The following is a 60,948-nucleotide window of genomic DNA, read 5'->3' as shown; positions in this document are numbered from 1 at the left end:
TCCCTACTCCTTTAGCCATTTTCCTGACTCGCTTAATATGCTACTATATATCATAAACAGCAATTAATTCAATGATGTAGCAGGAGGGTCATTAGAATTTCTGGAAGCCCATCGGTTTCTCCAGCACTCTTTATTCTAGATCAGAAAGATCAATATATTTTTATAATGGTCTATGCTATGGTATAACAAGTGTCAGTTGCTGATATTTACACAATCCCCAAATTTACTAGGCAATATGGGGCCAGATAAGAAGTTGTCCGCCATTTACCTCATTATGAAAATATTGAAGGGGTTCCTTGGTAAAAAGGTGTCTAAAAAGGGGAAAGACCAATTTATATTATCTATCCATCTGAAAGTACTGGTTGAGAGAGAGATTATGCCATGGTGGAGAAGTGTGTGTTACTGTTGTGTGGAAGAGATTTTGGGGTAGCAGTTGATCAAAATCCCTTAGCATGAATGGGGTACAGCTACACTGCAAGTTTATTTCAAAATAAGCTATTCTGGAATAGTTATTCCAAAATAGCTTATTTCGAAATAGCACATCTACACTGCAGGGAAACCTCAAAATTAGTCAGAGGCAGGCTTCCCTAATGTAAACATGCTATAGAGCCCCAGGAGGCACCGGGGAGGAATAATTTAGAATGACCATGGTGAGGGGCTACTTCAAAATAGCAGCAGTGGAGCATCTACACACCCCTTATTTCAAAACACCTATTTCGGAATAGGCATTATTCCTTTTAGAATGAGGTTTACAGATTTCGGAATGTGTCATCTGTTATTTTGAAATTATTTTGAAATAACATAATGGCTGTATACACACTCGCATTGTTATTTCAAAATAACACTATTTTGTTATCTCGAAATAATGGTGCAGTGTAGGTGCACCCTAGGGATAATGCCAAAACTCTAGTGAAGTATTGCCTTAAATAATATTCTTTTAGGACATTTCTGTGCAGTGAGACATGAAGTGCTAATATCAATGAGCTTTTGGAAAACACACAGAGGAGAACCAATATTACTGGTGATATTCTTACCTTGTAAAAACAAAAGTGCACTGCAGCTAACAAAAAGCATTTATCTGAGATCTACCTACTTAGCTATTCAGTTGAGCAAAACTTGAAGGACAAAACTATTAATATTACTACAGACACTGACTAACATGACCTTTGGTTGGCTGCATGGTCTCATCTTGGTGACCAGGCACGCAAGCATGGAATTCAACTTTTGGTTTCGATTCAAGCTGCTGAAATCAATCTAGAGTTGAAATCTGTCTGATAAAGGGGAAAAATCATCTAAAAATTAGAATCCCATTGTAAACAGGCTTCTCTTCCTGCTCACTCTAAAGCAAAGTCCATACACTATGGAGAGCCAAAGGAAGAAATTGACAATGGTTAAACTGGAAACCTTCTCCTGAGGTCTGGCTGTTTCCAGAGTTCCTATTTCGACTGTTCAGCTTGCATGATAGTTCCTTTCCTGCCTCCATATCTACATGAGGTAACATGCTATCTGCCTCATTGGATTTGCAGAATCCAGTTAAATCATTCCTTCAGGACCAATACCTGCTAATGATTTCATGCACATACTACCAGCTTGGACATGCATACAGTGTCCTTGCACAATTTCACTCTTGGCTACTCTGGAGGTTGGGTCTTTTCTTGTAGAAATCCACTTGAGAACATGAACTGATCCCTTCTAGATTCGAAGTGGGAGAGGATACTATTGGCTGGCACTATCTGTGGGCTTTTGTTTGAAATTAATTTCCTCTCTGACTAGTTTTTGTTGACCTCAAAGTCAAATTGCAAAGCCCATCCATTTACTCAGGCATTTCCTGAGTGAGTGGTTTAAGTGGAGGAAGTGGCTTCTTTGTTTTGGTTTAGGAATGAGAATTTTAGTATTACTGGTCTTTCCACCCCTTCCCTCCTCCAATATTAGATATTTATTCTTTCTATCAGACATTTTTTTAAGGGCACCTAGGGACTGGGATGGGCACACGCTATACAACTAACTAAAACAACATTTAAGAGACTTCACGTAGCTTTTGTAAACTGTAAAGCTGTTTCTAATCACATTGCATTCCACCTCTCAAAGCCAAATCATCTGGAGAGCCCCCAAAAAGACTTTTTTGCTGCCACAGTAAAATTTAAGAGAAAAAAGTATCCTTCAGAGTTACAGATTCAAGGATCATTTCAATGAACTAGTGAATATGTTATCAAGGCATGTTATTTATTCAACAATATATGTTGTCTCCTTGTGATCCTTATGGAAATGGTGTGCTTTGCTTTGTTTTTTGGCAGGGGTGTGTGTGGGGGAAGGGGTATCAGTTCATGCTTTGCTTTTTTACACTGAAATAATCTGGTGATCTGAATTAACACACACTACTGCTCTGGTACACATCACAAATTGTTGCAAAAATGTTTGCTAACATCTAGAGGAGCACAGGATATGTAAAATCATCATATAAGCTAAAGAGTCAAATCATTAAGGAGCCAAAATAAACCACAATGTACCCGAGTCTCAGCTTTAATGCTGCCCTTTTACACCCATGTGTCTCAGTTGATATCACTGGAACAACACAATAACGTTTCAGTCTAACATTTAGCTTTCATTTGGAATTTTTTTTGTATGTTATGAAGTGTAAATAAATCCATTTTCTATAACCAAGAAATTTTAGGATGCACAGTGAAGTCACTTTACATACTATTTCTATGGAAGTTCAAGGAATATGCAAAAGCAAAGACTTTACTGGCACAACATTCGGATTTTTGTGTATTTTTCTATTTCTCCCTAATGGCATGAGGTAAGGCTAGAGAGTCAGCCCAGATTTTAGCCTGAGTTATATATATTCTTCCTTTCATTACTTTGTCAGACCGTGACAGCTGAAATTATTTTGCTAAAGCAGTATTTATCAGGAAAGAGGGATTTTACAATTCCAACTGCAGAAGCTGATTCATTTAGTAATATTTCCAACATCTTTTGTCCTTTGATATAAATGAAACAGCAGCAGCAAACGGAGAAAAAGGATAAAAGCAAAGGGATGAAAAAAACCTCATCAGATGCAAATCTCTAACTTTTCTAACCACTGTGGAGGTGGAGGATATGAAGGGGAGGGGAAGGAATCCTTTATGTGTCTGTAAGCCCATGAGATCAGCCGGTGCTGTGCAGAGTCCTGCATTGGCCACCACTATAGTTTAAAAGCCTGGTTTTGGTTTTTTTTTAAGAGTTCTCAGGAAGTCTGGGGGAGGGGCGATGCAGTTTTTTTGTTTTAGTGGGCCCCTTTGTCGAGATGGAACAAGAGGAAAGATCTGTCTGCTCGTTTTGCATAGACACATCAGTTATTCCCAGGGAAACTTCCCATCGTCTCTAAAAGGGACTGCGCCGGGGTGAGGGACCAGCTCAGAATGGAGCTGCTAGTGCTGATCAATGCCTTGGTTACACGGCTGCTCTTTGTTTTGCACTCTCTGGTCGGGGTCTGGAGGGTGACTGAAGTGAAGAAGGAACCCAAGTACTGGCTGCTAGCATTGCTCAACCTCCTCCTGTGCCTGGAAGCTGGTCTCACCCTCAAGTTTAAGCAAGGCAAAGGCTACAAATGGTGAGCATATCCCTTTGGCTCCTTCGGGTGTCTTTTGGCACTCTCATAGACACTTCTTGTAGATGTGCGGCTCGATGTAGCTAGGTTTTATTTGATCTCAGAGCTGAGGCTCACTTTAGCTCTGCTATATAAGCTGCTCTGACTGTCTTTGTTGGGATTTGGAGGATTTTTCATCAACTGCTGCAATGGGTTTACAGGTGAGATTTTGTGGGGCAGAACAGTTCTGAACAAGAACTTTTAAAATGGGTAGTTTTGCATCAGGCTCTTTGGAAATCAAATTTTTGTCAGGAAACATTAAAAACTCAGAGTTTCATGCAAGGCATTTTTGTTCTAGTGCTGATGGATCTACAGTGCTGAAATCACTAGGAAGAAAAGCTACATAATAACCCCTTTCAGATTTTGCTACAGTCTGTACAGACAGGAAATCTGTGCTCTTTTTGAGTAACAGCTTGTCAGGTAGCAGCTGGGCAAGGGGCAGAAATCCTGGAAAAAGCAGGCTGCTCTGTGCCACAGTACCAGGACTTCCTCCTGCTAATCAGTTCTGGCTGCAACAATGGTCACCCTGATGTGACAATATTTTAGAAATGTATGTCTGCCTGTCCATCTGTGAGTCTGTTTGTTCAAGAACTCCTCCTAAATGGTAAGAGCTAGGACCACCAAATTTGGGATGCAGCTTCGTCTTCTCCTAACTTATAGCAAGGTCAGAGTTTGGTTGTGGCAGGACAATGGGATGTGCCTGGAATGAGACTGTTTCATGTAAAACTGAAAGGGAGGGGTCTGGTACAAGGGAGTTATACTGTGGAATGACCATGGGGCAGCAAGTGCTTCAGCAGGAAACCATGGCTGGCAACAGCCAATACCCCGGCCTGCCCCAGAGAGCACCCAGTGGGTGGCCTGTGTGTCCCCCCTTCCCTGGGCTGGCCCGAGGGGAGCACTGGTGAGCAGCCTGTGTGGCCCCTCTACCCCCAGGCTGTCCCAGAGGCAAAACTGCTGGCCAAGGTGTGCTACCCACTTCCCCCAGGCCAGACCTCCTCCTCCCCCAAGGATGGCCCCAGGGAAAAGCTGACAGCTAGGGTGAATGTGCCCCCTGGCTGGCACTGGGAAGAAGCCAGTGGCTGGGGTGCATGTCTCCCCCTGGCTGGCACTAGGAAGAAGCCAGTGGCGAAGGTGCGCAGCCCTATCCCCGCCCCAGGCTGAACCTGGGCAACATCAGGTAAGTTTTCTAGTCCACAGATATAGATGTGCATAAGCCACTTGCATGATAAGATGTGGATCTGGCTCACTATTTTAATTTTGGAAAAGTCTGACGTTAAATATGGGAGCTACTACACTGAAAATATTTCTCAATACGTAAGTGTGGATAAGAGACAAAATAAATAGCAGTTTGCCCTAGCGCAAGGTTTTACACATATCTAAAAAGTACCCAAATGGGATGACTTTGCTTCTGTCCATATCCCATGTGATTCATTAACTAAACAGAGAGCCAAATCAGCTGCTCTCTGTAAGCAGATACAAGAGTTTTGTATCTGCCAATATTATGGATCTTCTTTTTGTAGACTCTCAAGGCACATATCACTGAAGGGTAAATCCACAGGTAAAAAATGAAAGCTATTTTATAATAGTAAACACTGACACCATTGTGTGAAACATGCTATAAAAGTACAAGGTATTATTGTAAGGCAAGCCACTAACTTTTCAGTCTAAACTCAAATAACCCTCATAGCACTACCAGGTCTTTCAGTTTTTAAATAATGCAGTGTTTAGTAATTACAGATATCAAAATACACATTCATTATGTAGAAACAGTATAGGAACATCCCATTTTTGTCAACACTATGCATGGAAGCTATGCATGGAAAGCTATGCATGGAAAGGAAATTTCACATGTCTGTTTTCAGAAAATTCAAAGAATAACGTTAGCTGTGCAATTCAGTTTGCATTCAACAGAAGTGTGTGAAAAGTCTTGGGGAAAACAAATTTACTCAGGAGATTGAGCAATCCTGCAGAAATGTTTTAAAATTAACTAGGCCAATTCTGCACTCTGCCTTGACTGGGAGTAAAATCAGACCTGATAAGGTGTTTACACACTTATGGATAATGGGTAAAATGTGTAGGTTCACTTAATTGAGCTCAAAACCTAAACCCAACTGATGTTTTTCCCTGTAAGTTCAGTTTGTGCCTTCCAAATGGGATAAACTCCTATATCACTAAGGCACTTTTGAAATTGTTGTCCAACATCTTAGTCTGAAATATATTTACAGGAAGTTGAACTGCTACTTTAATAGATTAATGATTCTGCAAGAAGGTTAAGAACATTTTTGTAATGCTTGAGATGGATTTTTACAAGTTTGCTATTAAAATCCCACCTGACAAAACCGGATACCATCGCTGCCATTTCCAAGCTTTTCTCACTGCTAGAGGGCAGCCCACCAGATCAATGTGAAGGCATAGTAGGGAGGTTCCTGGATAAAGCTTGCATATATCATTTTCATGCCCTACATGGTCAGTGAAGAGAAAAGAGACATTGATCTCCAGGGCTGTTAGCCATTTACACCGTTCCACAAAGCACTAAATTCAGCATATATTTTTTAAATCAGCTATTGTAGAGTATTTGTAACAACTAGTCCACCATATTCAATGAGTATACGCAAGGTATCCGCACTCAGTCTTTTTAAAATTCTACACACATTCTAACATCCTCATCTGTCTTCTCAGTAGGGTTGTATCAGGGATGAGCATGGGAAAACTTTGAAACGAGAAAGGAAGCCTTGGCAAAATGTTCATTTTGATCATGGCTACTTTTTCCCACAAAGACATGACATTCCTTCCTCCCCTCTCCCCACTCCAGACCTCTTAATTTGCTCAAGTCATGGATCTCAAAAAGGGGATCCTCAGGATCTCTTCTGAGATTTGAATTCCCAGATATCTTTTAAAATGTTGCCCACTCGTACCCAAATATTTTTGGGGTGTGAGTTTTCAGTTGGAAAAATTTATAGCAAGCATTTTTCTCAACTTTCTAGAAAAAAAATCTTTTATACAGACTGCTCCATGAAGAGAAGTGTCAGTGTTTGATCAATTAGGAAACTCTATATAACACTTAAATCAATCTTTGCAGACCTCTTTCCTAACAGAAACCTGGTCCATTTATGGCACACTGCTAAAAGGATCTAGAAAAGCCAAGTGACGCCGGAGAAATAGGGTTTGATTTGGAAAAGAGGACCAGCAGTTTCAGTCTTTAAGAAACTGTTTCAGTGCTTCCTGACACCAGTCAGGTTACAAAATAGAGATATTAAATGGGGATAAATGTTGAAGAAATGTTTGGTGAAAGAGGAACTCTTATGAAATATGGTGGAATGTTCAATCATTAGAGAGTATTGGGATGCAGTCCATAATCATAGATCACAGATTGCTGTAACTTTGGCTATCTCTAGACTACATCCCTTTTTCAGTAAAGGGATGTAAATTAGTCACATTGATATTGCAAATGAAGCTGGGATTTATATTTTCCATTATGCAAATTAAATTCATTATGCAAATTAATTTAATTAATACAGCCATGAGAAAGGACATGCCAAGAGATCTGATTTGCATAATGGCGGCTGCCACTTTTTTTCAAAATGGGGCTTTTTTGAAAAAATCCCCAAAACAGCAGTTTAGACGGGCATATTTTGAAAATAAAAATGAGGTGTACAGGATCTTTCGAAAAAGGGTTTTATTTTCGAAAGATTCCCATCTAAACTGACAGGGATTTTTTTCGAAAAAGCCCCATTTCGAAAAAAGCGGCAGACTCCATTATGCATATGAAGCGCAGGATATTTAAATCCCAGCTTTATTTGCAATATCGATGTGCCTAAATTACATCCCTTTACTGAAAAAGGGATGTAGTCTAGATGTACCCTTTTATTACCAAATGATCCTTTGGTGATATTTCCTAGAATAAATTATCACAAAAAAGGAAATGAATAACTGAAAAATAAAGAAAAATACTCCAACCATAGTGGGATGGTCCATAATATATGGGAAGTGATTGTTATTGAAAAAATTTAACACACTAATTCTATACCTAGCAAAATAGACAGAGGACAAACGGATATTAGCTATTTGGCTGCCTTTGGAGATTAACACACTTTGAATAATAGACAAAGTGCATTCATGAAAAAAGAACCCTTGGCATTCTTGTCCAATAACGTTTGATAGACATGCCTGATCTGTTAAATATGTATGGCCAGGGATGTCAATGAGTTTAATTAATACAGCCATGAGAAAGGACATACCAAAAGATCTGGTGGCTATAATCATTTATGTCTTTAAAGAAAAGCTCAGAGTCATAATGATTGTTTTCTGATACTTCCTAAGTGTAGCCCCCTTACTAAAGGGGCTTCTGTTTTATTCTGAAAAGACCCAGTGTGCTACAATCCAGACTACAATTCCCATGAACCTGTGGGAAAAACAGGAAGGAAGGACTCTGGTGTGAGAGCGGAGTGCTCTCTTTCCATGTGCATGAAGAAGAGGCCTAGCAGTCTGGCACTCTGCTTAGAGTTTGGAACCAAAGGGGGAGCCAGGCTGCTGCCAAGGACATTGATCCAGTTCAGGGGCTGTTGGATGCAGCTTCTAGATGCCTGTTGGAACTGGGTTTTAGCAGGCTGCTTCCAATAGACACAGCACGAGGCAGTAAGTTTTGGGCCTTGTTGGAAAGTGCTGCCTGGGACAGAGCTGCTGTCTAGCCTGGACCAAATCTCCACTACAGCTGCAACATCAGCGCGCCAAGGCAAACAAGAGTCTGGGACTGTGAGTCTAGGGGTGTGCACGCTCTGGGGTGCGGTCACAATTAGTACAAATGGTAGCTGTATAAGCTTCAATTATTGATATGTGTTTTGTTAATGCTATTCATTTCTAATTCTGTTAATCCCTGTTTATTTAAGTAAAGATTGTTTATTTTAAAGTATTCCATTAGATGTATATGATTTGTAGTTGTTGTTTTGGATCCATATGGGTATGTTTACACTACAGCGCTAATTCGAACTAACTTAGTTCGAATTAGTTAATCCGAACTAAGCTAATTCGAACTAACGCATCCAGACTAAAAAACTAGTTCGAATTAGCGTTTTGCTAATTCAAACTAGCATGTCCACACAGAGTGGACCCTGAACCGGGGTTAAGGATGGCCGGAAGCAGTGCCGGCAGGGCATCAGATGAGGACTTAGAGCGTGGAGCTGCTGTCTCAGGCTAGCCGAGGGCTGTGCTTAAAGGGACCCGACCCCCAGCCCGGACAGACAGTTCTCAGGGGTGCCCCGCTTGGAAAGCAGTCCTGGCTTGGATTGCCCGGAGTACCCACAGTGGGCACATCTCAGCACTCAGCCATCAGACCGGCTGCACTTGCCGCAGGCTGCCATCTGCGGAGAGGGGGCAATTGGGGGACTGCAGGAGAGCTTCCACCCCCAGAAGCCCACAGAGCCAGCCCAGTCCTCCCCATCGGGGGCTCATACCCCATTCCTCCCTCACCTCCTTCCACTTACCCCTCCCTAGCCCCTCTTCCTGATGTACAAAATAAAGGACAATTGTGTTCAAAAATAGAATCTCTCTTTATTGAACAAAACTGGGGGAGACTGGGAAAAGGAGGTGGGAGAGGGGAGGAGAGAGGGTGGGAGAGGGGAGGGCAACTAAAATGATCAGGGGTTTGGAACAGGTCCCATATGAAGAGAGGTTAAAGAGACTGGGACTTTTCAGCTTACAAAAGAGGAGACTGAGGGGGGATATGATAGAGGTCTATAAAAGCATGAGTGGGGTAGAGAGGGTGCATACAGAAAAGTTCTTCATCAGTTCCCATAATAGAAGGGCTAGAGGACACCAAAGGAAAGGAATGGGTAGCAGGCTTCAAACTAATAACAGAAAGTTCTTCTTCACAAAGCAAATAGTCAACCTGTGGAACTCCTTGCTGCAGGAGGCTGTGAAGGCTACAACTAGAACAGAGTTTAAAGAGAAGTGAGATCAAGTCATGGAGGTTGGGTCCATGGAGTAGTATTAGACAGGGAGTAGGAGTGGTGTCCCTGCCCAAAGTTTGTGGAAGGCTGGAGAGGGATGGCACGAGACAAATGGCTTGGTCACTGTCTTTGGTCCATCCCCTCCAGGGTCCCGCTGTCGGCAGACAGGCTACTGGGCTAGATGGACCTTTGGTCTGAGCCAGTACGGCCATTCTAAGCTCAGGGCTCAGGGTCGGGGGTCTCAGTGGACCACCTTGATTTTCATGCAAAGCTGCTCCTGGGTGGCCAGGCTGGCAGCTCTCCTGCCCTAGACAGCCACTTTCCTGTGCCTAGTGCGGAGGTTGTGGATGAGGTCCATGATGTCTGCACTGGACCAGGCGGGTGCCCGCCTTTTGCGGTCCTGGGCAAGCTCCCGGGAGCCGCCAGCCTGGTCCCAGGAAGAGGGGGAGGGCTGGGGGTCATTGGGTGGGTGGCTCGATCCGTGCCAGGTGCAGGGTCTGCTGGCTGGGTACTGGCAGGCTTGCACCTGGCACGGGCATTGTAGCCAGCCCGTGCCCCTTTAAGGGGTCCGGGGCTGGGAGGGGGGCAGACGAGTTTCCCTGGTGTTGGCCAGAGTGGCCACCAGGGAAAGCTGGGGAGGGCTAGCCTCCCACTAGTTCGAATTAAGGGGCTACACACCCCTTAATTCGAACTAGTAAGTTCGAACTAGGCTTAGTCCTCGTACAATGAGGTTTACCTAGTTCGAACTAAGCGCTCCGCTAGTTCGAATTAAGTTCGAACTAGCAGAGCGCTAGTGTAGCGCCTATCAAAGTTAATTCGAACTAACGTCTGTTAGTTCGATTTAACTTTGTAGTGTAGACATACCCTATTATAGCTGGAATGAGTATATTCCTGGAGGCTCTCAAGGCACACCAGCGAGTGTGTACAAGGCCAGCCAGGTGGAGGCACCGCCATTTTACATTCATTGCCAGCAAGGGACTGCAGCAAGTGGGTGGATAGGGCTTTCCCCAACTAAACACCATCACCACTGGGGCACTCGGGATCTCTTTTGGATTAAAACATCAGGCATCCAGGCACACCTGTGAGTGTGACCTGCTCCCCAGTAACCCGGGGGGGAGGGAAGAAAGGGGGATTACATAAGTGAATAAATTCCATTTTACTGGGTATTTTCCTTCATTATATTTCACAGAAGCATAAAAATTAGATGAGTAAAAGAATATTTGCTTATGTATATACATTTTTAAGAATATAAAAAGAATCTATCCCAGAAACAGCTGGTGCTAACATAATTGCACCATAAACTAGCAACAATCAGCTAATCTAGTGTAACCACTGGCCATTGTAGGATTGTTTTTTCCCTGGGGTTGATGGAATTAGCTTTATTCTGAAAATGGTATAAGAAAAAACCCACTGGTACCTTTCTATTCACATTTGTGACCAGGCGGGTCCTGGTCAATTTATTAATCCCCTTTTTACATAGTCTCTCATGTCCTTCCACCTCACCCAAAACCGGTGTCTCCTGAGTCTTTTTACCAGTCTTTGGCTCAGTTAGCAGCACCGGTTCTCTCTCCACTGCCAGAAGCAACAGTTCACCTATTTGAAGACACAGGAGAGTGGGCGGGCAAAGCACTTTTCCCCCCACCTTTTCATTTATGCACACCCTATCCGTGGTCCCACAAAGTCGCAAGACCTCCTCGTCAACCTACTCCTGGCTCTAGCAAAGGTCGCCATCTATAATACCAGGAGTAAGATGTTGGACGAGGGGATTCTCTGCGACTGTGTGGCCTATTTCCGTTCCTCCCTTATGTCACGAATCCGGGCAGAGTTCCTCTGGGCGGCGTCCACTGGCTCCATCGACAGCTTTGAGGAGCAGTGGGCGCTGTCCGGGGTTCTCTGCTCGGTGTCCCCATCCAGTTCCCTAATTATAAACCTTTAGCCCACACTCCTTGTCCCTTTTGTCATTATTTGTCCCAAGTAATTAATTGAACCACGGGTCCAGTTGTCCCTCCCGCAAGGCTGGGGGAGGGGCTTTTAGAGCCTCTTTCGAAAGAGCGCGTCTAGACTACAATGCGCGGATCGAAAGATCGATCCGCTTTTTCGAAAAAGAGCGTCCAGACTGCTGGACGCTCTTTCGAAATTGAAAGCCACCTGGAACTGCTTCTGCCAGGGCATGGGGGCAGCATTTCCTTCCGGGTGCTGCCTGCCTGCCCTTTGCAGAGACGCGTGGTTAAAGGGACGCCCCTGAACACCCGTTGCTCTGCTCCTGCAGCTGCCTTTGCTGTCCCTCGAGGAAGTAAGCAAGGCATTGCAGTGCTGGTTTGGAGTGCTCAGCTTCCTGGGACACCCCAGCAGCTTTTTTCTTTTGAGGTTTTTCTGCTTTCAGACCCTTTTTTTTTGGCATGGAGCCAGAGCTGCCCCTGGGCAGGCGATGGCCCCACACCACCATACTGCAGCTGTTGCTGCATCTTCATGACACTGTCATGAGGCTACTTCCCGAGCTGCTCCCAGACCAGAGGTACGAGGGGCTCCTCCGTCAAGCAGCCGCACTGCCCTTGCCTCCAAACTTTTTTGTGGACAGGCGTGCTTGGAGGTTTGACACCAGCTCTGACTGGTGGGACTGGCTCGTGATGGAGATCTGGGATGACCAAGACTGGCTACGGAACTTCCGGATGAGAAAGACCACTTTCCAGGAGCTGTGTACCTGGCTCGCCCCTGCTCTGCAACGGCAAGACACCCACCTGCGGCCCGCCATCCCCCTGGAAAAGAGGGTCGCCATTGCCCTCTGGAAGCTGGCAACCCCCGACAGCTACCGCTCCGTGGGACACCAATTTGGCGTGGGGAGATCTACTGTCGGGGCAGTCTTGATGGAGGTAAGTCATTGTCTGGGGACAGTCACAGTTTGGGGTGGGGGGAAGGGAGACTGTCAGGAAGGGCCAAGTGGAGTGGGAGTGGGAGGGAGCTCCTCCACTCACCCTGAATTGTGGGGGGGGGGGTTCTGAGGAGGGGATTCCCGGGCTGTTTGAGAGGGAAGGTGGGCGGTGGGTTCTCCTCCTAAGAGATAAGGCACCCCTTCTAACATTTTGTTGTCTGTCTCGTTCTGCAGGTGGTGAGGGCCATCAATTCGGAGCTGCTCAACAGGCTCATCTGTCTACCAGATCTGGACAGCGTCATGGCCGGCTTTGCTGCCCTCGGCTTCCCGAATTGCGGAGGAGCGCTCAATGGGACACACATTCCAATCCGTGCACCGCCCCATCGAGCAGCCCAATTCATCAACAGAAAGGGCTACTTTTCTATGGTCCTCCAGGCCCTGGTCGACCATCGTGGCCAGTTTTCGGACATTTGTGTTGGGTGGTCAGGGCGGGCACACAATGCCCGCATCTTCAGAAACTCGTACCTCTACCGGAGGCTTCAGGCAGGAACATTTTTCCCCCATCGCCAGTTTGCGGTTGGGGATGTGCACATGCCGGTGTGCATAGTGGGTGATGCCGCCTATCCCCTGATGCCGTGGCTGATGAAGCCCTACACCGGCCACCTGGATGCGAGCAAGGAGCAGTTTAATGCTCACCTTAACCGGGCTCGCAACCAGGTGGAATGTGTGTTTGGCCGTTTAAAAGGCAGATTCCGGTGCTTGCTCACACACCTCGACATGGGGGAGAGCAACATCCCTGAGGTGGTGGCCGCGTGTTGCGTCCTCCATAACCTCATGGAGAGGAAAGGGGAGGCCTTCCTACCAGGGTGGGGTAGAGCTGCTGATGGCCAGGAGAGGCTCTTTGCCCAGCCCCGGACAGCTGCCATCCGCCAGGCTCACCGGTCTGCTGTTGGCATCCGGGAGGCCCTCCGGGAGCAATTCTCCAGTGGAGGCCACTGAGACTGAGTGTACTGAGGGGCTTCTGCCTGGGGACTGGGCTCTGGCCCAATAGAAGCTTCCCTCCACAACCCATCTCCTGACCCTGTTTGGACACATCAGTTACACCAGGGTGTGTTTCAAAATAAAATGATCTGTTTACTTTTTGTACATATTATCAAACAATAGTATAAATGTTGCAAACATAACAAAAAAATTTTTCATTTTTGTTGTTGACAAAACTATTTACAATAAAGAAACATTTTGTTGAACCCTTTGTTTAACTGGGGTGATGGGGGTGCTTGAAACCTGGAGGGGGGAAGGGGACTGGAAACCTGGAGGAGGGAAGGGGACTGGAAACTTGGAGGGGGGAAGGGGATCAGGTTGCACGGGGCTTGCCAGATTTCCCTCTCCTGCCTGGGCCTCGTGTTTGGGGTGCTCCACGGCTGCGGGATCGGGTGGTGCACCTGTCGGTTGGCTGGCTGGGGTGCTCTTGGGACGTGGAAGCCTGGGGGAGAGGAGGTCCAGGGGGAGAGAGGGGCTGGGGAACTGTGGGGGCTGGGGGAGAGGGAGGTCCAAGGGGGGAAAGGGATGCTGTTGTGGAAGGGGGGTTTGGTGGGGTGGGGTCATGGGGTGCTGGAGGAGCAGGACCAGGCACAGGAGCAGGCAAGCCGCTGACCTCCCTCAGAGTGGCGCACAGGACCGTGCGCTGCAGGACCAGCTCGTCCATGAGCCGGTCACGCCAGCGATCCTCTGCCTCCGCCCTCTCTCTGAGGATGGAGTTCAGCTCCTGCACGGCCTCAACGTGCTGCCTCAGGATGTGCGCATAGACACGCCTGTGTCTGCGGCTCCCATGTCTCCGAGGTGGAGATGGAGATGGAGGTGGGGCTGGGGTGCTGCGGCCCTCTTCCATGGCTGGTCCGGCTGTGGAGGAAAAGAAGAAGACACAATCAGTCCTATAAACTGGACTCTGTAGCACTTACAATACTAACAGGATGGTTTATTAGGGGATGAGCTTTCCTGGGCCAGACCCACTTCCTCAGATCAGAGTAACACGGCTACATTTCTATCACAATCAGTCATGTGTGCAACAGCTGTCCAAAAGGGCATGCCCTCTCCCTGAGACAGGGGAATCAGACATTCTGAAGGTCACACTGTGTGTGTGTGTGTGTGTGTGTGTGTGTGTGTGATCTGGGCATCAGCCTGAGCATGACAGGTTTCCCTTGTGCATCACCCCCACTGTGCACCCACCTACCTCCCCCTCCCGGGTGTAACACAACCTCACTGTACTCACCTGCTGCTTCCTCTCCTGCGCCAGATGATGCCTGGGAGGCCTCAGAGGTCTGGGTGACTGGCTCCAGGGTGAGGGTCGCCGTCTCCTCGCTGTCCTCCTCCTCTGGGCCCATGTCCCCATCTCCAGACTGCTGTAGCTCCCGCTCTGGAGCGTCCACCACCGGGTCTGCCAGTCCGGACTGCACGAACCTCCGTGGCGTGCGTGCTTCTGCACTGCCACCCAGGATCTGGTCCAGCTCGGGATAGTAGGGGCAGTACTGGGGGGCTGCCCCAGAACGGGAGCTCTCCTCCCTGGCCTTAATGTACCCCTGGCGCAGCTCTTTGACCTTGGAGCGCACCTGGTCCTGGGTGCGGGGTTAGTGGCCCTTCTGGGCCAGGGCTTCAGCCATGCGGCCATAAATGTCAGCGTTTCGCCGCCGGCTTTTGAGGGCCTGTAAGGCCTCCTCCTCTCCCCACAGCTCCAACAGGCTCTTTATCTCTGTGCCAGACCAGGATGGTGCCCGGCGCTTGGAGCCCTTGGCTGGGTCCCCAGAAGGCTCGGTGGAAGGGCCAGGACGGTCTTGGGGCTGGGACATGCTGCAGCAAAGTAGCCGTGTGCTCTGGCTCCTTGTCTGCAACAAGTGTCTGTGAGGGTGCGCCTGTCCCTTTAAGGAATGGCTGCAGCCAGGAACCACAGACGTGCAACCCATGGCCCAGATTGTCCACCAGGGCTTCTTCCTGGAGGCCAATTCTTTCGAAAGCAAGGGCTCCCCCCGTCCACACTCACGTTCTTTCGACGGATCTCCCTCGAAAAAGGCGTTCTTCCTCGTAAAATTAGGTGTACAGCCGTCGAAAGAAAAGCCGCATTCTTTCGATTTACTTTCGAAAGAACGCGGCTTGAGTCTGGACGCAGGGGAAGTTCTTTCGAAAAAAGGCTACTTTTTTCAAAAGAACCCCTGAGTCTGGACACGGCCTAAGTGAAAGATAAAGCAGAAAGATCCACAACAGACAAGGTTATAAAGCTTCCAGTATTAATGATGTGCATATTGGGCTAGTATCTCTATAAACAGTTTCAGTTCATGTTGAAGGATCCCTGGGGGAGGAAACATTTGTTTTGGTTCAGGATGCTTCAACCCTTGTATTTACACATGGATTCTGATCTTAAATGACTTTTACATCTGTGTAGCTGTGGGGCGGCTCCTGACTTACAGGACTGTGAGTTCAGAAACAGAACCTTCCGCAGGATATTTTTATATATCCTCTTCCACACAGAACTGAGCAGGCAAAATACGTTTTGTTTTTGAAAAAGGTTTTTAAACAAAGCTAAATAGATGGTCTTTGAGAAGTTTACTAGTAAACCCAAACTTGCATAGATTGATTGCATTAGGAATTCAGTGAGAATGGCAGCTGTGAAAGTGTTAGTTGCAGTTACCCCTCTCCTTTATATTCCATATGGCAGAACTGACAAAACACTTGTTAAATGCAGTTCCAATGGAAAGTAACATTCTGAATGTTCCCCTCAGAAAACTGTAGAATACATGTGGTGCTCATACAGTGTTGTAAACTGAGCTATCTTTTCTTTTTCTTCACAGGTTTTCTCCAGCAATATTTTTTTATCTGATTAGCACCGTACCATCCTTATGGCTACTAGAAACTGATCCTGAAACTCAGGTATTTCTTATATACTTGAAGGAGATATCTGAAAACGGATTCTTTCATTCATGATTATTCTGCTAGGTCTTATTGCCATTCTTCATTCCATTCACTGGTGACTCTTATCAATGGCGCTCCAATTCTAGCAACATCTTTTGGCAACATTTGGATTCTAGTTCTAGTTCTACTGTTGATTTCCTGTGATTTCGGGCAAGCCTCAGTTTATCTTTTTAAGAAGTATGCTTATACTTACTCCTTTTTGTGAAACATTGTGTGGCTGTAGATTAAAGATGCTCTGCTAAGACTAGGTCCTCTTGAGTATGTCTACACTACAGCACTAATTCGAACTAACTTAATTCGAATTAGTTAATTCAAACTAAGCTAATTCGAACTAGTGCATCTAGACCTAAAAACTAATTTGAATTAGTGTTTTGCTAATTCGAACTAGCATGTCCACATTGAGTGGACCCTGAACCAAAGTTAAGGCTGGCCGGAACAAGTGCCGGCAGGGCATCAGGTTAGGACTTAGTGTGTGGGGCTGCTGCCTCAGGCTAGCCAAGGGCTGTGCTTAAAGGGACCCGACCCCCACCCCGGACAGACAGTTCTCAGGGTTCCCCGCTTGCTTGTTTACCTCGATGAGGGACAGCAAAGCAATCCTGTCTTGGAGTGCCCACACTCGGCACATCACAGCACTCGGCCATCAGCCCGGCTGCACTTGCCACAGGCTGCCATCCGGGGGGGGTGTCAATCGGGGGGCTGTCAGGATCCAGGAGGCCCTGCAGGAGAGCTTCCACCCCGAGGAGCCCGCAGAGCCACCCCAGTCCTCCCCATCAGGGGCTCGTACCCCATTCCTCCCTCACCTCCTTCCACTTACCCCTCCCTAGCCCCCCTTCCTGATGCAAAAAATAAAGGACACGTGTGTTCAAAAATAGAAACTCTATTGAACAAAACTTGAGTGGGGGGATTAACCTCTGGGGAGACTGGGAAAAGGAGGTGGGAGAGGGGAAGAGAAAGGTTGGGAGAGGGGAGGGGGAAACTTGGGAGGATGGAGCGGGAAGGGGGAAGCCAGGGGAAGAAGGAGGAGGGGAAGAGGCGGAGGGCTGGGTGGCAGCAGGTGGCTGGCTCATGCCGTGCCAGGTTCAGGGTCTGCTGGCTGGGTGCTGGCAGGCTTGCACCTGGCACAAGCACCATAGCCAGCCCGTGCCCCTTTAAGGGCTCCGGGGCCGGGAGGAGGGCAGAAGAGTTTCCCTGGTTGTGCCCAGAGTGGCCACCAGGGCAAGCTGGGAAGGGCTAGCCTCCCACTAGTTCGAATTAAGTGGCTACACAGCCCTTAATTCGAACTAATTAATTTGAACTAGGCGTTAGTCCTCGTAGAATGAGGTTTACTTAGTTCGAATTAAGCGCTCCATTAGTTCGATTTAAGTTCAAACTAGCGGTTTGTATGTGTGGCACCTATGAAAGTTAATTCGAACTAACGGCTGTTAGTTCGAATTAACTTTGTCGTGTAGACATATCTCTTGTTATTCACAAGGGTTACGACACCTTTACATTTCAAGGATGGACTCCTCAGTGACACCCAGGAAGATCTGGGGGGTAACTGAGAGTGAGTGCCTGGTATTGTAAAACATTTTGAGATGTAGTTTTTAACAGGATTATAGTATAAAGTAAGATTGAATTGTATTAAATAAAGAATTACAGTCAGTAAAATCAGTTAATTAATTAGGTTGAAAAGTGACAAATTATAATTTGTAAAAACACAGCTGTCAGACATTCCTGTTTTCTTTTTAAAGCTTGATATCCCAGTTGAACAAGCCAAATTAGCATGTGTTTAAATTCATTGCTGAAAAGAGAAAGACTTAACTATATGCTTAACTTTAAGCACATGATTAAATCTTTGAATCAGGATCACAGAGCGCTCCCACGTACTCCACATCTACTCAATCATAGAATCATAGAATAATAGGACTGGAAGGGACCTCGAGAACATAAGAACATAAGAACGGCCGTACTGGGTCAGACCAAAGGTCCACCAGAGAACAATTCAACATGCACCTAAACTGGGCCTGCATGCAGGTTGAATGTGCCTTCAGGTGCCTCAAAGCCAGGTTCAGGTGCCTCCTGACTCGCCTAGATGTGGGTGATCACAACATCCTCAAAGTGGTCATGGCATGTTGTGTTCTCCACAGCATTGTGGAGCGCAAAGGGGAAGCCTTCTTCCCAGGGTGGGGAGCCAAGACTGGCTGCGAGGGAAGGGCCTTCGGACAGCTGCCATCTGCCAGGCCCATCAGTTGGCAGTGTGCGCCTGGGAGGCCCTGAGGGAGAGGTTCTCTGAAGGAGCCCAGAGACGCTCCCCAGGGCCTCCTCAATGGGGGCTTGTGCCTTGCCCCTCATACACATTTCCCACCACGACCCCTCTTTCCCCCTTTCCTGTGCAACTAATAAATAAATAAATTAAATTAATGTTTTGGTTTTAGCAAAAGCTTTGTATTTTGTTTTTTATAATAAAAGAAACTGGGGCAGAGGGGGGCTGAGAACCTGGGTGGGGGAGAGAGGAGAGGGGCTCAGGGCTGGGAGTGGTGCATGGTGCAGGTGGAAGTGCCATCTTGGGTCCGGGGACCTTAACGAATTTGGGGTAGGGTGGGGCATGGGACAACACAGAGGTGGGCACGAGGGGGGGCTGCAGTGGGGTGGCAGGGGGAGCCGGGGTGGGCCAAGCAGAATTGGGAGGAACAGGGGCAGGGAGAGCGGGAGTGGGAACAGGACCCAGGTGTGCCATCACTTCCCGGATGGTGGCACACATGTTTTCGCCCTGCTGCACAAGCTGGTCCTACATGCAATTGCGCCACTCGGCATCATCGCAGATCTTTTGGGCCAGGGTCTGGTGCATGTCTCACAGGACTGCAATGGGCTCTCACATGAGGTCCTGGTGGACCCTCCAGTGCTTGCAGCTCCCCCGGCTTTGGTCGGCTGCCAGTGATGGTGTGGATCGCCCCTAAGCGACAGCTGGTCCAGCTGTGGAGGACAAGAGGGAGAGGTGGTCATTCATCCATGCAGACACTGTGACAGGGGACAGTGATGTCCTGAGAGCAGCACGCCTGGCCTCATAGGAGCTCCAAGGTGCCCAGGGGACCATCCTGCCTGCTCCCCCACTTGGACAAACAGGCCAGGGAAGTGTCTGGCCACAGTGGGATCGCATGGACAGGAGAGGAGCCAGGAGCATCCTGGCCCTCCTGTGGCCCAAACACACACACCTGCACCTGGCAGTGCTGTCTGTGGGAGTGGGTGGTGCCTCTCATGTGCAGGCATGGCCATATGCTATGTGCCAACTCCTCGGTCTGTGTGGGGTCGTGCATGCACCCTTGTGCCCAAGCTGCTTCCGGCAGTGGCTGGAGGGGGGGAAGACATCCCTCCTAGGGGTCAGACATGTGTGGGGCTTCCCCCCAGCTTGTGAGCAGCAGCCCATGTGTGTTCCAGGGCTGGCTCCTGAGACCATGTGGTGAACACTGCCACTGCATGTGATTGCACGTGCACAGACAGCTACACGTCCAGGCCGAGCATACTGAGCAAGGATCGCGCCCCATCCTCTGTGCGCCTGCCTCCCCCACCCTGTGTGTGTGACAAACTGAGAGCACTCCCCTGGTGATTCCTACCCAGTGTCAGATGATGCCTGAGAGATCTCTAGGGCCTGGTGTACCAGCTCCAGGCTGAGGGTGATGCTGCAGCCAGTGTTCTCCTCCTCCTGCAGCTGTTGGTCATAGTACTCCTCCTCCTCCTCCAGGAGCTCCGGCCTGGTGAGCACTGGTATCGCCATGCCCGAGTCCACCAGTACGGGTGGGGAAAGGGCTTCACCACCACCCAGGATCTGGTGCAGCTCCCTATAGTACGGGCAGGAGTGGGGTCCTGCCCTGGGGCGAGAGCTGCACTCTCTGGCCTGGGCATACCCTTGCTGGAGCGTCTTGACATTGCTCCAGACTTGGTCGTGGGTGTGGGGGTGGTGTCCCCTCTGGGCCAGACCTTCAGCCATGCACCCATAAAGGTCCACATTTCTGCACTTGGAGCTGAGATCCTTCAAGGCCTCCTCCTCCCCCCACAGCTCCAGAAGGGACAGGATCTCTGGCTTGGTCCAGGATGGTACCAAGTATTTGGTACCTCTGGGTGAGTCCTAGAACCCCTGGTGCTGCTCCCTGGAAGGGCCAGGGGAGTCTCGGGGGGCGTGTGGCTGTGCCATGAGTCAGCAGTCCTGTGGCAGGGAGAGCCGTGCGGTCAGGGTGCTGCTCCAGGGCCAGCTTCCTGCCACAAGGCTTGTGGATGGTGCCTGCAGCTTTAAGAGCTGGCAGGAGACAGGAACTATAGAGCTGTGATTAGTTTGGACAGAGTGTCCATCAGGGCACCTGTGCTTTTTCCTGGAGGCCTCTTTTTTTGAAAGAACTCCCTCTTCCACATCCACACACACCCTTTTTCGAAAGAGCTCTTTCAGAAAAGGTATTCTTCCTTGTAGAATGAGGTTTACCAATGTTGGAAAACCCCCTGTTTTCTTTCAATTTTCTTTCAAAAGAATGTGATTGCAGTGTGGACGTAGGTGAAGTGTGGTGGGTTCTTTTTGCTTGTTTGTTTTTTCCGAAAAAACCCTGCAGTCTAGATGCACCCTTAGGCTACGTCTACACTGGCCCCTTTTCCGGAAGGGGCATGTAAATTTCACTAGTCATCGTAGGGAAATCCGCGGGGGATTTAAATATCCCCCGCGGCATTTAAATAAAAATGTCCACCGCTTTTTTCCGGCTTTTAAAAAAGCCGGAAAAGAGCGTCTAGACTGGCCCCGATCCTCCGGAAAAAGTGCCCTTTTCCGGAGGCTCTTATTCAAAGTAGGAATAAGAGCCTCCGGAAAAGGGCACTTTTTCCGGAGGATCGGGGCCAGTCTAGACGCTCTTTTCCGGCTTTTTTAAAAGCCGGAAAAAAGCGGCGGACATTTTTATTTAAATGCCGCGGGGGATATTTAAATCCCCCGCGGATTTCCCTACGACGACTAGTGAAATTTACATGCCCCTTCCGGAAAAGGGGCCAGTGTAGACGTAGCCCTGATGTTTATAAATATAGTAGAACCTCAGAGTTATGAACACAGAAAGAAGCTAGGGCGATCAACTGGTTATCTAAGGTGTTTGTACACAAATGTGAGAAACCTGGGACACAATTAGAATTAGAAGCCCTGGCCCAGTCAAAGAACTATGATTTGATTGGAATAACTGAGACTTGGTGGGATGACTCGCATGACTGGAGCACTGTCATGGAAGGGTATAAATTGTTCAAGAAGAACAGGCGGAGGAGAAAAGGAGGAGGAGTTGCACTGTATGTAAGAGAGCAGTATGATTGCTCAGAGCTCCAGTATTTAGAGGGAGAAAACACTGTTGAGAGTCTATGGGTTTAGAGGTGGAAGCAACAGGGGTGATGTTATGGTTAGTGTCTGCTGTTGAACACTGGATCAGGTGGATGAGGTAGACGAGGCTTTCTTTGGACAACTGAGAAAAGTTTCCAAATTGCAGGCCCAGGTTCTCATGGGTGACTTTAATCACCCTGACATCTGTTGGGAGACCAATACAGCAGTACACAGACAATCCAGGAAGTGTTTGAAGAATGTTGGGGATAACTTCTTGGTACAAGTGCTGAAGGAACCGACCAGGGGCCATGTACAGCTTGATCTGCTGCTCACAACTAGTAGGGGAAGTAGAGGTGGGAACCTAGGAAGCAGTGATCATGAGATGGTAGATTTCAGGATCCTGACCAAAGGAAGAAAGGAGAGTAGCAAAATACACACCCTGGACTTCAGAAGAGCAGACTTTGACTCCCTCAGAGAACTGATGGGCAGGATTCCCTGGGATGCTTACATGAGGGGGAAAGGAGTCCAGGAGAGCTGGCAGTATTTTAAAGAAGCCTTATTAAAGGCACAGGAAGAAACCATCCCAATGAGCAGCAGGAAAAGCAAATATGCTAGGCGACCAGATTGTCTTACCAGGGACATCCTTGGTGAGCTTAAACACAAAAAGGAAGCTTACAAGAAGTGGAAACTTGGACAGATTACTAGGGAGGAGTATAAATATATTGCTCGAGAATGCTGGGGAGTTATCAGGAAGGCGAAAGCACAACTGGAATTGCAGCTAGCAAGGGATGTGAAGGATAACAAAAAGGGTTTCTAGAGGCATGTTAGCAAAAAGAGGGTGATCAGAGAGGTTGTGGGGCCCTTACTGGATGAGGGTGGCAACCTAGTGCCAGATGGTGTGGGAAAAGCTGAAGTACTCAATGTTTTTTTGCCTCTGTCTTCACAGACAAGGTCAGCTCCCAGACAAACGTACTAGGCAACACAGTATGGGAAGGAGGTGGACAGCCTTTGGTGGGGAAAGAACAAGTTAGAGACTATTTAGAAAAACTAAACATACACAAATCCATGGGCCCGGATTTAATGCATCCGAGGGTACTGAGGGAGTTGGCAAATGCCATTGCAGAGCCTTTGACTATTATATTTGAAAACTCGTGGAGATCAGGAGAGATCCTGATTGATTAGAAAAAGGCAAATGTAGTGCCCATCTTTAAGAAAGCGAAGAAGGACAATCCAGGGAACTACAGACCAGTCAGCCTCACCTCAGTCCCTGGAGAAATCATGGGGGGTATCCTCAAGGAATCCATTTTGAAGCACTTGGAAGAAGGGAAAGTGATCAGGAATAGTCAACATGGATTCACGAAGGGCAAGTTGTGCCTGGCCAATCTGATTAGCTTCTACGATGAGGTAACTGGCTCTGTGGATATGGGAAAGTCAGTGGATGTGATATACCTTGACTTTAGCAAAGCTTTTGATACGGTCCTCCACAGTATTCTTGCCAGCAAGTTAAGGGAATATGGATTGTATAAATGGACTGTAAGGTGGATAGAAAGCTAGCTAGACTGCCAGGCCCGATGGGTAGTGATCAATGGCTCAATGTTAGGTTGGTGGTCGGTTTCTAGTGGAGTGCCCCAGGGATCTGTTCTTGGACTGTTTTTGTTCAACGTCTTTATTAATGACCTGGATGAGAGGATGGATTGCACCCTCAGCAAGTTTGCAGATGCCAGTAAGCTAAGAGGAGTGGTAGATACGCTGGAGGGGAGGGATAGGGTCCAGAGTGACCTGGACAGATTAGAGGATTGGGCCAAAAGAAATCTGATGAGGTTCAACAAGGACAAGTGCAGAGTCCCACACTTGGGACGGAAGAATCCGAAGCATTGTTACAAGCTGGGGACTGACTGGCTAAGTTGCAGTTCTTCAGAAAACTGGGGATTCCAGTGGATGAGAAGCTGGATATGAGTCAACAGTGTGCCCTTGAAGCCAAAAAGGCTAATGGCATATTAGAGTGCACTAGGAGGACCATTGCCAGCAAATCCAGAGAAATGATTATTCTCCTTTATATGGCTTTGGTGAGGCCACATCTGGAATATTGTGTCCAGTTCTGGGCCCCCCACTTTTGAAAGGATGTGGACGTATTGGAGAGGGTCCAGTGGAGGGCAACCAAAATGATTAGGGTGTTGGAGTGCATGACCTATGAGGAGAGACTGAGGGTTTTGGGTTTGTTTAGTCTGCAGAAGAGAAGAGCGAGGGGGGATTTGATAGCAGCCTTCAACTTCCTGAATAGAGGTTCCAAAGAGGATGGAGAGAGGCTCTTCGCAGTAGTGATGGTTGGCAGAACAAGGAGCAATAGTCTCACGTTACAGTGGGAGAGGTCTAGGTTGGATATTAGGAAAAACTATTTCCCTAGGAGGGTGATGAAGCACTGGAATGGGTTATCTAGGGAGGTGGTGGAATCTCCATCCCTAGAGGTTTTTAAGTCTCGACTTGACAAATCCCTGGCTGGGTTGATTTAGTTGGGATTGGTTCTGCCTTGGGCAGGGGGCTGGATTTGATGACCTCCTGAGGTCTCTTCCAGCTCTATGATTCTATGATTCTAAAGATATAAGCCAGATTTACTCACTGCCTGCCAGACTTTACATTCAATTTTCTCATGTCATATTTCCACTAAATAATTGCACTTATATAGTGGATATATGGGCTGGGTAAATATCAGTGCTCCCATTCATGTTCGTATGCACTTTGTAAAATTAACAGCTCTTCCCCAAACTTCTTTGTGAACACCAGTTTCATAAATGTTCACAGAGAACTGAACCAGAAGAAGGGTGAATGTAACTGGACTGAATCAGTATTCAGACTACATGAACGTATTAGCACATAGAGTTGTCCATGAGTTGCTCACATCTAGTCCAGGATACAATAAGGAGAGCCCAGCAGGGCAGAATTCTCCAGAAGGAGAAGTCTGGCTCTGAGGAAGAAAGGCTCACATTAAAACACAAATGGCTTCACAAATAGGAAGAGAGATGCTGACAGAATAAGCTGCTTTTGCATTCATGTCCTGTATTTCCTCACCCCTGCCCCAATATGACAGTTCTTGCCTTGCTTGCCAGTCCACAGCTTTGATGGTGCCAGGACAGCTAAGATACTTTCTAGTGTGGGGAGAGGGAGGCCTTTTCTCAACTGGAAACAGCTGAGGCAGTGTTCCACATGCTACCTCTCCTTTTCCTCCCCATTTTCCCTCACTATATCTGCATGGCTGCTGTTTATCCTCTCATAACTTCATACCTGTGTCTGGGTCTGGGTTCTGGGCCTGTCCCACCTACAGTGGTGCATGTCATATTTATGGGAGGTTGCTGGGCTACTCTTAACGGTCAGGCTCCTGTATCAGATACGGACTGGTCAGTGGGGCTAATTCAGATGTGCACCCAGTTAGGCGATAACTTTAAATAAAGTCGCAGTCTTCTCATTTAACCACATTGTATTCATGTCTATGGAAATACCTCTGTCTGCCTTCCTTCTCATAAGATACAAAACCTCCATGGTTCTTTCCCCTCTCTTTTATGTTCAACCCTCTCCCTGTGAAAAACTCCCTTCAACCCTACCTCTACACAAATAACCCGAACAGCTAACCTAAGAGCTTTTGTCATTAAGATTCATGTACTCACAAAAGCAATAAGCATCTGCTTTTTTCTGAATGTCCAGATTATTGGGAAAGGGGCTCTGTTTACAGCAGTGACAGGTCAAAGTTAGCATTTGTCCGCAGTTATTGCACAGTGGTACCTGAGATGCATCACTTATGCTCCATTCTAAGTAAAGGGGGAATGTGGAGTCTGAGGATGTGTCTAAACTACACCCCTCTGTCGGCAGAGGGATGTAAATTAGACACATCGGAAGTGCAAATGAAGTGGGGATTTAAATATTCCATGCTTCATTTGCATAATTGCATTCTGGCGCTGTTTCAAACAAGCGCCATTTCGAAACTGAAACCATGGTGAAGTTTCAAAACTGAAACTGAGGAGTACAGGATCTTTCAAAAAATCGCCCCGTTGTCGGAAAAAACGCATCTAAACCACAGTTTCCGTTTTGATTAGTGCAGAAAAATTAAACAGTGGGGGGGGGGGGATTCTTACCCAGGCACCTAACTTCCATTAAAATTGCCCAGGTGCTTTTGTGAATCCTATTCTTAACTCCTACAGTGATGAAATGAACATGCTGGAAAACTGAGGGTACGTCTAGACTGTGTTGTTTTTTAGGGATACCAAAAGTATCCTGAAATAGTAATGCTGCACCTTTAAAAGCACCCGCTATTTCCCAAAATAGCATGAACGTTATTCTGGTGTCACTGTAATCCTTATGCCAAATTTCAAAATAAGCTCTTTCGATTTAGACTCGTAGCACAAATTGCGTAGCTTATTCCAACAGAAGGGTGCTGTTGAGACGCAGCCTAAGATACATCATCTGGCAGAAATAGGATGGGATCAAAGTCTTCAATAAATGAGGAGTTTGATTTTCTACTTAGCTTTGTTTTTGAATAGAATGAAATGAGAACCTTAGGGATTGTTAGAAAAATAGATTTTTAAAAGCATATCTTCCAATCTACTCCAGGGATAATAATAAGTCATTGAATATCTGCTCCCTGCATGATAGTAGTTTATTAAGTAACAGCAGCCCCACGCAATGAGCATTTATTTACTGAAGTTCAGTGACTTCATGGGTTTTTGTCTTCATTACATCCTCTCAGAGCTGTATGTACTCAAAGAGAGTGCAAATGGTGCTTTTCTGCTCTAAGGAGATAACACAGCAGCTCATGCCACTTTTTCTTAATTAGTCCTGACATTTCACCAACTACACCAGGAGTTTCCTTGGAAGTTAGAAATAAATAGCCACTTGCCAGAAAAAAAAAGAGCTATTTTTCTTCCTATGAGGAATCTTGTGGAAGTAAAAATGAAACAACCAGAATAATCACAGACAGGTCCCCAGATAAGAAAAGGGACCTTAAAAATAGCTCCCTTTATATGCATAGGTCACACATGTCTTCAGTATCAGAGGGGTAGCCGTGTTAGTTTGAATCTGCAAAAGCGGCGAGGAGTCCTGTGGCACCTTATAGACTAACTGAAGTGTTGGAGCATAAGCTTTCGTGGGCAAAGACCCACTTCATCAGGTATCTCCAACACTTCGGTTAGTCTATAAGATGCCACAGGACTCCTTGCCATCTGTCTTCAGATTGAACACAGTTGTCAACCTTTAGTCTGGTTTACCTTTTAATCAAAAGGAATTTGAGTGGATATTTTTGGAGCCATTATTGGTATATTACAGAGAGCTGCAGAGGTGCATTTATGAAGTAAAACCAAAAAGTTACAAATGTTTCCCTATCATATCATTGGTACCATTGATGTTGAGTTCATTTCTAGAATTAAATTCACCCTAGCAATAGAGCTATCTTCCCCTTAAATCTTCAAACTGGAGAATGCTATGTTAGCCCCCCAAACAAAGGGAGAATTTCACCATCCGTGAACAGATAATTTTCTACATACTCAATGGACTTTTCTAATTCAGTAAAAAAGGGTTTTTTTTTACCCATTTCAGACATCTAGATATCAGCTATCCAAGATAATACTGGGTTTTGAACCCTTGCATGGAAGATGGCCATATGTTGTATCAAACTAGGTTGTAAATTGTCATATTTGTGGCATTTCAATGATGTATTGCAAAATGAAACTACAGAAAATGGGGCCAACTTCTTCTGACTTATTCAGGTAAAAATCTGAAGGAACAGGCATCGATTACTCCAGGTATAAAGTGGTGCTAATATGCAGAACTGAACCTTAGACATTCAAACCTACTACATATATGCAAATCCTATATCAGACATATTTGACCCTACTAAAACATAATGACAATTGCTGGAAAATTCAACACTACATGCCAAATACAGAAATATAGAATAGACAGTACTCTGTTTTATGAAACTGCCTAGTAACTTAGGGTATGTCTACACTACCCTCCTAGTTCGAACGAGCGGGGTAATGTAGGCATACTGCACTTGCAAATGAAGCCCGGGATTTGAATTTCCCGGGCTTCATTTGCATAAGCGGGGAGCCGCCATTTTTAAAACCCCGCTGGTTCGAACCCCGTGCAGCTCCCCTAGGAAGCCTAGTTCGAACTACCTAGTTTGTGCCCCGTGTAGCCGCGCTGCACGGGGTTCGAACCAGCGGGGTTTTAAAAATGGCGGCTCCCCGCTTATGCAAATGAAGCCCGGGAAATTCAAATCCCGGGCTTCATTTGCAAGTGCGGTATGCCTACATTACCCTCCTAGTTCGAACTAGGAGGGTAGTGTAGACATACCCTTAGGGTGTGTCTAGACTACAGGGTTTTGTCGACAAAAGTGGACTTTTGTCGACAAAACTAAACCTGCGTCTACACTACCGCTGAGTTCTGTCGACATAATGTCGACAGAACTCAGCAGTTTTGTCGACGCTGGTAAACCTCATTTTACGAGGAATAACGCCTTTTGTAGACAGAGTTCTGTCTACAGAAGGCGTTATTGCATCTAAACTGTCCTTTGTGTCTACACTGCCATGTCGACAAAGCAGCTTGCTTTGTCGACAGAACTGAATGTAGTCTAGACGCTCTTTGTCTACGGAAGCTTTGTCGACAGTATCTGTCGACAAAACTTCTGTCGACAAAAGCCTGTAATCTAGACGTACCCTTAGTGACTTCCTAGCTACTTCCTGAAAACTTCGGTGAATTATGAAGTAAATGAACTAGTGAGATGGCACTGCTGATAATCATAGAGCCACAGAACTCATCACCCTGAAGATAAAATGGCAGCCGCACTGAAACCTCTTCCTTTTCTAAATAATATTGGAGATTTCTGATGCATAAAAAGAAAATGTCTTATGGTATGCAATGGTACGGGGGGGAAGAGGAGGAGGGGTCACAGTGGTTGTAGGTACTGTTCTACCAGAACTCTCTTGCAATATCTGGGTCCTACACTCATATTCTATTTTCCGATCCAGCAAGTCAGACAAACTGCCGAAGTAAAACTCAGTGCACTGCAAATGCTAGCATGACACAGCATTTTAATTACATGAATAGGTAGACCCACAGAGCTGGTTAGCTTGGAGTTCGCTGCACACCATCACCGAAGACTGGGCTTCAGGAGTGACACCTATTGTGGACTAGTTGAAACCAGGGGAGCAAGTGCCACATTGCAGTTTGCTGCCAGAGTGTACTGCAAGTACGGCTACGGCAACAGGAATGGGAAATGGGAGGGTAACATGTAGGAAGAGGAGGAAGGGGTTGTCTGTTTAGGATGAAGTTGCTGGGTGAAAATCCAAGAATTCTCCTCCAGCCCCACAGTGTTTTCTCAATGTATGTTCTTGTTTATTGTAGTATTGCAGTAATGAAGCTGAACAAATATGGAAGAATATCAGCAACAGAGAAGACTTCAATCAATTGAAAGAGAGCACGCACAAAAATGAGGGAGCAGATCATCATATAATTGAGTCGGTGGGGTACCAGTGTATAGACTTGATAAGAAGTAGGAGCACAGAGATAAGACAGAACTATTTGGGTCTATATAGTGAATCTCTCCCACAGGATATTGTTGCAAAATGGTGGGATTCAAATAATCATTTATAAAAAGCCATTAGTGTAGATGGTATATGTGCTCTAAATATTGTTGCCAGGATTGGTCTAAGTCTGAGGGAATTTCTTTCCTCCTCAAGAATGACAAAATTCAGTTCAATAATTTTGGAGCTAACTGTTACATTTGCTCAACTGTAAGTGATCAATGAGAGAAAGGGAGAAAAGGAGAGAAATCAATAGATAAATTCATGTTGCCAAACCAGCAACATGAAACATTTGACTTTAATTCTGCTTCAAGACAGAACTAGTATGATCAGAAACTGAAGGTGCATTTAGTGGAGATAGTTATTATAACTAGAACATCTCATTTTTCTATAGTTACATTGTTTTTGTTGTTGTTCTGGTCTTTGCAATAGGCTAGAGTTTTTGTCTCCCAGCTCTCGACAGTGTGTGAGACCATATGGACACTGGGACTCCATCAGACTTTTCTGCTGCTATTAATAATAGGGAGATGGCTTCTTCCCATTGGTGGTGAAATCACTCGTGATCAGTTGTCACAGCTGCTGCTTATGTTCGTGGGAACTGCAGCGGACATACTTGAATTCACTAGTGAGACCTTGGAAGTAGAAAATGTAAGGTAAGTAATATTTGCTGAAATACATCATTTGTATCACAGGTTATACTGAACGTCTTGTTCCATTTCATGTTTTGAATTGTGTGTGGATTTGGAACTGTTGCAACTGTATCATTCAGAAATATCAGAGATGGCTCCTGTCTAGGACTTTCTGTCCTCTTCTGTCCCTCCCTGAAGGTCAAAGTAGCTCCCATCAGCTTCAGAGGAAGTTATTCATAATGGACATGTTACATCCACCACAAGGAAAGGATTCATAGAACCAAGAAAATGGAGGAACTAACACACCGAGTTTGCAATACATACAATTAGAGCTAGTACAACTATGTATTACAAACAGATCCTCTCCTTTGGTTAGTGATTTGTTCACAAGCTACTCTTGATTTTCTTGTAAGTCAGGTGCTTTTTAGACTGAATTGTTTGCAAACAGTTTGCTGTGGCTATACATTATCGACGTTGCATGTTCAGTTACCTGATATTGTTTCTGCTCCCTGCATGGATGACAAAGTTTTAAATCAAGGGAATAGGAAGCAATGTACTTCCAATGTGAATTTTTCAGATGAATAATCACCAGAGTGATTTAGAAATGTTTTCAGAGCTATTTAGTTATCTGAATTATCATAAAGAATGTGACCCCCTACAAATAATGGGAAACTGAATGTGATACTTTCCCCCCGGAAAATGTCAATTTCATTATTCAACCAAACTGTATCTGTAACAGAACATATTTAACAGCAGGGAAGGGTCTCCCTACATAACAAAGATGGTTCAAGCTCAATGAAGATATGAAATCACCACAAGGGTAGGGCATCTTTTCCTTGTTGAACCTCAGAAGTCATTCCCATACTCTGATAACTCTTGAATATTAACTCTGAGGTTTGGTCTAAATCACCTAGCTCACGCAGGGGGGAAATGTAAACCAGCTGTAGGGATTCCCACAAGGAGCTGGCCCAAGTATCCGATAATTCTGTTGGAATGACACATGTGCCCACTAGCTGTGATGTTGATCTCCAACTCCTTTTAAAAGTAGTAGTGTTCTCCATACTCTGGGACTCATTTCATTACTCACTCACTTTTGTTTGTTTTTAGGCATAACCACATTCTTGTGTATGCGATTCTTGGTGTATGGACCTGGAGTATGTTGCAGTTTCCACTCGATCTTGCAGGTCAGTATCAGCAAGTAGATGAGGAAAGGAATGAGATGAGCGTGTCTCAGGCTTGGGCACACTGACAGTGCTATGTGAACAAAAATAAATCTCACCATCCAAGACAATCCCGAGGGCTTTGGGACAGCAAGTCAAATCCCAGAAACAATGCTGAATTATTTCAAGGAAGCTCAGCATCAGAATAGGAAAATCAACATGCTCTCTTTTGAAGGAAGACTTATCTCAAGCTGAACTGCAGTCTCTTTAGTATACACTGCTCATTTGCAGGAAACTTGAATTACTATGGATGTGTCAAGCAGGGGCACCTGCTGGGCTTGTGTCATTTTTAACTATAAACCCTGGGGTTAGAGACATTCCTGGCCCTAGGCTGGCTCCCACTGGGCTAGACCAGGGCAACAAGCATCTGAGATGCAGCGTCCTTTCCTCAGCATGAGACCAGCACAGCCCATAAAGCAGGTGCTGTTTGCTGAGAAAAGAGTATGATCACTCTTTTCCCCCACTCAGTGGCTGGTCATAGAGCTGCTCTGGAGACCATAAGGATATTAAGTTGCTTATTCTCGGTGTGGACAAGGAAAGCAGGAAGCAAAAAACATCACAAGTCCTGCCTTGGAGTGTTTTTATCCTCTCACAGAGGGGGCTTTGCTGGGGCAAAGAGGTGTAACCAACATCTCCCTATATCAGTTGCATTTATTCTGACCCCTCTTTCCAGAGAGTTTACAGTTCAGCTGCAGCTAGGGTGTACGAACAGGTCAAGAGGGAATTATTTTCAAAGGTTTTTATATAAAATTCATGATATGACTTCATTAGTTGTTTCTTCTGGGAATTTTTCTTGAGACATTGTCTCAGAAAGGACATTAGACTTTTAAAAATATTAATGTTGAGGGAATATTTCCATCTTTTAATGTTTCATTGTAACCTCTAGATGCTACAAATGGATGTAGGAGCTTTTAAGATGTGTCACATGAAGAGCTGCAGATCTATAGACTGCTAACAATGTATTCTGTCAAAAATACAGACCACTCTATGCAAGTGCAATATCACTGCAAGCATTTTAAGTTACCTAGGGGGATGTTTTCATCTGGTTAAAGGAGACTTAGCATACAAGTCTGAATATTCCCATGTGACTTAGCACCCATAAACAATAAATAGATAGCAGTGAATAAAGTCATTACTGTTTATAAGCTCTGTACATATTTTCCTTCTAGTAACCCCAATCTTGACCTGCGACATTTCCTGTGTGAGCTATGTGCCACTCTAAAAGGAGGGTTGTGGTCATACCAAATTTTTATGGTGGATCTATGATGTGGACAAAGACAGAATGATACTGCCTATTTTCAGGCTCTATTCAGCAAAATTGTAAGCACGTTCTTAAGAGTTAAGCCCTGGCATACTTTGTTTAGTTAAGTGCGCTATTAATCCACTCTGCATCTGAGTTGCCCATTTAGCCTTTTACGTCTAGACATCAGAGGGCTAGGTTAACACAATGCCTTTTATTTACAGTGCAACATATTGGCTGCAAACTGTCTGTGTCATCTAAGAGAGTCCCGACTTTACTGCTTTGCCGATACAGCGCAGACCTGTGGAACATTGGAATCAGCCTTTTCATACAAGATGGCCCTTTCCTTGTTTTACGCTTGATACTGATGAGCTATTTTAAAGTAATCAATCAGATGCTGGTGTTTTTCACAGCTAAGAATATCTTAATTGTGATGTTACAACTTTATCGTCTAATTGTGCTGTTGTTAAACTTCCGTGCTTCCCTCCAGTATCTGCCAAGCAGTCGGATGGGAGGAGTCAGCTGCTGTCCATGTGAGCCTAATGATACCATGCTCCCACCCAGTGACTGGGATACTGATATGAGAGAATGTACTGCTATTCCTCTGGAGAATTCACCAGTCCCATCTGAATATCCGTGAACTCAGCTGTTTATTGGCTACAATATGGTCTGTTTCCTGTGGCCTTTTGGAAGGGTTTGGCATCCTTGAATTATCAAACAATGCTTGTGGTTCTTAATCTTCTTTCTTCAATCTCACAATGAATTTTTCATCTAAAAACCAGGAGAAGACTTTGAAGTCTGCCAACCTTCATATTCTATGAAACAATGTCACAGAAATAAGAACTTTTTGAACCTAGTGATTGGGGTGGGGGATGTTTCCACTACATCCGTATTATATGTATCCAGTGGGCGTAAGTAGGTATAGTTTATAGAACTACAAGGTTTGAAATTGTATGTACTGCATTGATGAACTTGGTTAATGTCATAGGAGGCATTATGCTAAAGAATATCCTCAAATATATTTATACAGAAGGGCAGACATATCAGGACAGTTATCTGGAATTTAGGAGCCTTTAACTTTGTTTTCACATGCTGTCAATGGAAGCAATGTGATGAATTACAGGTAAATATAACCCAGAATTACTTCAGCTATGGCAATTGCATAGGACTGTAAGCAAATGAAGATCATGTGTTTAGACTGTCACTGTGATACTAAAACATCATCCTTTCCCTGAACGTAAGAAAAACTATTTTATGTTACCTCACCAGTAACTTGATTCAGTGAAAGCTCCAATGACAAGGAGTAGCACAAAGGACCATGAAAGTTCTTTCTCAATGATCGCTGATTTTTTGGGGCTCGCCTGGAACCAAATCTAAAACATTTTAATTTGACATTACAGTTCACTATAGTGAAAAATGTTTCTGCTGTGAGCCACATTCTTCATTTCTGGCACAATCAGAGATGGATAAAACAATGACAAAAAGTCACAAAATACTTTGAAGGGTTTTTTTCCATTTCACAGTGTTTGAAAGTGAGCTAATTCAGGAAATATCTTATTTTTAAATTGTAATTCTTATGACTGTCCTGAAACATGTAGTCTCATTGGAGGCAAGGGAATCTTTGTATAAGACAAAAAACAAAAAAGGACTTGGACTCTCAGGCTATGTCTACACACAATTTTTATTTTGGGAGAAGGATGCAAATAGCACTGCGCATTTGCTTACTTCCTCTGGGGGTTTTTTCAGAAGACTCTTTTCCGGTATTTACCCATGTCTACACGTGTCCGAATTTCAAAATAAACCCTTATTTCAAAAGACCCCTTTAAATCTCATTGTAGGAGGAATAAGGGGTCTTTCAAAATAGGGGTTTATTTTGAAATTCGGCCGCATGTAGACATGGGTACATACCAGATGAGCGTCTTCTATTTGCATCCTTCTCCCAAAATAAAAATTGTGTGTAGACATACCCTCAGTTTGTATTTTATAAAGTGTCTAAATTCTAATTCAGAGGCTGTCTGGTTTATTGAGTATCTAAGCATAATTTTAAAAAAAAAAGACCCAAAAATATTTTTACCAATACAGAGGCTTTTACTACTTCAGTAGTGAATAACATGGCATTTAACTCACCTTTCACCTAAATATATATTATACCAATGTAATCACTGACTTCACTGTATTTATTCCTGATTTGCATAGCTGTGATGTGATTTGAGAATCAGAGCAGAGATTCAAAAAACCTGGCTAAACAACTGTATTTGCACACAAACAGCTAGTGCTTTTACAACTTCCATATTTTTAGAAGTTACAAATACATGAAACATTTAGAACCCCCACTCCCTGCAGAATTTCCTCCTTCAAATCAGGCATACACTAGCTTATTATTATAGGGTCATGAATTTGTGCTGACATGATTTTAATTCTTTTTAAAGGGAAAAATACTTGAAGATTTTTAAAATAAAAACCCACAAAATGTGTCTTTGTTTATATTTGTAAAGATTTACGGCTTCTGATGATTAGGACCTGATATTACAATGATATTTGCTTAAGGCTAGATCAGGACTTTAGGTTATCAAAGAATGTGCCCAGGCAGAGTGCAAGCAGGAAGTCTTTCATGGTGCTTTCCATGCAGGACAATGCACTTCAGAAATAACCTGCAACACCCCCTGCTCTTTCAATCTTCGTCTCTTTCTCAGGAGAACGTGCCACTCTTTAATTGTAGTGTTTCCATGATGTTGGCATATGGAGTGTAGGCTGCAACTTGCTCTGGGATTTTAATTCAGGTTTAATGGTAAAAAGCTAGGGTGCTGTTGCTATCCAGCTGTTCTCTCTAAAATCTTTAGCACTGAGGTGAATTTGGACTCAGTTGCTTAAATTATAATGTATTTTGCCCCTTTGACTTTAGACTGCCCCATTCACATTCCTTTTGGCTTTTTTCCAATTCAGTGTTATATAGAGAAATGGAAATAGCAATGTTAAATGCATTTGCTAATTAATCTGTAATGCACGGATCGTACTACGACACCATCCCAGATTCATTAGTGCAATGACAGCCTACATGGCTTACCTTTTTAACTCATGATCTACTTAAAGTCTCAGTTAACAACAAATTATCTAGTGGGCTAATGGCTTGTAGTAGATCCCAGAGGGAATGTCTACACAGCAAAGTTATTTTGAAATAACTTTCCAAGCGTCTACACAAGCCAACTACTATGTCGAAATTAATTCAAAATAGCAGAGGGCTTATTTCGAAATTGGTAAACCTCATTCCACGAGGAATAGCACCAATTTCAAAATTACTATTTCGAAATAAGCATTGTGTAGACTCTTATCTCGAAATAGGGGGCCTCCAGCACTTCCCAGGGTGCCCTGCTGGCCGCCCTAGCCACAAGGTAACTTCTGACCTGAGGCCCTGCAGGAACCAGTTCCGGCTGGCCTTAAATGTGATTCAGTGTCCAATCAGTGTGGATGTGCTATTTCAAACTAGCAAAAAGCTATTTCAAAATGTATTTTGTGTGTAGATGCATTATTTTGAAATAACTATTTCAAAATTAGATAGTTTGAAATAACATTGTAGTGTAGACATATCCAGAGCCTCCAAGGCCAAGATAATATGGGGATTGTTCTATGGCAGTGTTAATCCTTCTTTCTTCCATTGTCTCCTTTCAAGCCCTGGCAATACTCCCATTGCCTGAAAAGGGTCGGACCCTTTGAGATACTGTCCTAGCACTTGATTCATGATCACCTGATTGTATTGCCTTTACCTGCCTTACAAGTCCATTCTCACACTGGTCTAGGGTGAAAGGAGAGATGTGTCCTCTAATGCTCCTCTCCTCGTGGCAAGGCAAAAAGGGAGCCTAAAAAGGCAAGCAAGGCATTTAAAAGGTGAGCTGTCTGTCCCCCCATTTGTGGTAGGAACATGATTAGCAGCAGAATAGTTACACTGGCTTGCACAATTTGACAAGGGATCATGGAGAGAGAAAGAGATTTAAAATGTACAGTAGTTTGAGTTTTTGGCCCCAGCTATAGATCTCATTTGCAAGAACCCTCCTTTTCCCTCTGTAAATTTCTTACTAGATAAATGACCTGTTTTTCCAGTAGCCTTTATGAGTCAGCTGATCTCTGTCTCTGAATCTGACAGCTGGGTGGGGAGAAATACTGCATCATATTGCAGCCTCACATTGCTTTTTGCACCATGCAAGTGGTAGACTATATTTTCTTGAAGATAAGCCAGTCTCTGTGGCATATCTGAAAAACAGTAGGTGTGATGTTTTCTATTCAGGAAAAGCTACAGATAGACTTTCATACTGGAAAATGAGCCTTTTAAAATGGCAAGAGTTCAGAAAATTCTCCCTAGCTATCGTTCTTTTTCTGAGTCAGCAGCATTTTAATACACTGCCTCTAAGAATACATATCTAATCATTTACAATTATTTATCTAGTTGTTCTCAGTGCTGTCTTTTGTTGGTTATTCTTATACAACTAATTTTGACTGCCTGCTTCTTCCTTTGCTGAAATGTATTCCTCTTTCTTTTGACACTGGCTCAAATAAGCTTGTAGCTCTTGAGCCTTTAAAAAATCATGATTGTAGAGAGTATTGAAACCTGGTTCTCCTTGTTTCTGTTGCTATTTGTACTGTTCTCTGGAAATCTGGGGAAATGGAGGAAAATGTGTAATTACCTTTAAAAAATTCCCGAGTGTACTTTGCAAATAAAATACAGTTACCTCAGTGAGAACTGCCAGTTTATTATGTGAGAGCCAATAACATAGATATTTCCATTTATATCTTCCACATGCTGCTTTTCTTTTCTATTCATGCAAATTTAATTATTTAGGCCAGAGTCTGATCTCAGTTCTATCAGTATAAATCATGTGCAATAGTAGTGAATAAGAGTGCATTCTGTTCAATGTAGGTTCTTATGCCACCTCACTGACATTATTCCAGGTTTACATCAGTGTAACTGAAGAGAATTTGGCCTTTAATATTTATGAAGCAAGAAGATATTGCTGTAAGCAAGTGCATGTATATGTGCTCACTCACACATATTAAAGATGCAACCTTTATTTAATTGGATCTTCCTGGTCCAGCACCCTCGAGACCTGACCAGTCCCAGATGAAGGATTTTGCTGGACCAGGGAAGTCATTTCCGACCCTCCTGCCACCAGCCCCCTCTAGCCCTGGCCCCACTGCTGGCCTCCCGGCTGCCTCCCCCCCGTCAGTGGCCCCCGCTGCCCTGCTGGGAAGCCCCCTCACCTCTGCAGGCACGAGGCTCCAGCAGCTGTGCCTGGCAGCTCCGCTGCCTTTGCGCACCAGCCTCCCACTGCTCTACTGGGCAGCCCTGCTACTGCACATGGGGCTCCCACTGCCCTGTCAGCCTGCAGGGCTCCCAGGCGCTAGCTCTTCCCTGAGACTCTCTGGTCCTGGAACATCCATGGTCCACCCAGACCACAGAGGTTGGCGGACCAGAGAGTCCTAGTTAAGAGCATTTCAACCTGTATTGACATGTGAACTTGCTGTTGAAAAGTGCAGAGGTGGCAGTTATGTTAAGCTGAGAACCTTACGCACTGCAATCTGTGTGTAAATCTACTACATGCAGTAACCCCCCTAAACAATTAAATACTCAAATGTTTGGTAAACTCTCTGGAATTCATCACTTCCATGTGGGTTTGCTTAGTTTAATATAACCTCATCCTAATCAGCTCATTCAAAAAGGAAAAACTCCCATCCTCCTGAATAGTTTCTCTGACTTTTAGAAATACTATAAGTAATTACTGCAATTATTGCATCTTTGAAGTCTTTGTCTTTACTTTAAACTTACAAAGATTGATTCTGTCAGTTAAAACATTTGGAAAAAGGTATGCTTTGTTTACATTCCGAAAGGCAGCTTTCCCTTTGCACATGCAAAATACATTGATTGGGACATAGACGCCCCCTCTACCCCCATCCCCGCACAGGACTGTATTCTAAGTTTTGTGCTATCATTTGCACATTCATTTTAGTCACTCCTGAACATTTACATAGCATTGTTTGCATAACAGTATGACTGGGGAAAAAAGATCACTTAAGCCACATGAATTTAAGCCCAGCCAATAGGGACGGGGCACGAGGAACGAGGGAGGGAGTGGCTGGGAGGCAGGGGGGGAGGAAAGTTTGGGGCTTCCTGTCTCCCAGCTAGGCTGTAGCAATGGGAAGCTAGAGGAGAGAGACTATTCTGATTACTGCTGCTGCCTGTTGTGAGAAACCCAGCTCTCACCTCCTGCCCTGGGCTGGGCTGGGCTGGGCTGGGGAGCAGATTTCCTGGGGGAGGTGGGGGGAATAAGGGGTGAGTGAGTGCTGCCATTAGTGAGGAGGGGAGTTTGTTTGCGAAGTCCTGACCCCCATCTGTGCTCTCTCTCAGTATAGCAGCCCACAGTTTCCAGTGCAGGCAAAGACATAGGGGGGCTCTCTCCAAGGTGCCAACATTTCAGGTGGGTTACGCTGGCAGGCTGCGGCAGGTGGCTACATGGGAGATGGGATGCTGGGGAAACTCCATTGTCTCGTTACTCTCAGAGGGAGCTTACTCTAGCTTAAAATGCTGTGGGCAGAGGAGGTCCTACCCCTCTACCCAGACTGAGCATGCTCCAAGTGCTGGAGCAGTATCAAAGGGAGCAGCTCTGCACAGTCTGGGCTGGCTGCTGGAGAGGAAGGACCTGCTGCAGGAGCACCAGAGGTAACCTACCCAGAGACCTAGATGACAGGAGCCGGAGACCAGGGAGAACATGTTGAGTCAGTGGAACCTCAGGGGGAGACTGGTGCTGTGGAACCAGACAACCCGGAAACCTGTGGAACTAGATCACCCCAATGCTGGATCTGAGAGGAAGTGACCCAAGGAGGGTGTGTGAGTGGTATCTCCAACCCAAGTGAGCTCACCACGTTGTAGGGAGATTCCCTGCTGAGTGGTGGATCACTCGCCCACTGACAGGGCCCTGGGTAAGGGCCTGATGGAGTAGGGTGGGCCTTGGCCCTCCTACCAGGGCTGCTACCTCAATCCCCTTAGACCCTAGCCATTAGGCTGTGCTGCCCTGCACCTGAGGGCTGTGGTTACTGACTCTGGCCATTGGGCCATTCTGCCCTGTGGACAAAGGGCTACATTACTGACTCAGGCCAATAGGCAGCCAAAGTGGCGGTGTTCACACCCCTTGATACCTGCCCCCCACAGGACGAGTGTGCATATGCCATAACAGTGACATAATTACAAGATCTGAAATATGACAGGAAAAATATGCCATGGTTTGGGGGGTAGGGGTAATGTAACACCCTGCTGTTTTTCACTGTTAGACTTATAGAACAAATGCAAAAGTGAACCCTCTGCAGTTCTAAACCAAAATATTTTTCACCTGCTATCAGGCGTGAAAGATAAATAATGTAAGTTTGGTCATGTTGAGTTGTTAGAAAACCTGGGCTAAAATTTAGTTTGTTTGGAGAAACAGTTCCAGAGCAGAGAAATAAGGAGGGCTGAGGGAGTCTGCATTAGCAGAACTTAATGCAGGATCTGACTTCACTTATATTGGTGTTTTTTCTATTGTAAAGCATTTTGGCTGTTTTAATAGATAAGGATTCAGGCATTAGTGAATGAATACTGAAGCAAAAAGCTTAGCTCATGACATTTGCATGATTACATTTCAAACAAAGTTTACATAGATGTTAATGACTTAAGGTAAGAAAGAAGAGAATTATTTAAACAGATTTTTTTTGTGTGTTGTGGCTATTTGGTGTATATTTTTATACTTAATTGCCATCCCCTAGATTTATTTATAGCTGTTTTCAGAATGCCCCATTTTGGTGTTTACTAGCTTGAGTTCGACAGGATGATAATACATGTACCCAACATCTTAAGCATTGCGCCTTCTTAATTATCCCTTGTTTAATATTTTTCCTCTTCCATATCTATAAATTAATGTATATATATTTAAAATATACCCAGCATGAAAGTAACTTAAAATTGCTTACAGCTACTGTTCTTTTGTGACCTGGGGCCCTGCCAGCTCTTTAAAAAGCTCCCTATTGGCTTTTGCTGCAGCTCAGCCAGCTCTTGAAGAGCTGTGCACTCAGGTGCACCCGCTTACTTTCACCTCTGTTTACAACTAGGTTTTTTGTTTGTACTGGTGGTGCACACACAACCTCAATATTGCACATAAGAAATTTCAACCTGCTCAAGGCTGGAAAATGCTAAAGGGAACACTGCTAACCAGGCTCAACTTTTAAGATCTGATGAGCTTTCAGAATGAGTCTGTAAGACTGTATGTTAAATAATGGAACAAATGAGTGTCACAATACCCAGCATAAAATACATTTCTAAACAACACTTCTCTTTTTTTCAGCCACAGGGTTCAGAATCAAGAAAGGTGTCAAGGAGATGGATCTGACTAAAACTGACTGTAACCAAAATCTTCAGTCTTCTATACATGTCCAATAATGTTCTGCCAGGATAAGATAATGACTAAATGGATGACATTACAGCTTCATTGATTTTAGAGCTATCCCTTTGGTTTCAAACTTCTACTGTTCTGAATAAATGGATGCTCCTTGTTCCAGAGATGTGCTATACTTAATTTTATGCAGATTCTGTCTAGTTACTAAAGATAACATCAGGTCCTCCATGCAAAATTCTCAGAAAACTTGCCTCCAAAATTATCTTAGTGAAAGGCTTGTTGAAGCATCTCTCTGATTTGCATAAGACAACAAGAAATGAAAGGCTTATCTATGCACCAAGTTAGCTGTCAATGACTAAGTTACCATGAGCACCCACGAAATTGCCTCTGAAGTCAAGGGAAACTTTTGAGTTTTCAACAATTGCATCATCAGGTTCCATTGTATTAGAGAGAAATGCAAAATGTTTATATACATCCACTACACAATGGCACAGAGAGAGTTTCATCCAGAGATTGTCAATCCCTGCCAGGCTATGTCTACACTAGAGTTTTTTCAGAAAAACAACCATTTTTCTGAAAAACTTCACCTACGCCCACACTGCAATCTCATTCTTTCAAAAAAAATCGAAAGAACTGAGGGGTTTTTTCGACATTGATAAACCTTTCTACGAGGAAGAAGCCCTTTTCCGAAAGATCTCTTTCGGAAAAAGGCATGTGTGGACGGGAAAGAGGGCATTCGTTCGAAAGAAGAGGAAAGAGGAAAAAACACAGGTGCCCTGGTGGCCACTCTGTCTATAGTAATCACAGCTTGCATGCGAGATAGCATCCATTGAGTGTGGACGCTATCTGTCGAAAAAGCAGATTGCTTTTTTGATGTGCTTTGGCAGTGTGGACGCTCTCTTTCGGAAGAAGATTTTTTTGGAAGATCTTTTCTGGAAAAGCTTCTTCTGAAAGAAGCCTGCAGTCTATGGCTGTGTCTAGACTGGCCAGTTTTTCTGGAAAATCATCTGCTTTTCCGGAAAAACTTGCCAGCTGTCTACACTGGCAACTTGACTTTCCGCAAAAGCACTGCCTTCCTACTGTCTGAAATCAGTGCTTCTTGTGGAAATACTATTCTGCTCCCGTTCAGGCAAAAGTCCCTTTTGCACAAAAGGGCCAGTGTAGACATCTCAGATTTGTTTTCCGCAAAAAAGCCCAGATCGCAAAAATGGCGATTGGGGCTTTTTTTGCAGAAAAGAGCGTCTAGATTGGCACGGATGCTTTTCCGCAAAAAGTGCTTTTGCGGAAAAGCGTCCGTGCCAATCTAGACACTCTGTTCCGAAAATGCTTTTAACGGAAAACTTTTCCGTTAAAAGCATTTTCGGAAAATCATGCCAATCTAGAAGCAGCCTAGATGTAGCTTCATTAACATTAACACAGAAGATTTGTCTTCTGTTTAGAGGCTGGCAGTGCCTTGTTACAAAATCAGCAATGATCTCTCTGAAGGTTTCATTTCATGCATGCAGTCCATTTGACCTGCTCCAATAATGAACTCTGTATAAGCAAGGCCTTCTATTCGTGTGTTGCATAATGAATTTAACTGAAAATTAGGATCTGTTGTGGCGGAAGAAGCAGAAAAGGCTATTTTGTGGTCTAATTCACAGAATGCTCTTTCATTTAAAAATATATTTTACATATTGCAAAAGTGGAGAATGCATAAGTAAAGGCTGCCAGAGGGGTAGCCTGAAGCCATGTGCCAGCAAGTTAATGTGCTTGTGTATTATGAGAATTTTTATCCATCTAATCAATAAGAAATGAATAGTTACTATGGCAATTTCTATATTAGAAGGCAATTGTGCTGCAGTACACTATGTCTTGGAAAGATACACGCATCATCCTGTCATGTAAATTTTTGTGCTTTTTGCAGAATTACAGTAGCTAGGCTCTAGGAACAGTGGAAAAAATAAATTGGTTCAAATTATTTATGACTACAAAGGGCTGAGTGAATCATTTTTAGGATTCTTAATGGTTAATACATGTCCGGTGATAATCATTCCCAAATCAGATCCACAATGTTAACATAAATCAAGTGGTAATTATGGAGGTCTGTTTTACTTAAATACAAATTATAATTTTATGAAAGATTGCTTTAAATATATGGTTCAGAATTTAAGATGACAGGGCCAGAGTCTGATTTCTGCTATGACAGATTAACTTTATTGAAGTCAACGGAAATCAATACTTTCTTCGGAACCCAGTATTGAGTCAATGGAATTAGTTTGGATTTATTCTACTGTGGTTGAAATCAGATCCTGTCCCATAATATGCATATATACTGTAACTGCTGGTGGGATTACTTGAAGTTCTTCATGCAAAACAAAGATAGACCTTGGACCTTAGACTTATATCCTCATCGTGCTTCTATTGCAAATGTTTTTCTGTCTTAAAATCACTGCTTAATTAATAGTTTTGATGAAAAATATGCATAATGTGTATATATTGCATACCAAGAAGGAAATTCTGAGTACAGAGGTCTATTACTATTTTTCATATTCACGAAGTCTTTCAAAACTACAGCCTGGATGTTTGACTCAACCAAAAGAGTTTATATATTATCAAATTTTCACTTGCACCAAAATGCAGTTTGGAGTGCACATTAATCCTCGACAGGGATCTTAGCCATAAATCTTTCAAATAGAAAGTTTGAGTTGTCCCTTTAGCTAAAGCAAGCCAAGACATTTCTATAAAATCACTGAAATAAGAGACTGGAGATCAGAAATTATGGCCTGTCATGTAAATACATATAATTTTTCCAATGGGTCTTTTCTGTGGAAATGTTTTAGTATTATATTGAAGTTCACTAATATCCTACAATTTAAAGGGCATGACCATCCCAAACCCCACAAATGCATTTTCAATTGCACAGCTTGATTATATCACATGAAAAGCAATATTGTTTTAGAAAGGAAATGTACCTGTTGTTGCTACAGTCATAGGACCGTCAGAGCCTCTTGGTACTAACAGTTGCCTTTGAAATGAAAAATATTGTTTGTATCAAAGAATTGTTTGACTCTGAAGAAAAGCATTTTAGCTTGTCAATCATTCCTGTATCTCCACGATCGTATTGTCTTTTATATGCAAACCTGAAATGACTTGTGTGAGTTATGCTACTCCATGGTGGGTTAATCCTATTTTTAGTAGGTTATGCTTCCTGACATCAACATCTTGTGGAGGTAGGAGCCAACATCCCTCTATTTATAGAATTCAGGCTCCTTGCCAGCTATTGTCATCAATGGCGATTTCTTGGGATGCATTTCTTTGCCTTTAGATTTCAAACTCCCCTTCAGGGTGTGCTGAAGATTAAGTAAACCAGCTATTATAAACATCCTAGCAGATTATCAGTCTGACAAGCAGCAGAGAGAATACTAAGCAGTACGCACAAACAGGATATGAGCCTGTGAGGAATTTTTCTAGTGCAATCATGACAGCTGAACAGTTTTAAACACTTTTATTACATGAAAGAGGATTGTGCCCTCTGCAGAGTGCTGCTCTAAACAGTCACAGGCAGTTACCTCTAGCCAGGCAGCAGGGGATGTTTGTTCCTCTCTCACATCCTCCAACCTGCAAAAGCAGAGGCTCTGCCTGTCAGCTGTATCTCGAAGGATGTTTCGAAGCCTCTTCCCCTCCTCTGTCAGCCAGATTCCAAGTGATGAACCAGAGGTTCGAAAGATTGTCTAGGGGAGATGTTTTGTGGCAAGGGACTGAGGCCGTGAAGGAGGAAAGCCTGAACTTAAATGTACTTAACCAATTACAAACTTTATTAACTACAATCTGATTATATTAAATTACTGTCTCTGATTAGTGATAGAGATGTAGCCATGTTAGTCTGGTGTAGCTGAAACAAAATACAGGACTATGTAGCACTTTAAAGACTAACAAGATGGTTTATTAGATGATGAGCTTTCGTGGGCCAGACCCACTTCCTCAGATCAAATAATGGAAGAAAATAGTCACAACCATATATACCAAAGGATACAATTTAAAAAAAAATGAACACACATGAAAAGGACAAATCACATTACAGAACAGAAGGGGGATGTAGGGGCGGGGGGAAGGAAGGTGAATGCCAGTGAGATAATGATATTAGAGGTGGGGAAGGGGAAATGTCTGTGAGTTAATAGTATTAGAGGTGATAATTGGGGAAGCTATCTTTGTAATGGGTAAGATAGCTGGGGTCTTTGTTAAGTCCCGTGCGGAGAGTGTCGAATTTTAGCATGAATGCCAGTTCAGAGGATTCGCTTTCAAGTGCAGATTTGAATGTCTTCTGAAGTAGGATGGAGGTTAGCAGGTCATTCAGACAATGTCCTTTCTGGTTGAAATGACAAGCAACTGTTTTTTCTTTGTGATCCTGTCTAATGTCTGTTTTGTGGGCATTGATTCTTTGGCGAAGGGTCTGAGTCGTTTGTCCAATGTACATAGCAGACAGACACTTTCGGCACATGATAGCATAGATTATATTTCTGGAGGCGCAGGAATATGTGTTCTTGATCTTGTAACTCACTTGGTTAGGTCCAATAATGGTATCAGCAGAATGAATATGTGGACAAAGCTGGCAACGGGGTTTGTTGCAAGGGAAGGTACCAGGGTTGGTATTAGTGTGGTATGTCCTGTGGTTGTTGGTAAGAATCATCTTGCGGTTAGGTGGTTGTCTATAGGAGACTATGGGTCTGTCTCCCAAAGCTTCTTGGAGTTTAGTGTCCTGTTCCAGTATTTCCCCTTCCCCACCTCTAATATCATTAACTCACTGGCATTCACTTTCCTTCCCCCCCCCCCCCCTACATCCCCCTTGTGTTCTGTAATGTGATTTGTCCTTTTCATGTGTGTTCATTTTTTTAATTGTATCCTTTGGTATATATGGTTGTGACTATTTTCTTCCACTATTTGATCTGAGGAAGTGGGTCTGGCCCACGAAAGCTCATCATCTAATAAACCATCTTGTTAGTCTTTAAAGTGCTACATTGTCCTGTATTTTGTCTCTGATTAGTTTAAGACAATGTAGCATGCAAATAAACATACATTAAAGAAAGTCAATACAACAATAATAAAAACTCCTCCTACAGCCAATCCCTCTATGGTTATCTTGGAACAGCCAGTAGAGTTAGTTATTAGTTTGCCTATTCACTTAACAGCCCCTCAATTCTACTCCTAGTCCTTATTTAGACCTAGGTGTGGGACCATTATACAATATGGTTAATATAATTCAACTAACTATTGCTAAGTTGATAAATAATATATTAAGCAATACTTACAAACCCAGTGACAATTACGATACACAAACAAAAAACAACGCGTAGCATGCTCCAGATTTGTACACCCTTTCGTGATTCAGTGGGTGGGAGGCGGCCTTGGATGATCAACCCCTTAGCCAGGCTGAACGATACGTGCCTTCTATCTTGATACGGAACCTCCCCAAGCTTATGGCTCAGGGTGCTTTATACTATAATTTTGACATCTGGTACCATATTAGGGTTATTTGATATCCGGTATCATATTAGGGTTCCTCCCTTGTGACATGACATCTGCCTCAGGGCATTGTGGTCAGTGCCTGATGCAGACATGACTGGCACACGTGAAAGCTAGCTATGTTTTTGCTTCCCTGCTCCAAGTGCTTGTTAACTGATGTATATGACAGCTCATTTCTCGTATTCCTATCTTGTCCTGTTTTTTTAGTGCTTGTTAACTTAGTGTATGGGACAGCTTGTGTCCCTGCTCTTATTTTTTTGGCCCAGGTGCTTGCCAAGTTCAGTTCCGTTTACTGAGAACATTGCTGAGCACCTGAGGGACTTCAAGCTCTGTCTCTGGATCTGCCTCAGCAGCCTGTGTTTTTCTTGTGAGGGGCTTTTGTGTGGCATTATGGGCAATACGCGTGAGGCCGTGGTCAAAAGGACCTGCTCCACGACACCAAGGAGCCTCACTGGCAGGAAACATTCATGCCTAGGACCCTCTCTGGGAGTCCCTGCAAGGGAGGCCACAAAGCACTCAGACGTTTTGAGCTGGAGCCAACAGAGCTCAAGGCCATTCCTCTAATTCCTCACAGGGAGGAGGGGAGTTATGTTCACCCCTCCTGTATCCAACCTATTCTCTCATTGTAGAGAGAATGCCCCATGAAGAACCCTCCCCTCCCCCCCCCCCACCTCTGTATGGCAGTAGGTAAAAAGGGGGAAGAGGACTGATCCTGTACCAAGGCAGAGATTTGCAGCTTGAGTGGCACTCTGCATATGGGTCTCAGAGACACAAAAGGGCCCTAATTTTGGAGCCTGCTTTGTAGCACGTTAAATTATGTAAGACTTAATCTGGAAGCCATTTCTTTGCTAACTTTTAAATAGTTACTGGAAGGTGCTACAGACGAGGGGTAGATACAGGACTTGATTCAGGGCCACAGGTAGCGGGCGGTGTGCAACCTTTAGGCTCCCAGTTCTGGGTAGGCTGGAGGCCACTTTGGGCTTTGGAATGACTTTGCACTTGGCTGGAGTGGCTCCCAGTGAACTGTCCCATCAGCCAGAGAATGTCTATTTGCAGCCATTCTCTGGCTATGCCCTCTTCTCCTGACTCACGCCTGGGCCAGCAGGGAGTAAGAGTTCAGCTACACTGGTTGTATGCCAGTGGATGATTGACCGATGTGTTCCCAGTAGGCTGGCTACCATCAAGGGTGGATTTTTTTTTGGACAGTGATACCCACTGGGTAACTATCCCAACAGTCCCTGCCTTCCCTTTACATTCTGGGTTAGGCTCCCAGCGCCTGGTGGGACAAAAACAGTATAGCGGGTGGTTCTAGGTACATATTGGTCAGTGTCCCTGTGATGGGGCATTCCCTCCCTGCACTGAGCAGGAGGGAGTTAAACCAGCCCTGAGGGCTGAGAAGGCCCCACCCACTGAGCCTTACTGGGCATGCTCAAGCTGCTCTGCTATAAAAGAGAGCATCCCAGGTGGCCAGAGGGAGAGGACATGCCTTGCCAGCTCTGGGAAAACCACAGAGACTAACCAGACACTGAGGCACTACCCTGCAGGCTGGAGGCCAGACCTGTCTAGAGACCTCACAGGTTCCAGATACCAGCAGAAGCATCTAGATCCCAGATGAAAGACCTTTAAATGGAGACATTTGAAGCAGCCCAAGGACAGTGACGGCTACAGGGTGAGTGAGCCGACACCGTAGAGTGTTGTGGCTGGGATTTTCCCTGCTGACTCAGTGGCTAGAGGAAGCCACTAACAAGGCCCTCGGCTGGGGTCCAGAAAAGTGTGAGGGCCTGGACCCCCCTGCTGGGGGATATAAACCTTTCCTCTATCTATCGTCCCTTGAGAGACTCTGACCATTGGGTTGAATTCTTCAAGAAGAAGGGGGCAAGTTATAGACTGAGACTGTTGAACTGTGCTGCCCTGCCGTACGGGCAAGTTCTAGACTTTGACTGTTGGGTCATGTTGGAACTGCTGAACTGTGCTTCCATGTCTCTAGGGGCACATTATAGATTATGACCATTGGGTCATCCTGCCCCAGGGATGAGGGGGGTGGGAGTAGACAGACTTTGGAGTGGGAGTTAGAGACACTGACTGGGGAACAAAAGTGGAGAATACAAGGGTGATGTGAAAGCAGGCTCTTTGCTGGCCAGGCCTCTCGCGCGTATTGCCATCCAAGCAAAAGGTCAGCTTCCCCTTGATGAAAAACCCTTACACTATGTAACTTAAAGACCAGCGAAGAACAGGAACCAAAACCAGACCTAAAAAGTTCATGTAAAGTTCATGCTGGTTGTGCAGACTGTGCCATGCCCGATAAGGCAGAAAAGGAAAAACAGGAAACCATCTCACCCACTTACTCCTGTCCCTTAACAGACAGGGTCTGCTAGCCTTTCACAAAAAGCGCGCAACAGCTTTCTCTATAAAACAGCTTCTCCTCCTGTATCTAACTGAGGAATCCTGAACAAACATTGGAAGGCAGAATACGAGCCAGGTCTAAGGACTAATCACCCAAGGGCCACCTCCCGCTCACCAAACCAAATGAGTTCCTGTAGAGCGTAACGTATACCAAACATAATGTATACCAAATATATTGTTATTGTTGTAGTTTGTGTCACTGTTAAATGTAGGTATTGTGATCTGAAATTGTTTAGAGGTATTGTTAAGCAGTAGTGTTAAGAGTTTTAGATAAATGATTAGTCTTATAAGTAAGACTGATGTAAATGTAACTGTTAATAATCCCTGGTCCCTTGTTAACAACTATTAGGATTTAGAGAAACCTCAAGGAATTTTCTTTACTGTATTGCATTTTGCTTATTAGTCATTCTAATAATTGATAAAATAATAATTTATACGTAGAAGTCCTTTAATAAATGTTTAAAAGATATTTAGTAATAGTTTGCCTGTTTCTGTGCCTCCCTGGGACTAGCCACATTTCCGAACCTTTTACTTTAAACCACAGGTGACAGGTGCAAAACAGACATCCTCTCCCCCCATCCAGAATGGGGCCTTCTCCCCTGCCATGTGACAGTCCCATAATGCACTTTCCTCTGAACACAATGGCAAACAATCTTTTTGCACCCTTTTTCCTTGTTATCTGTGCAGATACCATATCAGAGCAAGCATGGACTTTGTTCGGTTGCAAAGCGCTGTGAATCATATGCTGCAGTATGTTTACAGCTGGGGTGGGTAATCATTTTTGATGGGGGGCCATTCCAAGAATTTGGAAAGAGGTCAAGAGATGCACTCTTCCATGGTATGAATGGAGGAGGTGTGGGGTCTGAGATGGAGGCTGGGTGAAGGAGGAGGTTAGGACCTGGGGCACTGGACTAAGGTCCAGGGATTTGGGTTGTGACCTAAGATAGGAAAGGGTTGTGATCTGGGTGCAGGGGTTTGGGCTGTGACCTAGGGCAGGAGAGGATTCTGACCTAGGACAGGGGTACAGGAGTGCATGAAGAGGTTTGGGTTGTGACATAGGGCAGAGGGTGTAGGAGTTCAGGTTGTGATCTAGGGCAGGAAGGGATTTGTGGTCTGGGACAGGGGATTGGGGTGCCAGATCTGGGAGGGTATATTGGTGCAGGAGGGGGGCAGAGGTTTTGGGTATGTGGAGTAGGGGGGCAGGAGTGAGGGGCAGAGGGTTGGAGAAGGGAGGGCTGGGGTGCCAGAAACAGGCTCTGGCCAGGAGATATACCGGGTGACTCCCAGCCAGTAGCCCAGCATGTTTCTCAGGCAGTTTGCCTGCCTTCCCTGCACCTGCACAGGCTGCAATGCTATGTGTGTGTATGAATAACTATGAGCTGGAGGGGAGGGTCCATGATGCTTTGTGGTTGCCTGTTCTTTAAACAGGCAGCTCCCATTGGCAGGTTTCTAACCAGAAATTGGCCAATTGGATTGTGCTGGGGGCGGGAGCAGTGCCTAAAGCCTCCCTGTCCCCTTTCCCTCCAGGCTCACAGTTTTGAAAGTGAAATGGCCTGGAAGCCACTTTTCTGAGGAATGTGCAAGTGGGGCGAGGCAAGCAGGGGCCTCGCCCCTCCCCCCCACATTCTAGGGTTCCTGGGAGGGTAGACTAGGGCACTTGAACTCAATGAGGAGAGCAGGTGGTTCAGGATGGGCTGAAGGGCAATCTGTGCTCCATCTGCTTCTCCAGTACCTCTACCAAGTATGTCGTCAGCTTTGTTTGCTGCCCCATAAGCCTCATGGTCTCCTTTTAGGTCTTGATTTCACATTCCCGGCATGCTCTCCTTATGCTCTGTTCCCATCTCCTGCAGCATTGTTCTCCTCCACGCATTTAATTGTGCCCTGTCTGTGTGGGCAGACTGGGTTTGCTCATTGAACATGTCATCCTGACTTAACCTTTGGATCTGGGCTAGCTAGTCAGGAGAGTGGGCAACAGGTTCACTGTTGTACCCACTGTAACAAAAAAAGTGAAGGGTAGACTTTGGGGTTACGTCTAGACTGCACCCCTCTGCCAACAGAGGGATGCAAATCAAGCACTTCTGAAGTGCAAATGAGCCCGGGATTTAAATATCCCAGGCTTCATTTGCATACTCACGTTCCGAGGCTGTGCCGATCAGGCTCAGTGTTGAAAGTAAAAGTAAAGTGTAGCCGCGGCACTGCTGATAGCAGGGAGCTTTTTAGGCAGATCCTGTACTCCTAAAAAAATGCTTATTTAGTACACTGTCCCATAAGGAGCAGGTCTTAAAGAGGAGAACAGAAGCAAGTCTGGGCCTTCAGCAGTTACCACAAAAGGCTGCCAAGTACAACCAGCAAGACTTCATCTATCTACACTGCACACTTATTTCAAAATAAGCTACTTTGGGGAAAAAACCCCTCCGAAATAGCTTATTTCAAAATAGCGCATCCATGCTACAAATGCCCATCGAAATAGCACTGAGATTTCCAAATAGAGCATCCACACTGATTGGCAGCTCAATCGCATTTAAGACCCCCCAGAAGCACTTTGGGCAGGGCATCAGGACAGCAGTCACTTCTTGGAGCTGCTGACTGAGTCTCGTGCTTAAAGAGACCCCTCCCCCCATACATATGTGGCTCAGGCTCTTCACCTTTGCCTACCTCCTCGAGGAACAGCAAACTCTTCCCACTGTGTGCTCTGGTTGCCCTTGTGGACACCATAGCACTCCAGCCAGAGAGCCAGGCCTGCTGGAAAGCACTCGTCGGCTCTTAGACATGCTGCTGCACCTCATGATGCAGTTACTGCAGGCCGCCCTCATGGCTCTGCAGGAACAGGACCAGCAGCTACTTGCACCTTCTCTCCTTTCTCCACAAGCTGCTTGTGCAGCGCACCTCCCTCGTGCCCTCCCCTGCACACCGTGCACTGCTGCTTCTAGTGCTGGGACACCAGTTTTGACTGGTGGGACCGGCTCATCATGCAGCAGTGGGATGACCAGCAGTGGCTCCAGAACTTCTGCATGGGGAAGGCCACCTTCCTGGAGCTCTGCGAGTGGCTCACTCCTGCCCTTCAGTGACAGGAGACTCACGTGCAACTGGCCATCCCCCTCCAGAAGCAGGTTGCCATCACCCTTTGGACTCACACCACACTAGACAGCTACCACTCTGTCAGGAACCAGTTTGGCGTGGGGAGATTGATGTCAGGGTCATGATCATGCAGGTATGATTCTCTCATGCCATTGTCCCAGGAGGCTTTGTGAACTGCTGGGGTTCCCTAGGGAAGGGAAGGTCCCTCCCTAGAAGGTTTTTCAGTCATGCCTGCACAAAGCCTTTCCAGGGGACGGGGTAAGTTAGGATTGGTCCTGGAGTGTGGGAAGGGAGGTTGGGCTCAGGTCACTCCTGAGAGCTCTGGCAACCCTGTAATTCTATGTTTGTCTTCTACAGGAGATGAAGGCCATCAACACTTGCATGCTGCACAAGGTCATCATCTTGGGTGACATGGATCCCATCATTGCTGGCTTTGCTGCCATGGGCTTCCCCAACTGCAGGAGGGAGGGGGCCGTTGATGGCACTCACATCTCCATCCGGGCCCCCAACCACTGGGCAGTGGTTTAATACAACCATAGAGGATACTTTTCTAAGTGCTGCAGGCCCTCATGGACCACTGAGGCTGCTTCACAGACATCAGCATCGGGTAGTCAGGGAAGGTACACGACACCCACATCTTCCAGAACTCCAGCCTGTTCCAGAAGATGCACACCAGCACTTTTTACCCCGACTGCACCATCAGGGTCAGGGACGTGCATCACGATGGATGCAGCCTACCCCTTGCTCCCCTGCCCGATGAAGCCCTACACTGGACACCTGGACCCCACCAAGGAACATTTTAATACCAGGCTCAGCAGAGCCTGCATGGTTGTGGAGGGCACTTTCAACCATCTTAGAGGGAGGTTCCATTGTCTCCTCGCCCACCTGGACCTTGGCAAGTGGAATTTCCCCCAGGTGGTGGTGGCCTGTTGTGTCCTGCACAATCTGTGCAAGAACAAGGGTTAGACGTTCCTAACAGGTTGGGGGCCAAAGACTGAGCGGTTGGCCAGAGTCTTTGAATAGCTGCACACGACTGCCATCCAGCAGGCCCATCAGGGAGCTATGCACATCCAGGAAACCCTAAGGGAGAGCTTCAGCTGTGTATGTGACACTCTCCCCTGGGCCTCTCCACAAGGAGCCTCTGCATTGTCTCTCTGTGCCTTTCCTCCTACATCCCTCCCTTCCCCTGCCCTCCTTTTCCCTCTTTTCTCCTCCCGTCCCCACTCCTGCTGATAAAATAAACAAGACCTTTTGTTTTGGAATAAACTCTGTATTTTTATTTGGGGTAAATGTAACTGGGGAGGATCTGGGGAAAGAACCTGGGAGGGGAAAGGAGCAAAGTAGAAAAGGGAGGAGAGGCTCACGGATGGGGCTGGGGCTGGGACTGGTGCCTGGCTCATGTGGTCCCACTGCCTCATGTGTGGGGCCCTCAGTGGCCAGAGGGAGAAGCTGGAGGGGTGAAGGTGGGAGCTGAGGTAGGAGCAGCAGCAGGAGGGGTGTGTGGCTTCTGGACTGCTCTATGGCAGCCACCAGGTAACCAATGGTGGTGGTGAAAGCCATACACATGCTCTGGACCTGCTGCAACAGCTCCTTCCAGGTGGCAAGATTCAGCTCCAGGTCTGCATCCATCCTGTGGTCCTGTAGTTCAAGAGACATGTAGACAAGCAACATGTTCCTGGTGCAGGTCTTCCTGGGGTTGCCAGCTCCTATGGATCTCGCAGGGTCGGGAGGCTGGTGCAGGAGATATGGCTCATGTCTCACTTGCAGCCGGTCCAGCTATGAAGAAAAATGACAAGGGTAGTCACCCCAGGAGACAGGGTGTATGAGCCTAGCCCTCATCACTGAGATGACACCCAAAGGACTCAGGTCAGACTAAGCCATGTGCTTCGAGCAAAGTCATCTGTGGCCTAGACAGTGGGCACTTCCTACAGGGGCATGGATGTCCCAGGGAGCCTCACTATCCCCATGTCCTAGGGACACAAAGGCATGGGAATGTGCTGGCCAAGCCCGGAGCTGGTGGGCAGGATGGTGGGTACAGGGTGGCTCAGCTTCTGTTAACGCTGTGCACACACTGCGTCTGGCATGGTGGCATTCCACAGGGAGAGGATGTGTATCCTACCCACTGGAGGATGGGGGGGGGAGAGGGTGTTGGAGGAGGTGTGTGTGACTGGCAGATGCTTCTTGCCGGGGAGGTTGCTACTAGGGTTCCTCTCTACTTCCTCCGCCTCCTGGCAGGTTCTTCTGGCAAGAACTCAGTCTCCTCTGCCTTGCCGTGCTTGCCCTGGAGTGAAAGCTGCCTTGAGAGTACAGACATGCCCACTGCTGTGTATGTGTCCCTGACCCCAGCCTCCTTAGTGATGGCTTGTAGTAGTAAAGTGTCCTACTATGAGGTTGGGAGTAAGCCTGTTATTTCAAAATAACACTCACTTTGTTATTTTGAAATAATGTGAGCTACTGTGTAGACATGCCCTAAGAGGCTAGACAGGCCAATCAGCACACAGCATGCAGAGGCTGACTGCTTCAATCAAACAGCAGGAAGATATTCTGTGTGTAAGTGTAAGATCAGGTGCACCATCCTAAATTAGGTATAACACTACTGAAAATTAGGTAAGCTCATGTCACAAGCTACCCACAGGTTCAGGTAATCCTGTGACTGGAACCATTGAATATTTTTTAAATATTGAGTTCCTCCCCACCCTGCCATCCTACTAAAACATATTGGTTTGATCTGAAACTCTCTTAGAAAGCATGGAAATATTCAAGAGACAAAGGAGTGGATAAGGACAGAGAGAACAAGGAAGTCTGGCTTTCAGAGACAGGGGTGCGCTGGATTTTCCAGGTGTCTAAGGATACCTGGATAGTGTCTAAGGAAGAAGGTCTTGTGTCTCTTCAAGATACATTTTTATGGGTGAAGACTACAAAGGGCGGAGATGAAAATGGGATAGGTTCTCATTCGAGATGAAATTTTGTCAAAGATGGTCAAAAGAGAGGCAGTCGTGAGGGCTGGGTTCCTTTTCGAGGAGACTTGCAAACTGAAGGAAGTAGAGGTGGGCCAATAGCTGACCAGATACAATACTGTGAAAACATTGTTTTTCAGAGAGGCCCAGCATTTGAAATGAGCACCAGTGTGATATATCTATTTGTAATGAACCTGCAGTCTGATTTATCCAAAGATTTCTTGCTGGGTTGTTTATGATGGAGAGAGAAGGTAGTGGCAGTCTGCCATTGTTATGTGATACCTTGGCAGGAAAATATCTCATCTTGTATCTCAAACATATGGTGCTGGTAAAGATTTTTTCTATTATATTCCTATTTTTAATAGATCCTCCTCTTGACCAAAAGTAGTGTTTCTTTGTGTAAAGGGACTGTTACCCCTTACTAAAACTCTGTGGGAGTTTTTTGGTTTGCCAGCTCCCACTTTCAGAGGGGGAAGGGTTCAGGAGGCTGACAGAGCCCAGAGACAATGGAAAGCAGCCAACACTCCAGCTCAGCCTGATTGACAGGTTGGACAGGCCAGTGAGGAAGGGGAGAGGCCAGGCCCCGTCCTCCCTGTGAGCTGGGATTGTTCTGGCTCTCTCTCTGAACAAACAAGCTGTGTACAGAAGAGGTCCTGCAAAGACAGAGAGCTGAAATAGGAGGACAAGCTGTGTGAAGAAGTCCTGCAAAAACAGGGAGCTGAGAGACAGCCCAAGCAAAGCAAGCTGTATGCTGAGGGGCAGTTTTTGCAGCAGCTGAGCCTGACACACACAGCTCAAGAGCGCAGACCCTGAGTTGAGCAGCAGACTGGCAGTGCTCAGAGAGCCAAAAGGAACAGAGAAGCAACGCAAGAAGCTAGAGACTGGCCAAGCAGCACCCTGCAGCTGGATGTGGCGAGCAGCTGGGAACTGCAAAGTGTGGGGAGAGGCTCTGGACTGGGAGAGGGGTCTGGCCACTTAGAGCTTGAGGCTGTGTGGTCACTGCCAGAGCAAGCGTGTCCAGCCTGCAGCCCCCCCTGCAGCACATCCAAGGCCTCTAAGGGGCCTCTAAGGAAGAGACTGTGGACTGTCCTTACACTCTGCAGGCTGCTGTTTTGATGTCCCTGTGCTACAGAGCAGGGCTGTGTGTTCTCATTTAACCATTCTCATTTTTTCTTATTCTTTTCTCTTTAATCAGTTGTTGTTTAATAAATTGTATTTGCTTTGAACCTTATGAAGTGATCACTGGGCCAAGAAGGCCTGCAGTGTAAAGAGAGCACCTCAGAGTGGGGACACCCTAACTCCTGCCCCTAGTGACTACAAGGTCAGGGATTAAGCCCCAGGAAACCTGGGCCCAGCCTTGTTGGGGTTTCGAGGGCTCTGCTACTCAGGAGAGTGGAGGGGGAGCCCTCAGGATCAGGGAGGCCGTGGGGTAAAGGAAGTGGGAGCGGGGACTCAGATCCTTTCGCTGGTTCATTTCACCGGGGTGTATAGAAGCCAGGAAAGTTCCCCACAATAGCGGGATCATTCCCCCGCTTACATTTGTCAGCCTACCACATGAGCTCTTGGCATCAGTGTGACCGGGCATCTGGCCCGCACTGGCCCTGTAAGAGTTAAAACCCAGCTCTGGAAGAGGGCTGGAGCAATGGAGCCAGCAGTTGCAGCAGAGACAGCCAATTAGGCCCCAGCTGGGGCTGTATAAATAAAGGCTTCTGGAGGGATGGAGACCAACTCACTCTTGCTTTAGTTGTGGAGCAGAAGGGACTTGGCTGCCAGGGAAGCTAGAGGCTTCCTGACTTAGAGCAGGGCTGGGGAAAGGCAGGCAGAGTTGCGGAAGCTCTGGCCAGGCAAGCTCCCAGGCTGCAGGGTCTGAAGCAAGGTCTGAGCATACTAGGGCCACAGGAAGGCAGCAGAAGGCAGCAAGTCCACACCCCCTTGCCAATGATGAGTGGCCATGTCAGACTGCAATTTGCCTGAAGAAGAGACTAGATGAGGATTGGCAGTCGGTCACTGAGGCAAGGTGGGCATGGGCATTGGGGGTTCTGTGGGAGGGGGGGACCCTAGAGTGAGCAGTAAGGCAGTACCCAGAGGGAAGGACATGGCAGCCTGGGAGGGACAAGGGCCCTAACACAAGATGGTGGAACCATTAAAAGGTAACAGCAGCCAGAAGGGGGCGCTCCAGCACTGAATGAAGCTGATTCCTAGAGGGTATGTCTACACTACCCCGCTAGTTCGAACTAGCGGGGTAATGTAGGCATACCGCACTTGCATTTCACGAGGAGTAACGGTAGTTCGGAATAGGAACCTAGTCCGAACTACCTAGTTTGAGCCCCGTGTAGCCGCGCTGCACGGGGTTCGAACCAGCGGGGATTTAAAAATGGCGGCTCCCCGCTTATGCAAATGAAGCCCGGGAAATTCAAATCCCGGGCTTCATTTGCAAGTGCGGTATGCCTACATTACCCTCCTAGTTCGAACTAGCGGGGTAGTGTAGACATACCCTGAGTGACCAGCAGAGTGCTGTGGCAGTGAGTCACGCCCTACTACAACGACTTAGTAGCTTTTACAACTCACAACAGCAAAAAGTTACGATTTTAAACTCACTTTTAAAATAAATATTAGTACTCTAGGGAGGCCCTTCTGGAATGCAGTTTGTTTGGGTTATTTTGAGTCCTAGGTGTTATTCCCCATAAACAGACTTTTGCTGTGGGTAAAAGTCATCGAAATTAGCAGTGCTCAGTGGGGAGGAACATTTTTAGAGAAAGGAAATAACTTTGGGTATGGCATCAATCTTCCCTTTATGGGAGGTCCCCACTTTTCTCAGAGCCTGTCCACCTTCGTCTGCTCTCTAAATCTATTTATTACCATGACTCCTAGTGCAGCACTTTGGCTCTTTGATGTAGAGACCACTGCCAAGAGGATGCTATAGGCAACTGAATGATCTATGCTTCCCTAAGAAAGGCTCTGGCTGTAACCTAGCTGCCTTTCCCCTATAAGGGTACATCTAGACTACAAGCCTCTTTCAAAAGAGAGCATCTAGACTACAACCACTTCTTTCAAAAAGCAAGCTGCTTTTTCGAAAGAGAGCACCCAGGCAGTCTGGATGCTCTCTTTCAGAAAAGCCCTGTTTGCATTCAATAACGCCTTTTTTCGAAAGGCGTTATTCCTCGTAAAATGAGGTTTTCTGCGGTCAAAAAAACTGCCGCGTTCTTTCGATTTTATTTCAAAAGAACGTGGCAGCATTCTAGATGCAGGTGAAGACTTTTTAAAAAAGGCCACTTTTTTCGAAAAAACCCTGTAGTCTAGACTCACCCTAAGTGTCTGCATTACAATGATACAAACAATGTCTACTAATGGAACCAAATATGAATGGCTTAACTCTAAAAATTCTGTAGTTGGTGACTTTCTTTCAGGGGCTATGTCTACACTAAAGTTTTTCTGGGATACCTCTTGTATCCTGGAAAAACTCTGCCACATCCAGGGAAAAAGTCTGCTTTTTTGGATCAGTTTCTGAAAAAGTGGGCGTGTTCTTTTGGAAGCCCTATATTCCTAATAAGGGCTGTTCCAAAAGAGGAGGGTTTTCCCAGATTTGGCCCCGTATAGAAGGGCCATATGTCAGAAAAGCCTCTTCCAAAAAAAAAAGCGGGAAAAGTTACTCCAATTGCGCTTCACAATTTATATATCTTTTTTCGGAAAAAGATCGCAGTATAGACATAGCCAGGGATATGTATGTGTTGTTAATATGACAAGCTCATAAGGAGAGGAGACCCAAGGACAAGGAGAAGGGGGAAGAGGAACCGGGGGCAGGGTGGCAAATAGAGCAGTTGCCCAGGGATTCATAAGGCCTGGGGCTCCCAGCTGCCACTGCTGCTACTGCTGGACCCTTTAAATTGATGTCAGAGTGCAGTGCAGTGTGCGCCACATAGCTCTGAGGGCCAGGAGGAGAGGGGTAGCATTGACAGCTGGCTGCCCAAGGCCTCACCCCATCTTTCCAAGATCCTACCCTTTCCAGAGGGCAGAGCTGGGGCCCCACACATCCCTTAACCAGGAGTCCTTAGTGGCTGTTGGCCCCACTAAAGAAGAGGCGTCACCCAGAGCCCAATACTAGCTTTATTATGCTGCTCCTGCATGAAGCCCTGCTGTGATCATGTCTCTCTGGGGTGTGGAAATTGTGTGTGATTTCTTCTCTGTAAAGAGCATTCCAGTGACTTACAAACAGCAATGCCAGAGCAACCATCTAAATGTGAAACTCATGAGGACAGGTGAATTTTGACAAAAAGGGCTAAGAATATGGGACAGCAGGGCAAGGAGGAATATAGGCGTCAAAGCCTTCAGCAATATAGTAAAGAAACTGCTGCCACAGACCAAATATTGCCTGTCTTCCCCTCCAAGCTCAGTATCCTTTTTACAGGTTCCTTTTCCAAAATGCAGTGGAGCCAGGAGTCAAAATGGCCATTCTGTGCCCGGCAACACAGTTTGTACCACACAAAAATGCTGAAGGAGTAGTCCCTGTGCTCTTGTCCGGAAACCAACTTCAGCGGCTCCCCTGCTCCTCTCACCCCGGCCGGCACAGGATATTCCAAGGATTCAGGAGACTCCTTGTGATTGTTTCCATCCATGTACAAGAGCAATGGGCAGCTGTTAGCCATAGGAAACTAGCTGTTTCATTTAGAAAATGGAGTTTCCGCCTACTCGCTTAGGCTGAGTATGGGTCTGCTATGGCTGGTTATATGTTTTACATGCTTCCAGTGAAGTCTGAATCCTAAACTCTTCCAAAAACCAAAACAAACCACCTCTCATTACCTTGCTGTTCTGCCAGAGCTTTAGCAAATGCAAATAACTGGCCAGAGGGCTGAACACTCTCAGGCAGAGTTTTAATTCAGATGGCGCCAGCGGGAGGAGATCACCAGTGAATATTTGCAAATCCTCAGGAGCTCTGGCACCACCTATGGGGCTAAAGCTTCAAGCCCCAGCAGCTCCCAAACCTCTTACCCTGCAGTGGAAGCAGAGCCCTGAATGGCAGGGGGTGGAAATAATCTCAGAATGTAAACCTTGCTATCATGTGACTAGATTCTGCCACACTGAGTACTACCTTAGCCTGTGAGCAGTCCCCGTGACTAATAGGGCTATTCATCAAGTTAGGCCCAAATCTCCCAAGACATTTAGGCACCTCAGTCCATTTGGTTTCAATGGGAGTGAGAGGCCTAATTGCCTTGGAGGATCTGGGCTTAAGACAGTCTTTACTATAAGGGTAGCAAAATCTGGCCCATAGTTAATTTTATTCCAGGTCTATCATTATAACCATTGTAATTCAGCCTCTTATCAAAACAGGTAAGGAAAGGAAAGCTGGTTCTGGGAGAAGGGTTCTTAATAGGAGGGGAAGTTATTAAACTATGTACGACAGCAGCCACTTCAGATCTGGGACCTGGCTTGTTTTTCTGTGGTAATACTTAATTTCCTGTACTTGCTTCCTGGGTTACTCCCACCTGAGTCAGAGTAGGAAGAGATTTGATGACTTCAACTAATTTTGATTATGTTTCTGCTTGTTAGAATTCCATTTCCTCTGCTGTCTCTAGATGAGCACACTTCTCAGAGCATAGCAGCCCAGTACATCAATGGTTACTGTTTGAGGCTTGGACTACATGAATATATAACAGTCATTCTGGCAAAACAGCCTCCTGAAATATTTACACTATTGCCTGATTTTTGAGACATTTATCCCAAATAAGTCATGAGGGACTTTTCTCTTTGAAAGCAGCCGGTGCCTCTCTATGCCTTGGTCTACACTAGGGACTTATTTCAAAATAACAAGCAGAGTATCCAGACTACCAAGCCTGTTATTTTGAAATAAGGGGCTGGTTATATTGAAATCTGTACTCCTGCTTTCCATGAGGAATAACACTTATTTCAAAATTGTTATTTCGAATAGTGTTAGTGTGGACATTCCGCTGCTGCTATTTTGGAATAATTGGCCTCCCGAGGCCTCTCACAACTGTTCTTGTGGCTGCTCTGGCCAACCTGCCAGCTCCAGTGCTCCCCTTCTCCTGTGGAGCCTTTAAAGCAGCAGGCGGCAGGAGAGGGGCTTGTGGCATGAAGACAGCCTTGCACCATCCAGGAGCCATGGCTGACCTCAGCAGTCCCCACGGCTGCCAGCACTCCTGCAGCACTCTCAGTTCCAAATGAACAGGGACATAAGTGAACACTAGCCCGGACTGATGTGAAGATCCTGGATCTCCTCA

At 45.7% G+C, this 60,948-nt stretch overlaps 1 protein-coding gene across 3 annotated transcripts; it reads left to right on the top strand.

Annotated features, from left to right (window-relative positions):
• The first annotated feature begins 2,864 nt into the window (after positions 1-2,864).
• Positions 2,865-37,099, top strand: TMEM26 (transmembrane protein 26). Of its 3 annotated transcripts, none has more exons than XM_075934878.1 (6): positions 2,894-3,589; positions 16,279-16,357; positions 29,100-29,216; positions 29,732-29,931; positions 31,015-31,091; positions 32,592-37,099. In XM_075934878.1, the coding sequence occupies exons 1-6, from the start codon at positions 3,399-3,401 to the stop codon at positions 33,005-33,007; spliced, it is 1,080 nt and encodes a 359-aa protein (XP_075790993.1). In that variant the 5' UTR covers positions 2,894-3,398; the 3' UTR covers positions 33,008-37,099. The 3 variants fall into 3 exon arrangements, with proteins under 3 accessions (XP_075790991.1, XP_075790993.1, XP_075790992.1); XM_075934877.1 differs by having other exon boundaries at positions 2,898-3,589; positions 29,711-29,931; XM_075934876.1 differs by lacking the exons at positions 16,279-16,357; positions 29,100-29,216; positions 29,732-29,931; positions 31,015-31,091; positions 32,592-37,099 and adding exons at positions 12,149-12,440; positions 12,674-13,953 and having other exon boundaries at positions 2,865-3,589.
• Positions 37,100-60,948: the final 23,849 nt, after the last annotated feature.

Source organism: Pelodiscus sinensis, chromosome 8, assembly GCF_049634645.1.
Source record: "Pelodiscus sinensis isolate JC-2024 chromosome 8, ASM4963464v1, whole genome shotgun sequence".
Taxonomy (NCBI): Eukaryota; Metazoa; Chordata; order Testudines; family Trionychidae; genus Pelodiscus; species Pelodiscus sinensis.
The sequence above is the reverse complement of the archived record's forward strand: the minus strand, read 5'-3'. Positions and strand labels throughout refer to the sequence as shown.

Coding starts and splice junctions, on each gene's coding strand:
- TMEM26 (XM_075934876.1), top strand. CDS start 3,399: ATGGAGCTGCTAGTGCTGATCAATGCCTTGGTTACACGGCTGCTCTTT. Junction 3,590..12,148: donor CAAGGCAAAGGCTACAAATG/GTGAGCATATCC, acceptor TTTTGTGGACAG/GCGTGCTTGGAGGTTTGACA. Junction 12,441..12,673: donor TCGGGGCAGTCTTGATGGAG/GTAAGTCATTGT, acceptor CTCGTTCTGCAG/GTGGTGAGGGCCATCAATTC.